General features: G+C 35.4%; 5 protein-coding genes, 2 long non-coding RNA genes and 4 pseudogenes across 9 annotated transcripts; 3 read left to right on the forward strand and 8 right to left on the reverse strand.

Moving 5' to 3' along the window:
- Nucleotides 1-131: 131 nt before the first annotated feature.
- Nucleotides 132-4,558, forward strand: LOC114543425 (the record flags this gene model as incomplete). Its single annotated transcript, XM_028562407.1, has 14 exons — nt 132-359; nt 515-564; nt 731-821; nt 1,153-1,326; nt 1,415-1,560; nt 1,838-1,949; nt 2,063-2,146; nt 2,272-2,452; nt 2,611-2,700; nt 2,812-2,883; nt 3,158-3,218; nt 3,414-3,482; nt 3,640-3,827; nt 4,004-4,558. Coding segments are annotated over 14 exons (2,082 nt in total), but the record flags the coding sequence as incomplete, so codon positions are not given.
- A 4,188-nt stretch (nt 4,559-8,746) lies between these two features.
- Nucleotides 8,747-12,255, reverse strand: LOC114543423. Of its 3 annotated transcripts, none has more exons than XM_028562406.1 (6): nt 11,868-12,255; nt 11,501-11,618; nt 10,853-11,043; nt 10,280-10,424; nt 10,105-10,164; nt 8,747-9,756 (listed from the first exon to the last, which is right to left on the reverse strand). In XM_028562406.1, exons 1-6 carry the CDS (start codon nt 12,024-12,026, stop codon nt 8,972-8,974), a joined length of 1,458 nt encoding a protein of 485 aa, XP_028418207.1. In that variant the 5' UTR covers nt 12,027-12,255; the 3' UTR covers nt 8,747-8,971. The 3 variants fall into 3 exon arrangements, with proteins under 3 accessions (XP_028418207.1, XP_028418206.1, XP_028418205.1); XM_028562405.1 differs by having other exon boundaries at nt 10,292-10,424; nt 11,483-11,618; XM_028562404.1 differs by having other exon boundaries at nt 11,483-11,618.
- A 4,873-nt stretch (nt 12,256-17,128) lies between these two features.
- LOC114543428 lies at nt 17,129-18,028 on the forward strand. Its single transcript, XR_003690032.1, has 3 exons — nt 17,129-17,278; nt 17,505-17,568; nt 17,969-18,028. It is a non-coding gene; the product is annotated as an uncharacterized LOC114543428 (long non-coding RNA).
- A 378-nt stretch (nt 18,029-18,406) lies between these two features.
- Nucleotides 18,407-19,314, reverse strand: LOC114543429. Its single transcript, XR_003690033.1, has 3 exons — nt 19,157-19,314; nt 18,867-18,930; nt 18,407-18,466 (listed from the first exon to the last, which is right to left on the reverse strand). It is a non-coding gene; the product is annotated as an uncharacterized LOC114543429 (long non-coding RNA).
- Nucleotides 19,315-24,401: 5,087 nt separating this feature from the next.
- Nucleotides 24,402-27,453, forward strand: LOC114543418. Its single transcript, XM_028562402.1, has 6 exons — nt 24,402-24,557; nt 24,808-24,943; nt 25,383-25,573; nt 26,002-26,146; nt 26,261-26,320; nt 26,669-27,453. The coding sequence occupies exons 1-6, from the start codon at nt 24,402-24,404 to the stop codon at nt 27,451-27,453; spliced, it is 1,473 nt and encodes a 490-aa protein (XP_028418203.1).
- A 5,131-nt stretch (nt 27,454-32,584) lies between these two features.
- On the reverse strand, nt 32,585-33,911 carry LOC114543426 (annotated as a pseudogene).
- A 3,354-nt stretch (nt 33,912-37,265) lies between these two features.
- LOC114543419 (ficolin-2-like) lies at nt 37,266-43,502 on the reverse strand. Its single transcript, XM_028562403.1, has 6 exons — nt 43,167-43,502; nt 42,963-43,079; nt 42,741-42,857; nt 39,211-39,327; nt 38,545-38,931; nt 37,266-37,492 (listed from the first exon to the last, which is right to left on the reverse strand). The coding sequence occupies exons 1-6, from the start codon at nt 43,390-43,392 to the stop codon at nt 37,266-37,268; spliced, it is 1,191 nt and encodes a 396-aa protein (XP_028418204.1). The 5' UTR covers nt 43,393-43,502.
- A 917-nt stretch (nt 43,503-44,419) lies between these two features.
- Nucleotides 44,420-46,069, reverse strand: LOC114543420 (annotated as a pseudogene).
- LOC114543427 (fibropellin-3-like) lies at nt 46,033-47,190 on the reverse strand. Its single transcript, XM_028562408.1, has 4 exons — nt 46,813-47,190; nt 46,620-46,736; nt 46,415-46,531; nt 46,033-46,115 (listed from the first exon to the last, which is right to left on the reverse strand). The coding sequence occupies exons 1-4, from the start codon at nt 47,033-47,035 to the stop codon at nt 46,072-46,074; spliced, it is 501 nt and encodes a 166-aa protein (XP_028418209.1). The 5' UTR covers nt 47,036-47,190; the 3' UTR covers nt 46,033-46,071.
- A 1,442-nt stretch (nt 47,191-48,632) lies between these two features.
- LOC114543421 lies at nt 48,633-49,413 on the reverse strand (annotated as a pseudogene).
- An 877-nt stretch (nt 49,414-50,290) lies between these two features.
- On the reverse strand, nt 50,291-53,997 carry LOC114543422 (annotated as a pseudogene).
- Nucleotides 53,998-57,098: the final 3,101 nt, after the last annotated feature.

The following is a 57,098-nucleotide window of genomic DNA, read 5'->3' on the forward strand; positions in this document are numbered from 1 at the left end:
AGAACAATATTGTTTAACAACTTGTCTATTGTATGTTGGAACAATAGATATTATTTGGACTGTGAGAATTAACTGCAATAATTTTAATTTAATTATTGATTGCTATTGAATATTGCTACTACTTTCTATGATTGTTAGGTAATCAACACTTGAAGCGAGTGGCTTTTTGCAGTTGTGAAAGCCATGCTGTGACACTACTCCGGTTGCATTTCTGGCCTGGCTCTCCAGAAAGGCCTACTATTGGCTTTCATTTTAGAATTATGGATTTAGCTGAAAAGTTGTTTCTACATAATCAGGTTCCTTTGAAGGATTTTTCTGAGATAATCATGGAATTACTTCCATCACTGCAATCTGTTCATGTAAGTATTCAAAACCCTAAAATATAATATACAGAATTACTTTTCAATCATTCAGTTGCATGTATTCCACCCTTATTTTTCTAATTAGTTTAGAGCCAAAATATCAATTTGGAAGGAAAAAAATTTAGACTGAAAAACTATTTTCTACATTTCAGGTTAAATCCTTTTACCGCACTTTAAATTCTGGATCTTTTGAGGAATACAGGTATGTACACTTTATTAAGTCATGCCTATTGATATATACCCTCTCTTTTACTGGCACACCCCAGTTATATTATACTTTATATTATACATTTTGCAATTAGTATGATTAGTACAATTATTATAATAGTATAAAAGATATAGGTACCGGTATTTTTTTTCTTTTCAAGATATTTTAAATACAAATTAAAATATCTGGATTCCTATATCCCAGGGCTATATAACGGTGTCATTTGTCCTATACTGATAAGCCTAACGCCAGTAAGAAAATTATTTGTTATATTTATATTTAATTTAAAGGTTATTTTGCCATGAAGGGCTTTACAACAGCTTATCTCCAAGATAGTAATCAACAGTAAGTTAGATAAGAAGAAGAAAACTCTTAAAATAGAACGCACACTCTGTAATAACACTGATATAATTTTACTTGTAATTTACATTAATTAGTGTTTCATTTAGAGATTTAGATACCTAGGTTGCATTGCATGGGATACCAATAGTAATGCACTGTATATATGTTCACCCAGTGTGGTACTCTTTCATTTCATCAATGAATATATGTTTAAGGTCAATTCTATGTATATACCTATAGGAAAGTGGAACCTTAATTGAATGTGTTGATGCATGTTTTGGTCTGCCAAGAAGGAAAGGGAAAGGTGATATAAGCATTTCTTCACGCCACAAGACATTGTTGTTCAGCGATCAAGATGATGTTGATAACTTTGTTGATAATTATGAACACACAAAAGAGAAATCACAAACACAGGTAATTGTTTAAAAAGACGTTTGATTTGTTGCAAGCAATTTGTTAATGTGATTTGCAAAAAACTGTTTTAATATTATTTGTTTTTAAGGACTGTCACAGATTTCATGCTGGTGAAGTAATTTCAGCAATTAGAAGTAAAGGCAAAAATAAACTTTTTGATGAAAAAGGAGTGTTTGGCAGGGTTTGTCGGCATGACTTTCCAAAAAGCTTACTCAGCATCAAACATGGTGAAAGGTACATTCTTTTATCACTTACTATTTCACTGGTTAGCTATATTGTGAATACCCTGTTTTTATCATGCTAGACCAAATTCCATAAATAGTTTTAGAATTCTTATTAATCACATTTGATCACTATTTATATTCAGTTGTGTCAAGAATAGTAATTAGCATTAACATCTATAAGGTTTTTTTTACAGTAATCATCAACCACTTTCTATGTACCAACTATTTAAATGCACAAAAACATTTTGTGCGAATTCACCTTGTAAGTAAATTTCGCATCATTTTAGAATTTCCTATGCTGTATATGAGCTAGAAAAACTAAAGGCTGGCATTTCTGCAGAATCACTCAATTATGTTCTGATGTACGACATTGCCTGTGTTTTATCAAACCACCTGCAGGTTCTGTGTATAATTGCATTTTATTATTTTATTTGGTATTTTCAAAAATCAGCATGATTCAAGAATTAATGATAATAATGTTCTAAATACAAGCATGCAATTTTTTTATGAAGGGCTCCGGCCAGCAGTCTTTGCTGTCGAATACAACTCTTGCAATACCAATATTTCATTGTTATGGGCATAAAGCCTCTTGCCAGGTAATTGTTTAAAAGAATTACATTTATGCGAAATGGACTGCATCTTTAGGACTTTAGAACAATTCCTTTAAGGCAGATTTCAAAGTTGTATGGCAACCGACCGTTCAAGTCCACATTCAATTTAGGTCAAATATAGTCCACGAAGAAAGGCGAATGTTGGTTTAACCGATGGAGAAGGCGTTGAGCGTTTTTGGTCATTTCTTAGACAGTTTTCCTCAATAACCAAAGAAATGTCTGTTGATAAAAGAAGTGATGTGCTAACTGACGCTACTATCCATTATGGTGAACATCTTGTTGCAAAATTTGGTAATATAATAGAAATTCAGTAAATCATTACCACTATTCGCTGTTCTTAGTGTGGATTCTCTAGGGTGCGGCCCAAGTTTATCTTTTTTTCATTACAGTCACACAACACAAAGAACCTCAAATTTTTTATTGCTAGTATGATCTTTTTTAAATTATAGGTCCTTCTCTAAAGTCGAAGCTCGTTAGGGCGCAGTCTTTGCTGATCACTGTTGACCAAGAATTGAGCAATTTAATCGCGAATTTGCCAGGTACGTTTTTCACAAGCGACTCGAATTCAAGTGCTTAAAATAATGACATTTTCTAGCAAACGCCTACCGGTACATATGACATGGTTACGTTCGTGTTTCTTATTATGATAGATGAGTGTAATGAGGCTAAAATTCGGAGCTGGATCAAGGAACAATTTGAAGAAATTGCACCAGTTATGGAAGGTAAATAGGTAAAACGTGCGGTGATATGCTGATGGATTTAACTAAGTGTACTTCCCACTTTTATAGTATACCTTTTTTAAATGGGATGTGTGGTTTTTTGTATATGAGTGAAAAGCGGACTAGTTTTCCTTTTGAAGCTCTGAAAAATTATTGCTAATAACCAGAATTCCGTTTCGATAGAGATACAAGCTGTTTGGGGAAATTGAGATCTGTGTTTTTTATACAAATATCAACAATAGCCTACTAAAATAAAGTCTAATATTTTATCGCCTAGACCTTGAATACCAGTGGGATGAATCTTATGTGGATTTACTTCTTTCAGCAAAAAAGTTGCGGTAACAAAATATTTTATGCAGAGAATAACAATTTCGGAATATGGCACTGCATATAACTTAGTTCACACTTATAAATGCTTATTCTGGTATGACTGCTTATTCCTATGGCATTGCTAGACATTTCACTTGTGACAGGATCTTCGCGGTGTGCAAATGTATTTTGTTCTTGATATTTGGATTTTGTACTTTTTTCAGAAACGAAATGAGTTTTTCAAGAGAGGAAGAGCCGGAAAGGATTCCCAACATTGAGAGAAGGATAAGTAGGTGGGACATGCGGCTATACAGTGATAATTAAACAGACTGCTGTCTGTTCAATTATTAGTTGTTATTACATCTGCTGTTGTTATTGCAGGTATTCGTATTGCAGCTGTACTCTTCCGTCTGGCTATTGTTATTAGTTGATTCCTAGTTGGTTTTTTAGGAATGAAAAAGCGTTATATTCCCTGGAGAAACGTCATGGTGTTCGAACAAGATGGAAGAAAAAAGAAAAAGCATATCAAAATGCGTATACAAGACTTATTGCCAAGAAACAGCAAAAGTTACTTCATACCCTTCATAGGATGGCGTCGGAGAGAATGTTTTTATTAGAACTTAAAGCAAAATATGCTGGTATAGAAATATTTCTTTTATGCTCTTTTACTTATCACACTACAAATAATGTATGTCCGAATACGCCTTTTCTTCCGTGAAGGTACTTTCTTCATTGGTGTTTATCTTTTACATGTATCTCCACTTGGATTTCCCTTGTTTTACTTAGTTGCCTCCGATTCTACTCCTTTTTTCAGATGGTCAAGCTATTGCAATAAAGCTTGGCAGTCAAATCGATCGCGTGGTCGCCAACATCACTCGGAACGTAAGCTTGATTAATGGGATGAATGAGAACGATGAGATTTCCTTTGATGATGTAAAGGATCCAAACGGGGAAGTATATCATGGTATTGTCGAACCCAATATTGAAACAGGAGTACCATCAAGAGTAAAAAATAGAGCGGTTGATCTTTTGTGTCTTAAAGATAGGTGTGAAGAGGAACAAAATATGGTGAAAAAAGAGATGTCTACATTTATTTCATTTCTCACCAAACAGATTGAAATAATTCAATCATTTATCGATCGTGAAGTTTCCAGCGACGACGAACTTGGTTTGCACTCCCTCGCCATTGAAAAGATGATGTTTTATCAGCGCCAAGTAAACGTAGTGAATGAGTTATGGTCCGGATTTAAAGTTTTACCTTTCACTACAGAGGACAGTGAGATGGTGGAGCCCATATCAGCCTTATATAAAGAAGATCTAGAATTTTATGATGATGTCGAATATATGTAAATACATACTATACTTGGAGGGTGAGCTTACTAAACATGTTGTGAAGATGTAACATTCTTATACAATGTGGGTAAAACTGACCCCTGTCTTTAGAATTAAAAAACGTAAATAAAGTCGTTATCAAATTTCATTTGGAGGGTGAGCTTACTAGGGATGTTGTGAAGATGTAACATTCTTATACAATGTGGGTAAAACTGACCCCTATCTTAAAAGTTAAAAAACGTAAATAAAGTCGGTATCAAATTTCATTTGGAGGGTGAGCTTACTAAACATGTTGTGAAGATGTAACATTCTTATACAATGTGGGTAAAACTGACCCCTGTCTTTAGAATTAAAAACATAAATAAAGTCGGTGTCAAATTTCATTTGGAGGGTGAGCTTACTAAACATGTTGTGAAGATGTAACATTCTTACAATGTGGGTAAAACTGACCCCTATCTTAAATTAAAAAACGTAAATAAAGTCGGTATCAAATTTCATTTGGAGGGTGAGCTTACTAAACATGTTGTGAAGATGTAACATTCTTATACAATGTGGGTAAAACTGACCCCTGTCTTAAAAGTTAAAAAACGTAAATAAAGTCGGTATCAAATTTCATTTGGAGGGTGAGCTTACTAAACATGTTGTGAAGATGTAACATTCTTATACAATGTGGGTAAAACTGACCCCTGTCTTAAAAGTTAAAAAACGTAAATAAAGTCGGTGTCAAATTTCATTTGGAGGGTGAGCTTACTAAACATCTTGTGAAGATGTAACATTCTTATACAATGTGGGTAAAACTGACCCCTGTCTTTAGAATTAAAAAACGTAAATAAAGTCGGTGTCAAATTTCATTTGGAGGGTGAGCTTACTAAACATGTTGTGAAGATGTAACATTCTTATACAATGTGGGTAAAACTGACCCCTATCTTAAAAGTTAAAAAACGTAAATAAAGTCGGTATCAAATTTCATTTGGAGGGTGAGCTTACTAAAGATGTTGTGAAGATGTAACATTCTTATACAATGTGGGTAAAACTGACCCCTATCTTAAAAGTTAAAAAACGTAAATAAAGTCGGTATCAAATTTCATTTGGAGGGTGAGCTTACTAAACATGTTGTGAAGATGTAACATTCTTATACAATGTGGGTAAAACTGACCCCTGTCTTTAGAATTAAAAAACATAAATAAAGTCGGTGTCAAATTTCATTTGGAGGGTGAGCTTACTAAACATGTTGTGAAGATGTAACATTCTTATACAATGTGGGTAAAACCGACCCCTATCTTAAAAGTTAAAAAACGTAAATAAAGTCGGTATCAAATTTCATTTGGAGGGTGAGCTTACTAAAGATGTTGTGAAGATGTAACATTCTTATACAATGTGGGTAAAACTGACCCCTATCTTAAAAGTTAAAAAACGTAAATAAAGTCGGTATCAAATTTCATTTGGAGGGTGAGCTTACTAAACATCTTGTGAAGATGTAACATTCTTATACAATGTGGGTAAAACTGACCCCTGTCTTTAGAATTAAAAAACAAATAAAGTCGGTGTCAAATTTCATTTGGAGGGTGAGCTTACTAAACATGTTGTGAAGATGTAACATTCTTATACAATGTGGGTAAAACCGACCCCTATCTTAAAAGTTAAAAAACGTAAATAAAGTCGGTATCAAATTTCATTTGGAGGGTGAGCTTACTAAAGATGTTGTGAAGATGTAACATTCTTATACAATGTGGGTAAAACTGACCCCTATCTTAAAAGTTAAAAAACGTAAATAAAGTCGGTATCAAATTTCATTTGGAGGGTGAGCTTACTAAACATGTTGTGAAGATGTAACATTCTTATACAATGTGGGTAAAACTGACCCCTGTCTTTAGAATTAAAAAACGTAAATAAAGTCGTTATCAAATTTCATTTGGAGGGTGAGCTTACTAGGGATGTTGTGAAGATGTAACATTCTATACAATGTGGGTAAAACTGACCCCTGTCTTTAGAATTAAAAACATAAATAAAGTCGGTGTCAAATTTCATTTGGAGGGTGAGCTTACTAAACATGTTGTGAAGATGTAACATTCTTATACAATGTGGGTAAAACTGACCCCTGTCTTAAAAGTTAAAAAACGTAAATAAAGTCGGTGTCAAATTTCATTTGAAGAATCGTAATTAAAATGTTACGAAGTGAAATTTAAGACAGTAATATGAAATATTTGGGAAATAAGAAACCTTTTTTTAAACCTGATATGCGCGTATAGTATTACTTTGCTCTTGTGTTGCGAAAACAAAGCCAAAAGGCAAAGATTCCCGAGGTGTATTTTCGTTATTTGTCATTTATAGCCATTCTATAGCCATTCTATAGTCATTTTTGGCCATTCTAGAGCGTCTGTTCTAGATCACTCAGTTATTCAGGGATAGTTTGTTATCAGTTCGAGACATTAATTTCAAGGTAAACGAGACTGTAATTTCTATAAGCATATAGTTCTACATTTTATATCAATATTCACACTCCGTATTACTTATTACGCGAATTTGTTTGTTTGTAGCCCTATGATGGGAAGAAATAAGTTCAGAAGAAATATGACATGTTTTCCCTCGAAGGTCAGATCAGATTTGCCAATGAGAATTGCAATTTTGGTATTCATATTGGTACAAATTTTCACGACGTGGTAGTTGCCATAGCTTGTTCCTTTTTTTTCTTTGCGCAAGGAGTGACCACATGCTGCAGCTATGACGCTATAACTTATATGGGGCGATTGCTATTTCATTATTACATATACAAACAAAAATGGCTCGTTTCCCTAGAATTGCGCTACGAAAATATAATTAAATCGTGAATGAAATCTTTGAAGCACAGCATGATACTATAGTTAAAGAATAACTACCTACTTAGTACAGTTGGTGATACATTGATGAAAGAAGGGGCGTGTATGAAGATGTACTAGTGTATATCACAGTATATACAGGGCTAATTTTAACAAATTTTAACTTTAAATAGTAAAGGTCTTTGAATGAAGGCCCTTTCCTTCCTACCTACTGAAAGTATGAAATATTTCTACGCTCTTACCACTCTTGATATCTTCATATTTTTAACCTAAATAATTCCGAATAATTTTATAGAGAAAAGACGGTGTCTGTCGAATTTCAACCTGCCCCCAGTATGGAAATTACATGAAACGCTTGGATAATCATCTGTCAGTATTCCATAAGGGTACAACTAGGGCAATGAACGACAGCCTACCTCACCCGGGCGCTTACAAAAGTGCTTATTTGGAAAATCTTCGACAAGGAAAAACAAATTATGTCATTGCTAATCTTGGAAAAAGTAAAGACCTCAGTGACGGAAAAATTTCAGCCAGAAAATCAAGTGTTCCCAGCACATCAAGTGTCGCCAGCACATCAAGTTCCTCTACACATAAAAAATGTATTGTAAAAAGGCGTTTGTTTTCCAAACAAAGTACGTCTACAAAGCAAAAGTTTGTTAAAAGAGGCAATTTTGAATTAAAATTCAGAAGTAAAATTGCAACAGCATCTGAGGACCAAATGAATCAGAATTCTTCCGACCAATTGGTTTCGCTTGAATCATCGAATAATTTCATTGGGGAATGGTGTGCTCATACTCTAAGATTTTTGATCCACAATACTTACTCGTTCAAACTTGGATCTTTACTATCTTTTATAAGAGAAAATCAATCATTGGAAGACTATCACAAAACCAAACTATGCAAAGATGTGTTTGGCGAAGTGCCATTAGATTTTCTAAAGGCCCTAAATTACCACAGAAGGCCGTTAAACAGCTACTTTCAGCGATTAAGATGTCTTCCAAACATAAGTCAGAAGACTGTGGATCTATGCATGGCTTGTGAGACAACAGGTGGCAAATGTGTGTGTCCAGAACTAGACACAGCCTTTTTTATTTTCTGCAGAAAACCCTGTTTAAAGGAAAGGTTTGACTGCAAGAAATGCAGTAACTGGGCGATTCATACACACGTGTGCTTTGATTTTTTCTCATGCACCGTGTGTGACAAATATTACTCTAGCACAAAACCGAACTGTGGAAAATATGTTTAAATATATCGATATAAATTTGTAACCTGAAACCTTCCGATATTTAATTTTTGCATTATATATATATATATATATTGCATTTAATAAATACTGCATTTTTATTCGGTATTTATCGTGATAAATGACTGAAGCACATGATATATATTGAGAAAATATTTAAACTGGAGTCTATGAAGTACATGAGTCTACGATGAACCAACCAGAGCCCGAGCTAGAAGCCTTATTGGGGGAGGGGAGTGCATGTGTATTCATATCATTCGTTTTATGCCAAACTGATCATGAATACTATACATGATTATATCTCCCCCCCCCCAATTAAGCAATCTAGCAACGGCCCTGGTACCAATTGACTATAATAATTAACCCTGTTACCCTGATAAAAAATTTGACATCATTTCCATTCGCAAGTATTTTCATTACGTAGTTTACCTAAAACTCCTTCGATCGCAAATCTAAATTGTTTTGGTAACTTAAAATTTTCAGTAGCTGCTTCCTCTATTGAAAAATATAATGGTCCATGAGCAGAACGAATAAGGTTCTTACCCGTAATAATGTCACTATGCAAGAATGTGTATGTGTCATCATCTACAAGATCCAACCACTGACCCCGTATTTTGGCCGAGGATACACACTTGGCTATACGCAATGGCTTATCATTCGTACGAAACAGCCAAAATCTTTCTTCTGCAGTCGTGTGTACAGGTAAAACTATGTTTTCAACCTGTCTTGAATGTTGCATGTTATGTCCAACTGCTAACCATGCATCAGGTGAAAAATAACCTTCACACAAACCATATAAGTTTGCCTTCTCTTCATCACTTAAATGCAAATCAACCACCTCAATCTCCTCCTCCATAATTCGCTTCTCAGAATCGGCCAGCACCCTTTGCGCAGCATCTTCTCCAGCAATTTTTACTAGTAAAGGTTTCACAACATTTACAGTTCCTTGTAAATCACCATTGTTACCAGAAACTGCAGTCGGGTAAACATTCAATGGTTCGTTGAGAGTTGGATCTTCAATGATGAATTTTATTTTGTCTGCAGCCTCCATGATTTTCTTTAGTTGCAAGGAACCATAGTTATATGGTTTCTTAAAAGAAATATCTTCAGGGAGACCAACAACTCTGAATCCACATTTCGAGTACGGCACCCGGCAGCTCTTTCCAACCGCTTCACCTTAAATTTAGAAATAATTCTGATGTTGTAAACATTTACAATATACTTTTCGGTTATCCAGTCTAGCTCTTATGAATCATCTCATGAATCATTATAGTATATTGCTAATAATTGCGCAAACCACTGATCATCGGGTGAAGTATGTATTCATCAAAGTTTAGTTGTACTGTAATAGATTCTTCAGGGCTGGTTGTATAAGAAGATGGTTAACCTTTTAACCTACGATTTACCTACGCAACCTATACAACCAGCTGTGATTGTTAAGTTACAGTATTTGCAGCCCTTTAAAGTTTAAAAACACATTACCGGTAGCAGTTGTGAACAATTTTCTGACAAAAAAAGACTTACTGTATTTCTTGTTAAAGAGATCTTGCACATCATTTCTGCGGTACTTCTTAACAGAACTACCTAAGGTCATGTCATTGGTACTTTAGTTATAAACATAGAATCCCATTGGAATTGCTCTAAAATTGTCACAAGTCTTAAATAAAATTATTTTACCAGTGACCTGTAGAGAACTTACCAAAATACTCACGAAATTTTATGCCAATATCGGGGTTGCAAGATAAAAAATGATTTCCTTCATTGGATCCCAGTTGGAAAACAGTGCCTTCATTGTTGATCATCAAAGATGAAGTCTGGCAGCCCAAATCCTCCAGTATCCTGATCTATGGATAAACACACATCTAATGATCACATAATGATTGCCCTGTTTAATTTTTGTTCAACTTACAGTTTAACTATTGCACTGGCCAGTTTGGTAGTGTGGGGCTTTTTTGTCATTAATCATGCTATTTATCATACCATTATGATGTATATGTTTCTTTATCTATTTTGGCACTAAACTAAGGGAAATACTAATCTCTGTATGGTGCCTTAGAAAGCCAGGTGCTCTTATTTCTTGTCCTAACCCTACATTAACCTGTGTTATTCTCATTTAGCCAGATCCACAGTAGCCAAGCTTACCTGTTACTAACATAGAAAATTCTAGAAACCAAGATAAATGATAGCAAAAGAATGGGATGGGAGACCTAGTGCTCAACTATTCTAATTTAACAATATTACAAGTGCCAAACCAAATAAAGGTTTCCGCTACCTCCTCGACTAGCTTTTTGCAGTGTCTTTCAATAAGCTTTCTCTTTTGCTCATCATCCAACACTTTTATATCAACTGAGCTAAGGGCTTTAGCAGTTTCACCATATTTCTTTTTTTCATCCTCATTTTGCAAATTCCACCTTTCTGCAGCTAGTTTATTCCTTTCAGTATTAGACAAGCCTTTACACTCATCTAAATTAACACAGATATAAAAACTATTTTAGATACACAAAAAACCACATCAACCAACATTTTTGAAGAACTGTTTTTTCATCTCATCCAATAAGAGAAAACTCAATATGATGACTATACATTTTGCCTAATATTTAGTTCAATTGTTTTTTCATTTTAGAAATTTGAGCAGCATATTAGCTACTAAATAACATTTAGACATTCAACCCTTGTTTTGTAATCTTTCCAACTCAATTACCATTTCAATGTATTGAATATAATTATGAAGACTTCCTCTCTATTGAAGCCTTATTATAGGGCAAGTGAACACACATGACAGGGCAAAAATTAGGTTTAGGAGATACCATACCAAGATATAATTTGATTGTTAATGCCTGACCTAGCTCCATGCAATAAATATTGTTAATTTCAAAAATTAAATAAAGACAATTTCACTAACCAGACTTGAAAAACTCACTGCAAAATACATTGTATGAATGTGGTCCTTTTATGTGTTTGGCCCTCTTCAATGTAGATGTTTCATCAAAGGTTTGGCTGGTTGAAGGTTGTTTCCTTTTTTGGTTACCAATCCATTTCTAGGAATAAGCAATATACAGTGTAGTACACATATAAAATTGTAACCAATATAATAATATAGTATACAGTAATTAGAAGGAGCACAACAACACAATTTTGAAGTACAAGCATAAAATCTTATTTATAGTTATTAAGCAATTCAAACAACTTTTTAAATAAACACTGTTTATGCATGTTACACTTTAATATATCTATTGAAAAAGACACTCTGGTTAATTCTTTAAGATGCACAGATAATCTGGGTTTACCTTAACTTGCGTTTTCGTCAGGCCCGTTTCTTGCGTAGCTTGATCGACTTTGCTGTCATATAAATGACCTGTTCCAACCATTCCATTACCATATAATCGCTCCAGAACGATTCTTTGAGCATCCGTAATACGATTTCTTTGACGTTTTGACGGTTCCATATTTTAAATGTCGAAATATATCAAAATAATACTAAAATTCTATCGAAGTGCAGTCGCGACGAGTGAACAAATTAGCATACACACAAATGCGCATAGAAAAGCACCGTTTATTGGATCAAACGTATTTGACCTTTGCCCTTTGCGCATAGCTGGCCATTGAATGATTTAGATGATCATTTGGCCTGGGTTAGACCTGCACTTCTCAATTGAGAAATCTTGGGTTACAGCCGCTGAGAATATGTGACACGGGTGAAAACCAGAGCCAGAGAAAGTTAAGAGTATATATGGTAAGCAGTATAATTGTTAGTAATTATGTCTGGTCTAAGTTAATATATCTTATATACATATCTTGGTTCAGTTATTGATGAGTTTTACCTTTTCTAGCTGTGTCTAAAGTATAGTGCAAAAAGGTTTGAGGGAAAAGAGGCAGACATATGACAAGTTATGGCACCAAAGATTAATAATATTGTGCAAGTTGAGAAAACCAAGTTGAAAGCATCTGGACATCAGTAACTATATGACATTCCATTTTCTACTATTTACATGTTCTGTACATGTAAATATATTTAGTATAATAGCCTAGTTATATTTTTGCTATTTTCTTGCACAATCATTTTATTTGGTGGGAAAACTGCAGTATGGTAATAATTTTATCTAGAAAATATTGAATAAATTTATACATTCATAAAAAAACCAAGCTAAAATATTTCAATTTCAGTGACACCATATTGTTTTCAACTTAGTGCATAATATTTCAATTGAATCCTCCTCAAAATGTGTGAAATGTATATAATTTTACTTAACTACAATTTAAGCTAAACAGCCTTCAAACAACCGGCTGCAGTTGTTTTATCCACGAAACAAAATGGTTATTTGACAGACTTAATTACCAGAACTAGAGTTCTACATGCAGATTAAAGTTATATGGACACTTATAGGACTTGTTTTTTATTCTTTGTTGTATAATATATGTATTTCAATTTCTTTAATCTCTAGATTTATTTATATGTAATTTAAGCAAGGCATTTTCATTAAATCTTTGCATCAATTGAACTTTAAGTAAATAAATTTGTTACATATATTTGGGAATATTTTATTTGTTTGTATGTCTCACTCTTGGCAGAAAGAAGTTTTGATTATGTTGTTATAAAGTGATATATTTCAAAGTCGAAACATGGACGCATGTTGAATATACCATTTATCATCCAATAGCATATTTAATAGATTATCCTATAAAATATACTATAGAATACATATTCTATGGAACATTTTATCACATATTCAATAGGATCATTAATGGAATATTCCATAGATTGAAAATATTTTATGGAACATTTCATATAGGATGTCATAGAATATGTGTTAGAATGTTCCATAGAATACCAGTATTCTATAGAACATTCTAATGAATGTTCTGAAGGATATTCTATTGAGTATTCTATAAAACATGGCATATGTTATAGAATATTCTATTAAAGGTTATAGAACGTGTTGTAGAACGTTCCATAGAATAGGTTCCAAAATCCCTTAGAATATTCTATAGGATATTCAGTAAAAAATTTTAATGGAATATTCTATAGAACATTTTTGTAAGGGTGAGGTCATATCCCTGACATCGTTGGAAGAAATGGAAAATGAGGTCTTGGTTATCCATAGAACTCAAGTAAAGAATGATTTCCTTTACTATTTTGCTAATAGTAACATTTTAAACAAGTTCATAAGTGTACAAATAATCGATCCCAGAGGTATTGTAGAGAAAGGTGTAGGTAGCGGGGCTGTACGAGATGCGATTTCCATATTTTGGAAAGATATCTGCAATAGCTATATGCTCGGTGAAGCTGAAAGGGTACCAATAATTCGTCATGATGTGTCTAAGTGAATGTGGCAGGCTCTCGCCAGAGTCCTACTCAAAGGTTATGTGCAACAACACTATTTGCCTATTCAAATATCCCAGTCTTTTTAAGCTGCTGTCTTTTCGGGAGGAATCTGTCACTTCTGAGATGTACTTTAACTCTTTTATGAAGTATATCTCTAGAACCAAAGCCATCTTCGCAGAAAAAGTTCTTTCTTCCTCTGTAAGTGTTGATACTGAAGAGGTTTCAGATCTTTTAACGGCTTTTAAGTGCAAGAAGATTGCTACGCCTGAAAACTTTAAGGATCTGATTATTGAAATAGCACATAAAGAATTGGTGCAGAAACCAAGATATGCATTTGACTGTTGGTCAGAAATCGTAGTACCTTTGAAATCTTTTATCACTTCTAACGACGCCTTGTTTCAGATATACACCTCTTTTTTCCTACTGCGAGCAGAGTATGTAAGCTCATTAAAGCTGAACCAAAATCCCCTGCTGAGAATGAATCATTAAGTCATTTAAAGCGTTGGATCAAAGGTCTTAATACGAATTATCTTAAACACTTCTTGAGAATATCCACCGGATCCGATATTATTTTAGTTGAGGAGATTTCTATCGCATTTACCTCTTTGGTTGGTTAAAGTCGTTCGCCAGTGTTTCATACTTGTGGAGCAGTGATAGAGCTCCCATCAACTTACAACGATTTTGGCGATTTTAGAGAGGAATGGTGCAGTCTTATGTCTCACTCAGACATTGGTATGGCATTAGTCTAAGGCCTGTGTTAGACGTCGCATTTTAGTCGCGTCGAATCCAATTCAAACAATAGATAATGAGATGATAAAACTCATTAAACTTCATTATCATCTCATTATCTATTGTTTGAATTGCATTCGACGCGACTAAAATGCGACTTCTAACACACGCCTAACTGACGTGAATGGGTGATTAAGGTGTTTGTTATCCCACGTTTTGTATAAGGCAGAAGTTGTTTAATATTACATGTTTCTTTTATGTTTTTTGAAGTAATTACTTGAGTTTCTGTATCTTTAGAAGTCTCATAAGAATTATTTGTTCATATTGCTTATAACATGCATATTAGTTACTAAAACTTTTAGTACACACTATATATGTAAAGTTTATATATACTGTTGTAAAGTTCATATTATCAGTTTTAACAAAGAACACTTAAATAGGTGGCAATTGAAGCAATTAACGTTAAATTTAATTTGAAACCTCGTAAACTTTTAGCGGTGAAATTCGTGGCTTCTATACATTCGGCTGATAAATTTTTGCTTATGACATGGAATTGCAAGCAATTTCCTCCATTTGTAAAAAGGTGTTTCCTATATAATTCTATGGCTTATATTAGGCAACTTAAGCAACGATAACGTTGACGTCCTGGACGTTAACTGTACTTTCGTACTCCCATTTACCAGTAAGGATAAAGGTCAGCTTAAGAGCTGCTTTCCAGTTACGCGTTTTTTATATGTCTATGTTTTATATGCCTAAGTTTTTGAAGTGGTTTTTCTTTCGTGTTCTCGTTGCTTAAGGTCCCTACTTGTTTTATACTACGTTGGAATATGAATTCACTTAGTTTGTTAGATTTTTTCGTTGTTTTTTCTTGGTTCACACTTGGGCTGCTGCAATTAGCAGTTCATAATTATTGAGAGAATCGTTCCATGTTGTTGGCTCCTGCAGTTGTAATATTGAAAAATTATAATTAAAATATTACTTTGTGTATTTCGTCATCTTCAACGGCAACGTTGCCTTCGATCGCTTGGATATCATGTTGCAGGCACTCCACCTTATGATCAACCGCGTCAACTGACTCGGGCAAGAAAAAAAGTTGATCAGAAATGCCATGAGTAGTGTGGTATCTGGATTTTCTAACATAATAGGCATTCCAGGACTCCTTAATAGCCTTTAGGGAATCCCTCATCACTTTAATGAAACAAAACCAAAGACATTCCAGCTGAAGTATATTGCTTGTGTCAACAATACCTCTGTCTACCAAATCTTTAAAAAAATTAATCCACCACGATGCCCACGACCGACGTAGCATGGCCCACCACGCCTCTATACGCTGGTTGCTGTGTGACGATCCATAGCGATGTGCTTTTATCCCATTATAGTGATCTCTGTGGTTTCGACGTAAGTTGCACTGAGCAGTGCCCATTATACCATTTTCAGTCCCTTTGTCCGTTCGTAGAATTGTTGGGCAACCGTTTTGGGATTTAACACAATCAAGAAATATTCCTCCAATGACCCGAGGGTCGCTATTTGTTCGAACGATCTCTAACCACATAATTCGCCTGCTAAACCCATCAATGCAGCCGTGAATGGGAAACCCAAACTGTTTGAGTTTATCGTACCCATCGGCATGCCAGGTAAAGTTTGGACCAGGATTTAAATACTCCCTCCGCTGCAGCTTATGAGCTTTTCTTACTGCACAACCTTCAGGATTAAGCACCTTTAAGATACTTTGAGCTGTTGAACGGCGCACACGCATGCCATATTTTGATTGCAGTTTCCTCCACATTGATCTGTATCCTAAGAGGTTGCCATTTTCATGTAGTTCTCTTTGAACGCATTCTCTAACTTGTTCTTCATTCGCGTTGTATCTTCTTCTTCCCAAACCATACTCCTGTAATCTGGTGATGAGCGCTCTTTTACATATTTTGATATCATGATATTTTTCTAAACATTCCAGTATCGTTTTGTACTTAAAATTTCTTCCGTAGTAAAAACTGATCGCTTCCTCCATATCAATAATTTTATATTTTACTAGGCCAAAAGACAAAAATGCATTTATAAATGTATTATACTTTGCAACAATAATTAATAATATTATTAGACTTATCATTGTTGACTTTAAATTTGTGGTGCGCTAGGTCGTTTTGGATTTAAATAAATAATTAAATATTTGCGTTTGTGTTTTGAATTTGCGTTTGTGTTTTAAATTTGCGTTTGTGTTTTGAATTTGCGTTTGTGTTTTGAATTTGTGTTCGTGTTTTGAATTTGCGTTCGTGTTTTGAATTTGCGTTTCTGTTTTGAATTTGCGTTCGTGCTTTCATGATTTGCGTTTATGTTTTTGAATTTGCGTTTATGTTTTTGAATTTGCGTTTGTGTTTTTGAATTTGCGTTTGTGTTTTGAATTTGCGTTTCTGTTTTGCACCTCTGGGCCACCGTACATTAGCGATATTAGGAATCTTTTTCTAGTTTTGTAACTCCTTGTTTTTTACAGGAGAAATACTTGAGAATTCAGTGTTGCCACATTTAGACCACATTGCGAAAGATCGGGATATTTTTGTGCAGATCCGAGGTGTCCAGCTTCTGGTCGATGTTATTGCATCCTCTGATTCACCGAAAGTTTGCGATGTTTTGCATACAATCGAGAAGGTACTGATACAATCCTTTTCAGACGGTTTCATTTCTCCACTCCAATTTGCCTCTTCATTCGTGATGAGCTGATACTGTACTTCAGTAGAAAACTCTCTCTTATCAGTGAAAGCTTCCTGACCTGAACCCAACTATATTTCCGCAAATTGGATCGTTTTACACGGGAGTCGTGAATGCAAACGCATCAGTGAAGTAAAAGGATATATATTTCATTTATCAATTCCAGATTGCCACTGTCCAGTAGATCCTCTCAAGCGATACGTCAAGCCGTCGTGTAAAGAACATGTAAGGTAATTATAGAGACTGCAAGGTATTTGTAGGAACATCTAGAGACATATAATTACATCTAATCACTGTAAATTGTCTTTGTTGCTGCAGCCTCAGGATGAAACAGCGTAGAAAGACATCAAAGAGGCTGCATTAGGATTAGTACGGGGAACTATTTTGGCTTCAAGCTAAATAGGGATTTTTGTCAGGACTTATCGTTCCAGTTGTATAAAATGAAACTATTCACAATGAATTCCAAATCGTAATTCATCAATGTATCAATGCCCCCCCCTCTCTCTTTCAAAAATTAGACCCATATTCCATTTCTAATTTAATAAGTGGGTTCTTTAATAAGTGATAAGCTAGCTAAAGCTAATGTTTCCAAACTATTTCCACATCAACATATGCCATATTTTTGTGCAGAAGATTAGTGGTTATAAATTACATTGGAGTGAACGAAAGGTTCCAGTGACGTTAGAGGTACTATTATTGTTTTCAAGTTTCTTGATAACTTACCTGTGTCTTCATATAATATATTATATATATATATATATATATATATATAATATATATATATATATTAATATATATATATATATATATATATATATATATATATATATATAATATATATATATATATATATATATATATATATATATATATATATATATATATATATATATTATATATATATATATATATAAATATATATATATATATATAATATATATATATATAATATATATATATATATATATATATATATATATATATATATATATATATATATATATATATATTATATATATATATAGATAGACACAGGTAAGTTATCAAGAAACTTGAAAACAATAATAGTACCTCTAACGTCACTGGAACCTTTCGTTCACTCCAATGTAATTTATAACCACTAATCTTCTGCACAAAAATATGGCATATGTTGATGTGGAAATAGTTTGGAAACATTAGCTTTAGCTAGCTTATCACTTATTAAAGAACCCACTTATTAAATTAGAAATGGAATATGGGTCTAATTTTTGAAAGAGAGAGGGGGGGGCATTGATACATTGATGAATTACGATTTGGAATTCATTGTGAATAGTTTCATTTTATACAACTGGAACGATAAGTCCTGACAAAAATCCCTATTTAGCTTGAAGCCAAAATAGTTCCCCGTACTAATCCTAATGCAGCCTCTTTGATGTCTTTCTACGCTGTTTCATCCTGAGGCTGCAGCAACAAAGACAATTTACAGTGATTAGATGTAATTATATGTCTCTAGATGTTCCTACAAATACCTTGCAGTCTCTATAATTACCTTACATGTTCTTTACACGACGGCTTGACGTATCGCTTGAGAGGATCTACTGGACAGTGGCAATCTGGAATTGATAAATGAAATATATATCCTTTTACTTCACTGATGCGTTTGCATTCACGACTCCCGTGTAAAACGATCCAATTTGCGGAAATATAGTTGGGTTCAGGTCAGGAAGCTTTCACTGATAAGAGAGAGTTTTCTACTGAAGTACAGTATCAGCTCATCACGAATGAAGAGGCAAATTGGAGTGGAGAAATGAAACCGTCTGAAAAGGATTGTATCAGTACCTTCTCGATTGTATGCAAAACATCGCAAACTTTCGGTGAATCAGAGGATGCAATAACATCGACCAGAAGCTGGACACCTCGGATCTGCACAAAAATATCCCGATCTTTCGCAATGTGGTCTAAATGTGGCAACACTGAATTCTCAAGTATTTCTCCCTGTAAAAAACAAGGAGTTACAAAACTAGAAAAAGATTCATAATATCGCTAATGTACGGTGGCCCAGAGGTGCAAAACAGAAACGCAAATTCAAAACACAAACGCAAATTCAAAAACACAAACGCAAATTCAAAAACATAAACGCAAATTCAAAAACATAAACGCAAATCATGAAAGCACGAACGCAAATTCAAAACAGAAACGCAAATTCAAAACACGAACGCAAATTCAAAACACGAACACAAATTCAAAACACAAACGCAAATTCAAAACACAAACGCAAATTTAAAACACAAACGCAAATTCAAAACACAAACGCAAATATTTAATTATTTATTTAAATCCAAAACGACCTAGCGCACCACAAATTTAAAGTCAACAATGATAAGTCTAATATATTATTAATTATTGTTGCAAAGTATAATACATTTATAAATGCATTTTTGTCTTTTGGCCTAGTAAAATATAAAATTATTGATATGGAGGAAGCGATCAGTTTTTACTACGGAAGAAATTTTAAGTACAAAACGATACTGGAATGTTTAGAAAAATATCATGATATCAAAATATGTAAAAGAGCGCTCATCACCAGATTACAGGAGTATGGTTTGGGAAGAAGAAGATACAACGCGAATGAAGAACAAGTTAGAGAATGCGTTCAAAGAGAACTACATGAAAATGGCAACCTCTTAGGATACAGATCAATGTGGAGGAAACTGCAATCAAAATATGGCATGCGTGTGCGCCGTTCAACAGCTCAAAGTATCTTAAAGGTGCTTAATCCTGAAGGTTGTGCAGTAAGAAAAGCTCATAAGCTGCAGCGGAGGGAGTATTTAAATCCTGGTCCAAACTTTACCTGGCATGCCGATGGGTACGATAAACTCAAACAGTTTGGGTTTCCCATTCACGGCTGCATTGATGGGTTTAGCAGGCGAATTATGTGGTTAGAGATCGTTCGAACAAATAGCGACCCTCGGGTCATTGGAGGAATATTTCTTGATTGTGTTAAATCCCAAAACGGTTGCCCAACAATTCTACGAACGGACAAAGGGACTGAAAATGTATAATGGGCACTGCTCAGTGCAACTTACGTCGAAACCACAGAGATCACTATAATGGGATAAAAGCACATCGCTATGGATCGTCACACAGCAACCAGCGTATAGAGGCGTGGTGGGCCATGCTACGTCGGTCGTGGGCATCGTGGTGGATTAATTTTTTAAAGATTTAGTAGACAGAGGTATTGTTGACACAAGCAATATACTTCAGCTGGAATGTCTTTGGTTTTGTTTCATTAAAGTGATGAGGGATTCCCTAAAGGCTATTAAAAGTCCTGGAATGCCTATTATGTTAGAAAATCCAGATACCACACTACTCATGGCATTTCTGATCAACTTTTTTTCTTGCCCGAGTCAGTTGACGCGGTTGATCATAAGGTGGAGTGCCTGCAACATGATATCCAAGCGATCGAAGGCAACGTTGCCGTTGAAGATGACGAAATACACAAAGTAATATTTTAATTATAATTTTTCAATATTACAACTGCAGGAGCCAACAACATGGAACGATTCTCTCAATAATTATGAACTGCTAATTGCAGCAGCCCAAGTGTGAACCAAGAAAAAACAACGAAAAAATCTAACAAACTAAGTGAATTCATATTCCAACGTAGTATAAAACAAGTAGGGACCTTAAGCAACGAGAACACGAAAGAAAAACCACTTCAAAAACTTAGGCATATAAAACATAGACATATAAAAAACGCGTAACTGGAAAGCAGCTCTTAAGCTGACCTTTATCCTTACTGGTAAATGGGAGTACGAAAGTACAGTTAACGTCCAGGACGTCAACGTTATCGTTGCTTAAGTTGCCTAATATAAGCCATAGAATTATATAGGAAACACCTTTTTACAAATGGAGGAAATTGCTTGCAATTCCATGTCATAAGCAAAAATTTATCAGCCGAATGTATAGAAGCCACGAATTTCACCGCTAAAAGTTTACGAGGTTTCAAATTAAATTTAACGTTAATTGCTTCAATTGCCACCTATTTAAGTGTTCTTTGTTAAAACTGATAATATGAACTTTACAACAGTATATATAAACTTTACATATATAGTGTGTACTAAAAGTTTTAGTAACTAATATGCATGTTATAAGCAATATGAACAAATAATTCTTATGAGACTTCTAAAGATACAGAAACTCAAGTAATTACTTCAAAAAACATAAAAGAAACATGTAATATTAAACAACTTCTGCCTTATACAAAACGTGGGATAACAAACACCTTAATCACCCATTCACGTCAGTTAGGCGTGTGTTAGAAGTCGCATTTTAGTCGCGTCGAATGCAATTCAAACAATAGATAATGAGATGATAATGAAGTTTAATGAGTTTTATCATCTCATTATCTATTGTTTGAATTGGATTCGACGCGACTAAAATGCGACGTCTAACACAGGCCTTAGACTAATGCCATACCAATGTCTGAGTGAGACATAAGACTGCACCATTCCTCTCTAAAATCGCCAAAATCGTTGTAAGTTGATGGGAGCTCTATCACTGCTCCACAAGTATGAAACACTGGCGAACGACTTTAACCAACCAAAGAGGTAAATGCGATAGAAATCTCCTCAACTAAAATAATATCGGATCCGGTGGATATTCTCAAGAAGTGTTTAAGATAATTCGTATTAAGACCTTTGATCCAACGCTTTAAATGACTTAATGATTCATTCTCAGCAGGGGATTTTGGTTCAGCTTTAATGAGCTTACATACTCTGCTCGCAGTAGGAAAAAAAGAGGTGTATATCTGAAACAAGGCGTCGTTAGAAGTGATAAAAGATTTCAAAGGTACTACGATTTCTGACCAACAGTCAAATGCATATCTTGGTTTCTGCACCAATTCTTTATGTGCTATTTCAATAATCAGATCCTTAAAGTTTTCAGGCGTAGCAATCTTCTTGCACTTAAAAGCCGTTAAAAGATCTGAAACCTCTTCAGTATCAACACTTACAGAGGAAGAAAGAACTTTTTCTGCGAAGATGGCTTTGGTTCTAGAGATATACTTCATAAAAGAGTTAAAGTACATCTCAGAAGTGACAGATTCCTCCCGAAAAGACAGCAGCTTAAAAAGACTGGGATATTTGAATAGGCAAATAGTGTTTGCACATAACCTTTGAGTAGGACTCTGGCGAGAGCCTGCCACATTCACTTAGACACATCATGACGAATTATTGGTACCCTTTCAGCTTCACCGAGCATATAGCTATTGCAGATATCTTTCCAAAATATGGAAATCGCATCTCGTACAGCCCCGCTACCTACACCTTTCTCTACAATACCTCTGGGATCGATTATTTGTACACTTATGAACTTGTTTAAAATGTTACTATTAGCAAAATAGTAAAGGAAATCATTCTTTACTTGAGTTCTATGGATAACCAAGACCTCATTTTCCATTTCTTCCAACGATGTCAGGGATATGACCTCACCCTTACAAAAATGTTCTATAGAATATTCCATTAAAATTTTTTACTGAATATCCTATAGAATATTCTAAGGGATTTGGAACCTATTCTATGGAACGTTCTACAACACGTTCTATAGACCTTTAATAGAATATTCTATAACATATGCCATGTTTTTAGAATACTCAATAGAATATCCTTCAGAACATTCATTAGAATGTTCTATAGAATACTGGTATTCTATGGAACATTCTAACACATATTCTATGACATCCTATATGAAATGTTCCATAAAATATTTTCAATCTATGGAATATTCCATTAATGATCCTATTGAATATGTGATAAAATGTTCCATAGAATATGTATTCTATAGTATATTTTATAGGATAATCTATTAAATATGCTATTGGATGATAAATGGTATATTCAACATGCGTCCATGTTTCGACTTTGAAATATATCACTTTATAACAACATAATCAAAACTTCTTTCTGCCAAGAGTGAGACATACAAACAAATAAAATATTCCCAAATATATGTAACAAATTTATTTACTTAAAGTTCAATTGATGCAAAGATTTAATGAAAATGCCTTGCTTAAATTACATATAAATAAATCTAGAGATTAAAGAAATTGAAATACATATATTATACAACAAAGAATAAAAAACAAGTCCTATAAGTGTCCATATAACTTTAATCTGCATGTAGAACTCTAGTTCTGGTAATTAAGTCTGTCAAATAACCATTTTGTTTCGTGGATAAAACAACTGCAGCCGGTTGTTTGAAGGCTGTTTAGCTTAAATTGTAGTTAAGTAAAATTATATACATTTCACACATTTGAGGAGGATTCAATTGAAATATTATGCACTAAGTAATTGAAAACAATATGGTGTCACTGAAATTGAAATATTTTAGCTTGGTTTTTTTATGAATGTATAAATTTATTCAATATTTTCTAGATAAAATTATTACCATACTGCAGTTTTCCCACCAAATAAAATGATGTGCAAGAAAATAGCAAAAATATAACTAGGCTATTATACTAATATATTTACATGTACAGAACATGTAAATAGTAGAAAATGGAATGTCATATAGTTACTGATGTCCAGATGCTTTCAACTTGGTTTTCTCAACTTGCACAATATTATTAATCTTTGGTGCCATAACTTGTCATATGTCTGCCTCTTTTCCCTCAAACCTTTTTGCACTATACTTTAGACACAGCTAGAAAAGGTAAAACTCATCAATAACTGAACCAAGATATGTATATAAGATATATTAACTTAGACCAGACATAATTACTAACAATTATACTGCTTACCATATATACTCTTAACTTCTCTGGCTCTGGTTTTCACCGTGTCACATATTCTCAGCGGCTGTAACCCAAGATTTCTCAATTGAGAAGTGCAGGTCTAACCCAGGCCAAATGATCATCTAAATCATTCAATGGCCAGCTATGCGCAAAGGGCAAAGGTCAAATACGTTTGATCCAATAAACGGTGCTTTTCTATGCGCATTTGTGTGTATGCTAATTTGTTCACTCGTCGCGACTGCACTTCGATAGAATTTTAGTATTATTTTGATATATTTCGACATTTAAAATATGGAACCGTCAAAACGTCAAAGAAATCGTATTACGGATGCTCAAAGAATCGTTCTGGAGCGATTATATGGTAATGGAATGGTTGGAACAGGTCATTTATATCAGAAAGTCGATCAAGCTACGCAAGAAACGGGCCTGACGAAAACGCAAGTTAAGGTAAACCCAGATTATCTGTGCATCTTAAAGAATTAACCAGAGTGTCTTTTTCAATAGATATATTAAAGTGTAACATGCATAAACAGTGTTTATTAAAAAGTTGTTTGAATTGCTTAATAACTATAAATAAGATTTTATGCTTGTACTTCAAAATTGTGTTGTTGTGCTCCTTCTAATTACTGTATACTATATTATTATATATTGGTTACAATTTTATATGTGTACTACACTGTATATTGCTTATTCCTAGAAATGGATTGGTAACCAAAAAAGGAAACAACCTTCAACCAGCCAAACCTTTGATGAAACATCTACATTGAAGAGGGCCAAACACATAAAAGGACCACATTCATACAATGTATTTTGCAGTGAGTTTTTCAAGTCTGGTTAGTGAAATTGTCTTTATTTAATTTTTGAAATTAACAATATTTATTGCATGGAGCTAGGTCAGGCATTAACAATCAAATTATATCTTGGTATGGTATCTCCTAAACCTAATTTTTGCCCTGTCATGTGTGTTCACTTGCCCTATAATAAGGCTTCAATAGAGAGGAAGTCTTCATAATTATATTCAATACATTGAAATGGTAATTGAGTTGGAAAGATTACAAAACAAGGGTTGAATGTCTAAATGTTATTTAGTAGCTAATATGCTGCTCAAATTTCTAAAATGAAAAAACAATTGAACTAAATATTAGGCAAAATGTATAGTCATCATATTGAGTTTTCTCTTATTGGATGAGATGAAAAAACAGTTCTTCAAAAATGTTGGTTGATGTGGTTTTTTGTGTATCTAAAATAGTTTTTATATCTGTGTTAATTTAGATGAGTGTAAAGGCTTGTCTAATACTGAAAGGAATAAACTAGCTGCAGAAAGGTGGAATTTGCAAAATGAGGATGAAAAAAAGAAATATGGTGAAACTGCTAAAGCCCTTAGCTCAGTTGATATAAAAGTGTTGGATGATGAGCAAAAGAGAAAGCTTATTGAAAGACACTGCAAAAAGCTAGTCGAGGAGGTAGCGGAAACCTTTATTTGGTTTGGCACTTGTAATATTGTTAAATTAGAATAGTTGAGCACTAGGTCTCCCATCCCATTCTTTTGCTATCATTTATCTTGGTTTCTAGAATTTTCTATGTTAGTAACAGGTAAGCTTGGCTACTGTGGATCTGGCTAAATGAGAATAACACAGGTTAATGTAGGGTTAGGACAAGAAATAAGAGCACCTGGCTTTCTAAGGCACCATACAGAGATTAGTATTTCCCTTAGTTTAGTGCCAAAATAGATAAAGAAACATATACATCATAATGGTATGATAAATAGCATGATTAATGACAAAAAAGCCCCACACTACCAAACTGGCCAGTGCAATAGTTAAACTGTAAGTTGAACAAAAATTAAACAGGGCAATCATTATGTGATCATTAGATGTGTGTTTATCCATAGATCAGGATACTGGAGGATTTGGGCTGCCAGACTTCATCTTTGATGATCAACAATGAAGGCACTGTTTTCCAACTGGGATCCAATGAAGGAAATCATTTTTTATCTTGCAACCCCGATATTGGCATAAAATTTCGTGAGTATTTTGGTAAGTTCTCTACAGGTCACTGGTAAAATAATTTTTTTAAGACTTGTGACAATTTTAGAGCAATTCCAATGGGATTCTATGTTTATAACTAAAGTACCAATGACATGACCTTAGGTAGTTCTGTTAAGAAGTACCGCAGAAATGATGTGCAAGATCTCTTTAACAAGAAATACAGTAAGTCTTTTTTTGTCAGAAAATTGTTCACAACTGCTACCGGTAATGTGTTTTTAAACTTTAAAGGGCTGCAAATACTGTAACTTAACAATCACAGCTGGTTGTATAGGTTGCGTAGGTAAATCGTAGGTTAAAAGGTTAACCATCTTCTTATACAACCAGCCCTGAAGAATCTATTACAGTACAACTAAACTTTGATGAATACATACTTCACCCGATGATCAGTGGTTTGCGCAATTATTAGCAATATACTATAATGATTCATGAGATGATTCATAAGAGCTAGACTGGATAACCGAAAAGTATATTGTAAATGTTTACAACATCAGAATTATTTCTAAATTTAAGGTGAAGCGGTTGGAAAGAGCTGCCGGGTGCCGTACTCGAAATGTGGATTCAGAGTTGTTGGTCTCCCTGAAGATATTTCTTTTAAGAAACCATATAACTATGGTTCCTTGCAACTAAAGAAAATCATGGAGGCTGCAGACAAAATAAAATTCATCATTGAAGATCCAACTCTCAACGAACCATTGAATGTTTACCCGACTGCAGTTTCTGGTAACAATGGTGATTTACAAGGAACTGTAAATGTTGTGAAACCTTTACTAGTAAAAATTGCTGGAGAAGATGCTGCGCAAAGGGTGCTGGCCGATTCTGAGAAGCGAATTATGGAGGAGGAGATTGAGGTGGTTGATTTGCATTTAAGTGATGAAGAGAAGGCAAACTTATATGGTTTGTGTGAAGGTTATTTTTCACCTGATGCATGGTTAGCAGTTGGACATAACATGCAACATTCAAGACAGGTTGAAAACATAGTTTTACCTGTACACACGACTGCAGAAGAAAGATTTTGGCTGTTTCGTACGAATGATAAGCCATTGCGTATAGCCAAGTGTGTATCCTCGGCCAAAATACGGGGTCAGTGGTTGGATCTTGTAGATGATGACACATACACATTCTTGCATAGTGACATTATTACGGGTAAGAACCTTATTCGTTCTGCTCATGGACCATTATATTTTTCAATAGAGGAAGCAGCTACTGAAAATTTTAAGTTACCAAAACAATTTAGATTTGCGATCGAAGGAGTTTTAGGTAAACTACGTAATGAAAATACTTGCGAATGGAAATGATGTCAAATTTTTATCAGGGTAACAGGGTTAATTATTATAGTCAATTGGTACCAGGGCCGTTGCTAGATTGCTTAATTGGGGGGGGGAGATATAATCATGTATAGTATTCATGATCAGTTTGGCATAAAACGAATGATATGAATACACATGCACTCCCCTCCCCCAATAAGGCTTCTAGCTCGGGCTCTGGTTGGTTCATCGTAGACTCATGTACTTCATAGACTCCAGTTTAAATATTTTCTCAATATATATCATGTGCTTCAGTCATTTATCACGATAAATACCGAATAAAAATGCAGTATTTATTAAATGCAATATATATATATATATATAAATGCAAAAATTAAATATCGGAAGGTTTCAGGTTACAAATTTATATCGATATATTTAAACATAATATTTTCCACAGTTCGGTTTTGTGCTAGAGTAATATTTGTCACACACGGTGCATGAGAAAAAATCAAAGCACACGTGTGTATGAATCGCCCAGTTACTGCATTTCTTGCAGTCAAACCTTTCCTTTAAACAGGGTTTTCTGCAGAAAATAAAAAAGGCTGTGTCTAGTTCTGGACACACACATTTGCCACCTGTTGTCTCACAAGCCATGCATAGATCCACAGTCTTCTGACTTATGTTTGGAAGACATCTTAATCGCTGAAAGTAGCTGTTTAACGGCCTTCTGTGGTAATTTAGGGCCTTTAGAAAATCTAATGGCACTTCGCCAAACACATCTTTGCATAGTTTGGTTTTGTGATAGTCTTCCAATGATTGATTTTCTCTTATAAAAGATAGTAAAGATCCAAGTTTGAACGAGTAAGTATTGTGGATCAAAAATCTTAGAGTATGAGCACACCATTCCCCAATGAAATTATTCGATGATTCAAGCGAAACCAATTGGTCGGAAGAATTCTGATTCATTTGGTCCTCAGATGCTGTTGCAATTTTACTTCTGAATTTTAATTCAAAATTGCCTCTTTTAACAAACTTTTGCTTTGTAGACGTACTTTGTTTGGAAAACAAACGCCTTTTTACAATACATTTTTTATGTGTAGAGGAACTTGATGTGCTGGCGACACTTGATGTGCTGGGAACACTTGATTTTCTGGCTGAAATTTTTCCGTCACTGAGGTCTTTACTTTTTCCAAGATTAGCAATGACATAATTTGTTTTTCCTTGTCGAAGATTTTCCAAATAAGCACTTTTGTAAGCGCCCGGGTGAGGTAGGCTGTCGTTCATTGCCCTAGTTGTACCCTTATGGAATACTGACAGATGATTATCCAAGCGTTTCATGTAATTTCCATACTGGGGGCAGGTTGAAATTCGACAGACACCGTCTTTTCTCTATAAAATTATTCGGAATTATTTAGGTTAAAAATATGAAGATATCAAGAGTGGTAAGAGCGTAGAAATATTTCATACTTTCAGTAGGTAGGAAGGAAAGGGCCTTCATTCAAAGACCTTTACTATTTAAAGTTAAAATTTGTTAAAATTAGCCCTGTATATACTGTGATATACACTAGTCTCAATACATCTTCATACACGCCCCTTCTTTCATCAATGTATCACCAACTGTACTAAGTAGGTAGTTATTCTTTAACTATAGTATCATGCTGTGCTTCAAAGATTTCATTCACGATTTAATTATATTTTCGTAGCGCAATTCTAGGGAAACGAGCCATTTTTGTTTGTTATGTAATAATGAAATAGCAATCGCCCCATATAAGTTATAGCGTCATAGCTGCAGCATGTGGTCACTCCTTGCGCAAAGAAAAAAAAGGAACAAGCTATGGCAACTACCACGTCGTGAAAATTTGTACCAATATGAATACCAAAATTGCAATTCTCATTGGCAAATCTGATCTGACCTTCGAGGGAAAACATGTCATATTTCTTCTGAACTTATTTCTTCCCATCATAGGGCTCTACAAACAAACAAATTCGCGTAATAAGTAATACGGAGTGTGAATATTGATATAAAATGTAGAACTATATGCTTATAGAAATTACAGTCTCGTTTACCTTGAAATTAATGTCTCGAACTGATAACAAACTATCCTGAATAACTGAGTGATCTAGAACAGACGCTCTAGAATGGCCAAAAATGACTATAGAATGGCTATAGAATGGCTATAAATGACAAATAACGAAAATACACCTCGGGAATCTTTGCCTTTTGGCTTTGTTTTCGCAACACAAGAGCAAAGTAATACTATACGCGCATATCAGGTTTAAAAAAAGGTTTCTTATTTCCCAAATATTTCATATTACTGTCTTAAATTTCACTTCGTAACATTTTAATTACGATTCTTCAAATGAAATTTGACACCGACTTTATTTACGTTTTTTAACTTTTAAGACAGGGGTCAGTTTTACCCACATTGTATAAGAATGTTACATCTTCACAACATGTTTAGTAAGCTCACCCTCCAAATGAAATTTGACACCGACTTTATTTATGTTTTTTAATTCTAAAGACAGGGGTCAGTTTTACCCACATTGTATAAGAATGTTACATCTTCACAACATGTTTAGTAAGCTCACCCTCCAAATGAAATTTGACACCGACTTTATTTATGTTTTTTAATTCTAAAGACAGGGGTCAGTTTTACCCACATTGTATAAGAATGTTACATCTTCACAACATCCCTAGTAAGCTCACCCTCCAAATGAAATTTGATAACGACTTTATTTACGTTTTTTAATTCTAAAGACAGGGGTCAGTTTTACCCACATTGTATAAGAATGTTACATCTTCACAACATGTTTAGTAAGCTCACCCTCCAAATGAAATTTGATACCGACTTTATTTACGTTTTTTAACTTTTAAGATAGGGGTCAGTTTTACCCACATTGTATAAGAATGTTACATCTTCACAACATCTTTAGTAAGCTCACCCTCCAAATGAAATTTGATACCGACTTTATTTACGTTTTTTAACTTTAAGATAGGGGTCGGTTTTACCCACATTGTATAAGAATGTTACATCTTCACAACATGTTTAGTAAGCTCACCCTCCAAATGAAATTTGACACCGACTTTATTTATGTTTTTTAATTCTAAAGACAGGGGTCAGTTTTACCCACATTGTATAAGAATGTTACATCTTCACAACATGTTTAGTAAGCTCACCCTCCAAATGAAATTTGACACCGACTTTATTTATGTTTTTAATTCTAAAGACAGGGGTCAGTTTTACCCACATTGTATAAGAATGTTACATCTTCACAACATCCCTAGTAAGCTCACCCTCCAAATGAAATTTGATAACGACTTTATTTACGTTTTTTAATTCTAAAGACAGGGGTCAGTTTTACCCACATTGTATAAGAATGTTACATCTTCACAACATGTTTAGTAAGCTCACCCTCCAAATGAAATTTGATACCGACTTTATTTACGTTTTTTAACTTTTAAGATAGGGGTCAGTTTTACCCACATTGTATAAGAATGTTACATCTTCACAACATCTTTAGTAAGCTCACCCTCCAAATGAAATTTGATACCGACTTTATTTACGTTTTTTAACTTTTAAGATAGGGGTCGGTTTTACCCACATTGTATAAGAATGTTACATCTTCACAACATGTTTAGTAAGCTCACCCTCCAAATGAAATTTGACACCGACTTTATTTATGTTTTTTAATTCTAAAGACAGGGGTCAGTTTTACCCACATTGTATAAGAATGTTACATCTTCACAAGATGTTTAGTAAGCTCACCCTCCAAATGAAATTTGACACCGACTTTATTTACGTTTTTTAACTTTTAAGACAGGGGTCAGTTTTACCCACATTGTATAAGAATGTTACATCTTCACAAGATGTTTAGTAAGCTCACCCTCCAAATGAAATTTGACACCGACTTTATTTACGTTTTTTAACTTTTAAGACAGGGGTCAGTTTTACCCACATTGTATAAGAATGTTACATCTTCACAACATGTTTAGTAAGCTCACCCTCCAAATGAAATTTGATACCGACTTTATTTACGTTTTTTAACTTTTAAGATAGGGGTCAGTTTTACCCACATTGTATAAGAATGTTACATCTTCACAACATCTTTAGTAAGCTCACCCTCCAAATGAAATTTGATACCGACTTTATTTACGTTTTTTAACTTTTAAGATAGGGGTCGGTTTTACCCACATTGTATAAGAATGTTACATCTTCACAACATGTTTAGTAAGCTCACCCTCCAAATGAAATTTGACACCGACTTTATTTATGTTTTTTAATTCTAAAGACAGGGGTCAGTTTTACCCACATTGTATAAGAATGTTACATCTTCACAAGATTAGTAAGCTCACCCTCCAAATGAAATTTGACACCGACTTTATTTACGTTTTTTAATTCTAAACAGGGGTCAGTTTTACCCACATTGTATAAGAATGTTACATCTTCACAACATGTTTAGTAAGCTCACCCTCCAAATGAAATTTGACACCGACTTTATTTACGTTTTTTAACTTTTAAGACAGGGGTCAGTTTTACCCACATTGTATAAGAATGTTACATCTTCACAACATGTTTAGTAAGCTCACCCTCCAAATGAAATTTGATACCGACTTTATTTACGTTTTTTAACTTTTAAGACAGGGGTCAGTTTTACCCACATTGTATAAGAATGTTACATCTTCACAACATGTTTAGTAAGCTCACCCTCCAAATGAAATTTGACACCGACTTTATTTATGTTTTTTAATTCTAAACACAGGGGTCAGTTTTACCCACATTGTATAAGAATGTTACATCTTCACAACATGTTTAGTAAGCTCACCCTCCAAATGAAATTTGACACCGACTTTATTTATGTTTTTTAATTCTAAAGACAGGGGTCAGTTTTACCCACATTGTATAAGAATGTTACATCTTCACAAGATGTTTAGTAAGCTCACCCTCCAAATGAAATTTGACACCGACTTTATTTACGTTTTTTAACTTTTAAGACAGGGGTCAGTTTTACCCACATTGTATAAGAATGTTACATCTTCACAACATGTTTAGTAAGCTCACCTTCCAAATGAAATTTGACAGCGACTTTATTTATGTTTTTTAATTCTAAAGACAGGGGTCAGTTTTACCCACATTGTATAAGAATGTTACATCTTCACAACATGTTTAGTAAGCTCACCCTCCAAGTATAGTATGTATTTACATATATTCGACATCATCATAAAATTCTAGATCTTCTTTATATAAGGCTGATATGGGCTCCACCATCTCACTGTCCTCTGTAGTGAAAGGTAAAACTTTAAATCCGGACCATAACTCATTCACTACGTTTACTTGGCGCTGATAAAACATCATCTTTTCAATGGCGAGGGAGTGCAAACCAAGTTCGTCGTCGCTGGAAACTTCACGATCGATAAATGATTGAATTATTTCAATCTGTTTGGTGAGAAATGAAATAAATGTAGACATCTCTTTTTTCACCATATTTTGTTCCTCTTCACACCTATCTTTAAGACACAAAAGATCAACCGCTCTATTTTTTACTCTTGATGGTACTCCTGTTTCAATATTGGGTTCGACAATACCATGATATACTTCCCCGTTTGGATCCTTTACATCATCAAAGGAAATCTCATCGTTCTCATTCATCCCATTAATCAAGCTTACGTTCCGAGTGATGTTGGCGACCACGCGATCGATTTGACTGCCAAGCTTTATTGCAATAGCTTGACCATCTGAAAAAAGGAGTAGAATCGGAGGCAACTAAGTAAAACAAGGGAAATCCAAGTGGAGATACATGTAAAAGATAAACACCAATGAAGAAAGTACCTTCACGGAAGAAAAGGCGTATTCGGACATACATTATTTGTAGTGTGATAAGTAAAAGAGCATAAAAGAAATATTTCTATACCAGCATATTTTGCTTTAAGTTCTAATAAAAATTCTCTCCGACGCCATCCTATGAAGGGTATGAAGTAACTTTTGCTGTTTCTTGGCAATAAGTCTTGTATACGCATTTTGATATGCTTTTTCTTTTTTCTTCCATCTTGTTCGAACACCATGACGTTTCTCCAGGGAATATAACGCTTTTTCATTCCTAAAAAACCAACTAGGAATCAACTAATAACAATAGCCAGACGGAAGAGTACAGCTGCAATACGAATACCTGCAATAACAACAGCAGATGTAATAACAACTAATAATTGAACAGACAGCAGTCTGTTTAATTATCACTGTATAGCCGCATGTCCCACCTACTTATCCTTCTCTCAATGTTGGGAATCCTTTCCGGCTCTTCCTCTCTTGAAAAACTCATTTCGTTTCTGAAAAAAGTACAAAATCCAAATATCAAGAACAAAATACATTTGCACACACAAGTGAAATGTCTAGCAATGCCATAGGAATAAGCAGTCATACCAGAATAAGCATTTATAAGTGTGAACTAAGTTATATGCAGTGCCATATTCCGAAATTGTTATTCTCTGCATAAAATATTTTGTTACCGCAACTTTTTGCTGAAAGAAGTAAATCCACATAAGATTCATCCCACTGGTATTCAAGGTTCAATTCAATGCAACCGGAGTAGTGTCACAGCATGGCTTTCACAACTGCAAAAAGCCACTCGCTTCAAGTGTTGATTACCTAACAATCATAGAAAGTAGTAGCAATATTCAATAGCAATCAATAATTAAATTAAAATTATTGCAGTTAATTCTCACAGTCCAAATAATATCTATTGTTCCAACATACAATAGACAAGGTTGTTAAACAATATTGTTCTACAGCAGAAAAAATGAAATTACACACTTGTTTAGTTAATCCATGCAACTGCATTATATCTGAGGGTTAATTAATGATCATGGCATGGGGTTTCTGGTTATAAAAGCTTAATCATAGTCTAACTTTTGTTGAAATTTTAGCATGCAGCTTTTGTTTGTGTATTTATGGATGGCTAATCTGTTTAAAAGTTTGGAGAAATAAAACCTCTGCTTAATTAGGTAAGCTTTAATTCCTATGCAACTTGATACTTAAGTTGTTGGAAAGTTTGACCTTGTAGATTAGTAGCTTTAATGCAAACAAAGAATACTGAACAAATTCCTTACCAAATGCATCAATAAGTGTAAACAACTTGACAATTTGTGTCCCACAATTGTGGGCCACTCAATTACAGAATTGTCTGGAAACAGTGGGATGAACTTAGTTTCCTAAGAAATAAAGAATGTAGGTTTTGTAGGTTAAAGCAGGTTTAATTTGCCTGAACACATTTGAATTTTAACTTTTTAAGTCTTACTGAATGTGTGAAAATAGCATATTACAGTATTGCAAAAGACCAACATCTTTAAAATCTTGAAAATATGTAACATGTAGGTTGCAAATAGTTATTAAATAGAATAAGAAATTATAGAATGAAACGACATCTTTGACGTACGTTTATGCCATTAAATTGGCTTCTCCTTATAGAAATTAAGCCACGGAGGAGAGCTTTAAAAGCTAGCAAATATTATCATATTTTTAAAGTTTTTTTAATCAACATTAATATAGACAATACCATCCATTTATCCATCACGTGAAACTTATTTCGACTTTCGTGTTGTTCAATAGCACAGTTCTCGCAAAAAAACTGCCGTGGACCACAATATTTACAGCGAATATTGGCTTCATTTTGAGAGCAAACACCACACATGACACCACTCGGTAAAATCGCATCTTCGAACTTTGCTTTCAGCAATTGAGGCCGAATTTTTCCCAGTTGAGATAATTACTAACATTTCTTCTTTGTGTGGCCGATTCTTCATTTTCTAAATCGTCAACGACTGGTAATTCATGAGGCGTTGAGCGTTATGATCGATTTGCAAATCGCACGATTCGTCACTATGCAAATCTGCGTGGAGGCTTGTCGAATGCTTATTTGAAGCTGTTGTTTCTACATCAACAGTTAACGGTGTAGTTATTGACGATTTTCCATTTCTTCCCAACACAACAGTTTTTACGCACGCCTTTCGCATAATTGTAAAAAATTGCGCCGAAGTGAAGTGCGAAATTTTCTTGAATAATAATAAAATACAACCAAATCAAAGATTAAACTGTTTTATATCAAGTATTCTGATTGGTCGCTTAATATATATTGAATGATTTAGATGATCATTTGGCCTGGGTTAGACCTGCACTTCTCAATTGAGAAATCTTGGGTTACAGCCGCTGAGAATATGTGACACGGGTGAATAAACACATGTTGATATATCAGCGATTGTTCATGCGTCACATCATTTTCGAAACGAGTTCCACATGTCTGAAATTTTTGGCTGAAAATTACTCCGCTTTGACTGTACTGAAATGAACTGAACACCCAGGTACAGGCCATTGAGGTGGGGAAAAAGATCGCCGTTGAATGTACACCAAGCTCCTTTGTAGCTCGTAAGAGAAAATAATCTTTACTAAAGGCCTGAACGGGGACGATGCGAACAGTAAAAATAGTTTAAAGCAACGAGTTCATATTTTTCTTAGTACAACGTTTAACTTTTTGAACTGTAATGCACTGTTATGCCGAAAAGATGGTATAGTGGCTATGAATAGCTATGCCTTCGTAATAAACGGACCAAATAGGTTATATCTCTCGTGATTTTCTCGCGAGTTCAGAGTTTTCTCCTTCATTTTCTTTTGACATGCCTGAAATGTCTACGTTATAAAAATCTTCTTAACTCGTTTTAGCCATAAAATTTCATTCGTTTCGCAAAGAATTAAGTTTATAACCTAAAAGTCCGTTTGCCGATGTTTCAAGTGATGATTCTGGAATGTGAGTGGGATAATCTCACTCGTCGCCAGTCGCTTTGATGATACGCGAACGAGAAATTATAATAGACAGTAAACATTAGAGATTTTTCCTCGCCACCGATCTTTAAATATCATTAATATGTGTCTTGAAGAGGGACTGCGAAGGAGTCAGCATGTCTCTTAGGGAATTAGGTTTGCTTAGCTATTGCTGAGCATTCTGATATTGTTCAAATGCGATTTCAATAAACAGTTGCAAACGTGTAATTTATCTTTCAGTTAATTATGGCCCCATTAACTATTCCGTATGGATGCAGTCTTTCAAACTTCTTATGAGCAGGATCGTCGGAGCCATATGCATGGGGAACAGCTCATATGTTAATATAGATATAATAAACACAACGACAAAATTAAGTTAGATTCTGCAATTTATATTCTGCGTACCAAGTCATCAATTCAATCTCGCAATCTCATTGTACTAGTCAGTCAACTCGTTATTTAATCTACAACTATTGTGCATTATTGTGCATTTTTGAAGTGTCAACGTTTCCGTTTGACAACCACGTGCAACCGTAACCTCCCCTTCGTGCATAATATAATTAATTATATCCCGTCAATAACACTATTACTAAAACATTATAGTTTAGTACAAATATCAAACTTGATGTTCTCGCCGCAAAAAGTCGCCTCTCAAGCTTCTCAAGTCTCTCCTGAAGCTTTTAAAACTGGTTTGGACGAATTTTTACGGTGCTTTAAATGTTTTTACGGCGCACCTTAAAATCGCCGGTTGTGCGGGAATCTATCTCGTATATAGATTTTTGCCTGAAATACTTAAGAAACTTGTCGTTGCCAGTCGTAGCATAACTACTTAAAATAGTAAACAGTTTCAAACGTGTAATTTATTTTTCAGTTTATTATAGCCTCCGGTTAACTATTTCTAAAACATTATAGTTGCTAAAATAAAAATTCACATTGTTCTGTTAACAAATCAGAAATGACTTGATTTTCTTTTGACGTAAATATGTTTATGTCTCTCCTAAAACTCGTGTTTATTTTAAAACAAATTTGGACGAATTTTCATCTCCGATCTTCTTAAAGAATATCGGTAAGAATTTTCCAATGATACCAGATTATTCCATCGGGATAAAAACTGCCTGCATCCAGGTACAGGCCATTGAGGCTGGAATAAAGACAGTAGTTGTACCACCAAGCTCCTTTGTAGACCCTAGCACAATTACCACTCCACCGAGCATCATTGTCGCTATCTTTGGTAGTGAACTGCATTTGATTGTGAAAAGCAAGAGAATCACCAGCGTCACCTTTTAAGAATAAAGTAAAAAACCTCTCCGTAAATAACATTTAAAGCAAAAAATATTAACATTTTAAACTTTTCCAAGAACATCATTTTAATATACGAGTTTCAGAATTTCATCCTGGATCTCTCTCCAATATTATCAAGAGGGGGGGGAGTTAAATGGATGGAAATAATCTTCATTAAAAATCGAGCAAGGACGGTGCGTCGGATGCGAAGGCTGAAGGGTAGAAAATAGTTTAGAGTAACGAGTTCATATTTTCAGTTTAACTTTTTGAACTGTAGAACACTGTTACTGACACCGAAAGTATATAACGTACTGACTATGAATAGCTTTGGTTGTAGCTTGTGATGACTGTGTATCAATTGTGAAGTGTTTCCTATCCACCAGCAAAGTTTTCCGTGCAGTGGTAGTGAGGACACTGCTCTTGAATTCTATCGATTCAATTTCTGCCGCATAGAACCTAAGTTTCCTTTTCTGCAACTTTCCTACCTAGTCTAGTCGCAAATAATCTCATGTTTCCATCCATGTTACGCGCACAAGGTATTAAATGTTATTCTATATCTTAATATCTAATGCCATAACTGTAAACTTTAATACCATAATTCTTAACGCTATTTAACCTGAGTAACTAATACAAACTCTATCCCTGTACTGATGCTATTATAATGGGGTAACAGGAGGTTTTATTTCATCCACAGTCGTTGTAGAACTAGTCACGTCGTAAAATTCAGCCAAAAAATGATTTCTTTCATAACTATTTCCGCTAAATCTTTCAATCCCAAACGTTGCCGCAACCCATTGTTTTTCTTCCTGACGAATTTATACTGAAACTTTATTCGAGTTGATGTATTTTTATCTCAAACTTGTTACCCTTCATAATAAACACATTTGCTACCCGGACGAACGGTATTATGAGGTATACTGAAAATAATGAATTATATATTTAATTTTCACTGAAAACAAGAGATTCATCCCGTCTCTGAGCGTCGTGTGTATGTACAGATAAATTCAACAGCTGAGAATCTAAATTAAGGCAGAGCGTGCATGTGGTTTACCTGAATAATTGCCAATAGTCAATCTGTATTTGTCTGATTCATCAGCCACACCAAAGTTTCTATATTTAGCGTGACGTTCAGCGCGATTGAAATCCATCAAATCAACTCTCAGAACATTTTGGCCAGATTTGGTTAAACGGTGTATTTTATCAAGGCCCAACCAGAACTCGCCGTTAAGATTACCAAAGCCTGCTTTATAGTCTGACCATCCACGATAGAAATCTTGACTTCCATCTTGTCTTCTTTGAAACACGGTCCAGCCACCTCTGTCTGTGCTCATGTCACATCTAACTTGAAACGATCCGAAACCATCAGGATTTATGGTATAAACATCATCTTGCCTCACTCCTAATTTATAGAGATCAGCACAACTTTTTCCGGTAATAACTGCGCAAACGGAAAAATGTTACAAAATATGAGAATAGTCATTTCAATAACAAACATTGAAGTCTTTCCTTACTCAAACTATTTTCCTTCACAGCGATATCCTAGGCGGGTTTCTTTGATTGAAGCCATGCTGTTCACAGACACAGGGTTTATTTTTCTACCGGAACGCAACAAAAGCAAAAATAGCGAACTAATGTTTTTACAATTGTAAATAATAATTATGACATCCTGCCTGTAGATTTTCTTGTTTATAAAAGAAAGTTGTCAAGTTTTACACACTTGTACAATTGGTTCCTGGACCAGTATAACCAGGTTTACAGGTGCATGTGTAGTTGTAAGTGTTACTGACACAAAGAGCGTTGACATCGCAAGGATTAGACGAGCAATAGTTGATCTCTGGAATCATACAACAAATGTTATAAGTTGTAATCATCGTAAAAGAACCTATGAAAGTTTGTTATTTTCTTACTTGTACAATTCGTTCCTGGACCAGTATAACCAAAGGTTTACAGGTGCATGTGAGTTGGTTAAAGTGACTGACACAAACAGCATTAGGACCGCACGGGTTTGACTTACAATGGTCGGTTTCTATATTAAAATTAATTTTAATAAGTCCGGTTGATCTCGAAATCATAGCAAAACTATACAAAATCGCAACCTTACCGTTGTTTGGACACAGTATTCTGAGCGCCAGTTTACGCCTCCGAATGTTCCGTTCTATGACACGACAGCATGATCCAAGCTGTGGATCGTGTTTTGAACACAATAAGTTGTAAGCGAGGGTACGATTTTTTATATCAGATCTGATATCATCACAGCAAAGTGCTTCTGTGCAAATAGTTTGCAGAACAACCTGAAATAGAATCACAACCAGAGCAATTCTCAACATGGTTAGGTCTCGAAATTCTCAATTACCCGTCCAAGTAGAAGCCAACTCGATCAACTTGAGAATCTGACTGAGAACAGAGTCAAGCTCGGGTCAATTTATACCAAAGCTGCGTGCACAGAGGAAATGAACTTTGCTCTCCCTCGGCGGGCTTGCCTTCACTATTGATATCTCAGTTTGCGTTTCCGGCATATCTTTTTTTCGGCATGAGCCAAAACAAAGAAATCATTAATTCAATCGTACATTCACCATACTAGAAGTTCCAAGGCGTTTTGCTTAAACGGTTAATAAGTTTAAAAACGCTCTCATACATCATGTGAATGACTGGATTAGTGGAGGGAGTTTTAAATTTAGATCTTCTATTTTATATCCCCTTTTTTTTATATCCCATTTTTTTTAGATCCCTTTGACAGTTCCCCAATTAAGTGTTTAATTGCGGTGATGTTTTGCGCCGAAAATAGTATTGAATACCTACGGGTATAGTCGATAAACTCACGAAAGCATGCCTGTAGACTGAACAATAAAGGTTCATCTCCTTGATCTATATGCGTTTGTGTAAAAGCAGAAAGAGATATCCTGTTCTCGGTGTTCTGAATATTTAGATCTTCTGTTCCGATTTTGGGAATCAAATTACACATATCCTTATTTGTTTACTGTGATTTAAGAAGCATACAGCCGATAAACCCATGATTGACAATATAAAAATTCATTGTCTTGATGTATATATACATCATATTTTCATATGAGAACCATATAGCCGATAAACTCATGTCGTGAAAACACTCCTCTAGTCGCCTTGACGTATATATGTATATTTGTGTAAAAGCAGAAAGAGATATCCCTGTTCTGAACTTTCGATGTCCGTCAGGGCTGTTTGATCGTGCATAAACAATTGTAATACAATTTAGTACCAATACCTATTTGTCTAGTACCGTGAAAAGCCGCGTTTACACTACGTGCTTTGACCTGGCCTGGACCAGGCCTAGGGCTAGATGTGAACGTTGTTTATTCCGCCTAGACCAGACCTGGACCTGGTCTACGCCACAAAATCAGGCCGACAGTAAAAGGTGGCCTGGACCTGACCTGGAACAGGATTTGGTAATGTGAACCGGATTTACCTAGTCCTGAGATAGTGTACATCAAGTGCTTTGCTATATAGGAACAAAACCATACATGCATACATGTTACACAACAAATTCATTTCAAAAAAAACACGTTGCTTTTTCTTTATGACAATATGCGGGGAACAATTTTTCACTTGTTTCCCTGGCGGGAAACATTGCTTTCATTTAAAGTCATGTGACTACGAATGAACCAATCACATTTAGAATATACAGCACCTATACTGTATAACAAGTCTTGATTAATATGTGTTTAGTCAAGGGATCGACTTCGAAAGAATCAGCAAACCTGGGAATTGGGTTCGCTTAGAAATATTGCTGAGCATTCTGATATAGCTTAAATGCAATTTCAATAAACATTTTTAAACGTGTAATTTAATCTTTCAGTTAATTCTATCCTCGTTAACTATTTCTAAAACATGATTATAGTTTTGACGAAGCGATGAAGCCGGCATGTTTTGCTGACTGAAATCAAAATTTACATTGTTCGGTTAACGATTCAGAAATAATCCTCGATGTTCTTCGACGTAAGTATGTTTATGTCTCTCCTAAACCTCGTCTTTATTTTGAAACTAAACAGTTGGACGAATTTTCATCTCCGACTTTTTAAAAGAGTAGTATGAAAGTTTCCAACGGTACCAGTTTATTCCTTCGCTATTAATCTGACCTGCATCCACGTACAGGCCATTGAGGTTGGATCGAAAACAGTTCTTGTACCACCAAGCTCCTTTGTGGTACGAAGCACAATTACGACTCCAAGCATCATTGTCATTATCCTTGGTAGTGAACTGCATTTGATTGTGATAATCAAGGGAATCACCTGCGTAACCTTTCAAGAATATAGTAAACTTCTCTGTAAATGACATTTTAAAGCAAAAAATGTATCTAATGTTATTATATCTTAATATCTAGTGCCATAACTCTATGTAATCTTTAATACCATAACATACGCTATTTAATCTAAATGCATCTACCACAAAATCTATCTGCATTAATGTGGTTTACCTGACCGATAACTTCCAATAGTCAATCTGTATTTGTCTGATTCATCAGCCACACTAAATGTGCCATATTTAGCGTGACGTTTAGCACCCTGAAATCCATCAAATCAACTCTTAGAACATTCTGGCCAGATTTCGTTAAACGATGTATTTTATCAAGACCCAGCCAGAACTCGCCGTTAAGATCACCAAAGCCTGCTTTATAGTCGGACCATCCAACGTAGAAATCTTGACTTCCATCTTGTCTTCTTTGGAACACGGTCCAGCCCCCCGTCTTGCTCATATCACAACTGACTTTGAACGATCCCAGGCCATCAGGATTGATGGTATAAACACCATCTTGCCTCACCCCTAATTTATAGAGATCAGCACAACTTTTTCCGGAAATAACTGCGCAAACGGAAAAAGTTTACGAAATATCAGAAATAATAATCTTTTCTATATACCAGGCGAGTTTGATTCAAGCCATGCTTCTTATAGTGTTTATTTTTCCACCGGAACGCAACAAAAGCGAAAACTACTGCAAAATTGTGAATAATAATTATGACATCCTGCCTGTAGATTTTCTTGTCTATAAGAGAAAGTTGTCAGTTTTACACACCTTTACAATGGGTTCCTGGACCATATACCAGGTTTACAGGTGCATGTGTAGTTGTAAGTGTTGACACAAACAGCGTTGACATCGCAAGGATTGGACGAGCAATAGTTGATCTCTGAAACAATACAACAAATGTTATGAGATGTTGTAGACATTAACAAAATCATCGTAACAGAATACGAAAGTTTGTTATTTTCTCTTACTTGTACAATTCGTTCCTGGACCAGTATAACCAGGTTTACAGGTGCATGTGTAGTAAGTTGAATGGCTGGTGCATGTAGCATTGAAGCCGCAAGGATTGGACGAGCAAGAGTCGATCTCTGGTATAACACAACAATGTTATTTTAGTTGTTTTAGACACTAACAGAAACATCTTGGAAATCGTAACAACTAACAGAACATGAAAGTTTGTTATTTTCTCTTACTTGTACAGTTGGTTCCCGGACCAGTATAACCAGGTTTACAGGTGCATGTGTAGTGGTTAGAGTTACTGACACAAACAGCATTAGGGCCGCACGGATTTGACTTGCAATGGTCGGTTTCTATATGTTAATTTAATTTGAATAAGTCCGGCTGATCTTTAAAATGAATTCAAATCGTAGCAAAACTAAACAAGATCGCAACGTTACCGTTGTTTGGACACAGTATTCTGAGCGCCAGTTTATGCTTGCGAATGTTCCGTTCTATGACACGGCAGCATGATCCAAGCTGTGGATCGTGTTTTGAACACAATAAGTTGTAAGCGAGGGTACGATTTTTTATATCAGATCTGATATCATCACAGCAAAGTGCTTCGGTGCAAGCAGTTTGCAGAACAACTTGGAACAGAATCACCACCAGAGCAATTCTCAACATTGTTAGGTCTTGAAGTTCTCCGTTCAATTATCCGTCCACTGAGTAGAAACCAATTCGACTGACTCGATCTAATTGAAAACAGAGTCAAGCTCTGGTCAATTTATACAAGAGCTGTGTGCACAGGGGAAATGAACTTCGCTCTTCCTTGGCTTGCGTTCACTATTAATGTCTAGTTTGCGTTTCCGGCATGTCGTTTTTTAAGTATGAGGCAAACAAGGAAATCATTATAGTCTATCGCGCATTCACTATATTGCACGTCCTGTTTTTCCTAAACGCGTATAGAAACATTGCTTCGAGCTTCCCTTCAACGTCAGCATTTAAACATTTCTAGCGGGCTTCCGGTTATTTACTTTGGGATAAACGAAGACATTTTGTACAAGTAAAACAAAGTCATTATTCAAACTGCAATTCTGGATTGTAATACCTAAATTGTAGTGGTAATTCTGGATGTGATTGGAATAATTTGAGTCTCGTTTAAATGGAAATTTTTTGGAAAATTTTTTTGCTAGAATAGCCCGAGTGTAAACATTAGGGATTTTAAATATCATCAATATGCGTCTTATTAGGGACTGCGAAGAAGTCAGCATACTTGCTATAGGAAATTAGTATAGGTTTGCTTATAGCTATTGCTGAGCATTCTGATATAGTTCAAATGGAAGTTCAAAAACAGTTGCAAACGAGTAATTCATCTTTCAGTTCATTAAGGCCTCATTAACTATTGTTAAACGACTCTTTTTATGTTGTCTTTCAAACCTTTACGAGCAGGATCGTCGAAGTCGTATGGGAACAGCTCATATGTTATAAGATATAATCAGCACAACGACAAGTTTAGATTCTGCCATTTATATTCTGCGTACCAATTCATCTATTCAATCTCGCAATCTCATTCTACTAGTCAGTCAACTCGTTATATAATCTACAACTGTAGTGCATTATTGTGCATTTTGTATTGTTCATTGTGGAAAGTGGCAACGTTTCGGTTTGGCAACCACGTGCAACCGTAACCTCCCCTTCGTGCACAATAATTAATTATATCCCGTCTAATCCCGTCTAATACTATTACTGGAACGTACGCGTATTATAGTTGGGTTGAAACATTAAACTTGATGTTCTTCGCCGTAAATAAGTCTCTCCTAAAGCTCCTCTTTATTTTAAAACTGGTTTGGACGAATTTTCATGGTCGTCTTTTTCATTGAATGAAACTGCCACATATGCCATTTTATTCCGGTGTGACTACTCTGACCTGCACCCAGGTACAGGCCATTGAGGTTGGAATCATGACAGCTGTTGTACCACCAAGCTCCTTTCCATCTCGTAGCACAATTACTACTAGTAAATCATTGTCATTATCCTTGGTTGAGAACTTCATTTGATTGTGAGAATCAAGAGAATCACCTGCGTTACCTTTTTAAAAATAATGAAATAATATATTAAACTTTTCTAAGAACGTCATTGTTAATTCTAGTACGCCCTGCGAAAAAATTCAGGATTTATTCTGATTTAAATGAATGGAAATAATCTTTATTAAAGTCGAGCAAGGACGGTGGGTCGGATGCGAAGGCCGAAGGGTAGAAAATAGTTTAGAGTAACGAGTTCATATTTTCAGTTTAACTTTTTGAACTGTAGAACACTGTTACACCGAAAGTATATAACGTACTGACTATGAATAGCTTTGGTTGTAGCTTGTGATGACTGTGAATCAATTGTGAAGTGTTTCCTATCCCACCAGCAAAGTTTTCCGTGGAGTGGTAGTGAGGACACTGCTCTTGAATTGCATCCGCATAGAACCTAAGTTTCCAGTTTTCCGCAACTTTACTAGTTTTGTCTTAAATAATTTCATGTTTCCATCTATGTTCCGCCCACAAAGTATTTAATGTTATTTTAACTTAATATCTAATGCTATAACTGTAATCTTTAATACCAATCAAAATTTTTAGCGCTATTTAACTGGAATAATTATGTTAATGTAATGGGGTCACAGGAGGTTTTATTTTATCCAGAATCGTTGAAGGACTATAGTCGCGGCGTAAAATTCAGCCTTACTAAAAAAAAATTTCACCGAAACTTTCAATTCCTCACGTTGCTGCAAACCCACTGTTTTCCTCCTGACGAAGTTATGATATATTATTGTAGTTGATGTTTTTATCTCAAACATGCTACACTTCATAATAAGAACATATGCTACCCCGGACGCACGGTATTATGGGAAATAGAGAATTATCTATTCAATTTTATCTGAAAATAGAGAGATGCATCCCGTCTCTGAGAGTCGCGTGTATGTATGGATAAGTTCAACAGCTGAGAATCTAAGTTTAGACAGAGCGTGCACGTGGTTTACCTGTATAATTGCCAACATTCAATCTGTATTTGTCTGATTCATCAGCCACACTAAATGTTCCATATTTAGCGTAACGTTCAGCGCCATCGAAATCCATCAAATTAACTCTTAAAACATTTTGACCAGATTTGGTTAAACGATGTATTTTATCAAGTCCCAACCAGAACTCGCCGTTAAGATCACCAAAGCCAGCTTTATAGTCTGACCATCCTAGGTAGAAATCTTGACTGCCATCTTGTCTTCTTTGGAACACGGTCCAGCCACCCCGTCTTTGCGCATATCACATCTGACTTTGAAAAATCCCAGGCCATCAGGGTTGATTGTATAAACACCATCTTGTCTCACTCCTGATTTATAAGATCAGCACAACTATTTTCGGCAATAACTGTGGAAACGGAAAAATGTTGCGAAAATATCAGAATAGCAATTCGATAACGAAACGTCAAAGTGTTAATTTAGCTATTTGATGGCGGGAAATGCCAACGACATATCCTTTCGCAGCGATATCCTAGGCGGATTTCTTTGATTCAAGCCATGCTGTTCATAGTTTTTATTTTTCCCCCGGAACGCAACAAAAGCGAAAACTAGCGAACTAATGTTTTTACAATTGTAAAAAATAATTATGACATCCTGCTGTAGATTTTCCGGCTTTTTTATAAGAGAAAGTTGTCAAGTTTTACACACCTATACAATAGGTTCCTGGACCAGTATAACCAGGTTTACAAGTGCATGTGTAGTTGTAAGTGTTACTGACACAAACAGCGTTGACATCGCAAGGATTGGACGAGCAATAGTTGATCTCTGAAATAATACAGCAAATGTTATAAGTTGTTTTAGCCATTAACAAAATCATCGTAACAGAACATGAAAGTTTGTTTTTTTCTCTTACTTGTACAATTGGTTCCTGGACCAGTATAACCAGGTTTACAGGTGCATGTGTAGTGGTCACAGTGACCGACACAAACAGCATTGAAGTCGCAAGGGTTTGTCTTGCAATGGTTGGTTTCTATATGTTAATTTCATTTAAATAAGTCCGACTGATCTTGAAATCATAGCATAACTAAACAAAATCGCAACGTTACCGTTGTTTAGACACAATATTTTGAGCGCCAATTTCTGTCTGCGAATTTCCTGTTCTATGACACGACAGCATGACCCAAGCTTTTGATCTTGTTTTGAACACAATAAGTTGTAAGCGAGGGTACGATTTTTTATATCAGATCTGATATCACAGCAAAGTGCTTCTGTAATAACAGATTGCAGAAAAACCTGGAACAGAATCACCACCAAAGCAATTCTCAACATTGTTAGGTCTTGAAATTCTCAATTCTGATCCGCATCCACTGAGTAGAAACCAACTCGACTAACTCTATCTGACTGAGAACAGAGTCAAGCTCTGGTCAATTTATACAAGAGCTGTGCGCACAGGAGAAATGAACATCGCTCTGCCTTGGGCTTGGCTTGCGTTCACTATTAATATCTAGTTTGCGTTTCCGGCATGTCGTTTTTTAAGTATTAGCCAAACAAGGAAATCATTATAGTCTATATCGTGCATGCAATATCGCACGTCCTGTTTTTTTTAAATGCGTATAAAAACATTGCTTTGCTAAATGCGTTTAAATCTATGGATCATCGTTATCATGTATCAAGATGTCTTTGTCTATTGGCGCATGTTTTGGCTAATATTTTTTTGAAAATGTCGGATGGTAAAAGGACTGGTTGACCATGCTAGCGAGAAAACGTGCTGTGTACAAGAGGAGTGCAGTTGAATACCAATTTACAAATAAAATGCAACAATTCTCAGCAAATCTGTTTTGCATGTGAGTTTGCTTTATTCGAATTTAAACTATAATGAAAGTGATGAATATCGTAGTGTTACGCAAGGCTTTATTTAGTTTAGAGATACGCATATGAAAATAGCTGTAAAAATAGGAATACCAATAGCATGACAGGGATTAGTGAATGATTTTTGCCACAAGACGCCTGAGTAAATATAATTTTCGGCCATTAGCAAACATTAATCGCCTTTCCCTTTCATGTATGACATATCGTGGGATTAAATAAGTAATAAGGTGAAAATATTTATAATCCTCTCAGAACTAATACCTGGATAAACAGTTTTAAGTCGTCACTTATCTTAATGGTCGCATTCTTTAAAAAAATGTGCGTGCTGTAGGCCATTCAAGTTCTTATGTCAATCAATTGTGTTAAAAATGTTGCTCGGTCAAGCATGTAATAGATTACGTCATCAAAAGTTCAATTCGATAAAATAAGAGTGAAAATAGTTTAAGTTGAAAGATATTGTTCACAGACGTATTGTTTGTAAATTTTACTAGTTGTTGATGATAAACATTTTAAGTTGTGAACATTTTTAGGTATTGATCGATTGAGCAGAAGACCAACTCGACTAGTGCGACAACGCCTTAAACAAACAAGATATGAGAGCTGGAACGAGCTTCCAAAACCAACCCACATTTCTAACTAACAGCGCTGATTGGTTGGATAAAGATCAGCCCACTCTGGTTGATGACGTCTGCAAGTTTCCCTCAACCGTTTCTATAAAAGGGCGTGCACAACACCCCAACCTTGAGTGGACTAGCGGAGTGGACTAGCGGAGTAAAAAGCATGTGAAACGTTAGGAAGCTCAACCTGACAGAACAGACAACCAAGACTATAGAACAAAAAACAACGAGGTCCGAAAGGACGAAGATCTGAAGAGAAGAGAAGAGAGGAGAAAAGAAGAACGAAGCCAGAAACTAACATTAATGAACATTAGCTAACTATTGTAAAGATCTCCTACCTCGCGTAGAAAATAAAAGACTTTTAACAGTAGAATAAGACTGGACAGTTTTGACTATATAGACATTTTATAGCTAGTTAGTTCGGTAGTTTGGACGAAGTTTCATCTCTGTCGCTTTCCAAAGTCATGAACGCCCGTTGAAGTCCAGCTAATTCCGGTGTTCAAATCCTTCACACCGTACAAACCATTGAGATTAGAATGATAGCAATCTCTGTACCACCAAGCTCCTTTCTTTAAAACTGCACAGTTAGCAAGACCGCAAATATCATTGTCACTATCCTTGGTGGTGAACGGCGTGTCATTGTGAAAAGCAAGAGAATCACTTGCGTTACCTTTAAAAAATTATATATATTTTTGAAAAATGTAATTTAATAAATAATATTTTAGGAAAAAAGTATTTTAACTTTATTAGTAAACTATCTGCTGGGATTTTCCTTTCGTGTTACTATGAAGGTATGGTTACCTAAAATATGTAATTCATGTACGAATAATTTTAATTGAAGGGATTTAGATGCAGTCTTTGTGACTTGGTCTAAGCACCGCGAACGGATTAATCTGTCGACAGCAGTGAATGTATGTCGTTTAGCTACAACGTGTAGTTTACCTGAATATCTGGCAATATTCAATCTGTATTTTTCTGCTTCATCAGCCACACAATGCTTCCATATTTTGTCTAAGCTTCATCGCCATTAAATTCCATCAAATCAACTCTTAAAAGATTTTGGCCAGATTTGGTTAAACGGTGTATTTTATCAAGACCCAACCAGAACTTGTCTTTGAAATCACCAAAACCTGCTTTATAGTCTGACCATCTAAGGTAGAAATCTTGACTTCCATCTTGTCTTCTTTGAAACACGGTCCAGCCTCCCCCGTCTTTGCTCATATCACATCTGACTTGGAACAATCCCAAGCCATCAGGATTGATGGTATAAACCCATCTTGCCTTACCCCTGATTTATAAAGATCAGCACAACTATTTTAGGCAATAACTGCCGCGCAAACGGAAAAGAAACGAAATATCAGAATTGCTAGCAGTTGAATACCAAGAAGCGTTAAGAAGTGTTAGTACTTGGTTGAGACAAAGGGCAAGGGCAACTTCTTTACTATGGCCGGATCCAATTATCCAAAGTTGGGAATGTGAAGTTCTTTAATCAAGTTAAGTGGCACAAAACAAATAGGCAACTGCAAAAGCCTAGAGGAATCGTTTCTCTGGCCCAAAAATCGAAATCTTAGCGACACCAACCGTGTTAACAAAGAGACAAGTTTTCACAGCAAAGTGCTTCTGTGCAACCAGTTTGGAGGACAAATTAAAAGTCTCGTTTGCGTTTCCTGCAAGTCTCAGCGTTTAGATATTTTCGTGCGTATTCACATTAAGACATTTGCGCAAACGTAAAACAAAACGCATTTATTCAAGTGGTGATTCTGGAATGCGAGTGGGATAATCTGACTCGTTCCCAGTCGCTTTGATGTTACGCGAACGAGTAATCATAATGGCCGCGATTATCCTGGCCAGCGATTGTTAAATATCATTAATATGTGTCTTGTCAAGGCACTGCAAAGGAGTCAGCATATCTTTTAGTAGGGAATTAGGTTCGCTTAGCTATTGCTAAGCTCAAATGCGATTTCAATGAACAGTTTCAACTCCTTTATGTTCTCTTTCAAACCTTTTACGAGCAGGATCGTCGGAGCCGTATGCATGGGGAACAGCTCATATGTTATAAGATATAATCAGCACAACGACAAGTTTAGATTCTGCTATGCATATTCTGCGCACTAAGTCATTAACAATCTATTCAACATCTGCAATCACATTCTACTGGTCAGTCAACTCGTTATATAATCTACAACTGTAGTGCATTATTGTGCATTTTGTATTGTTCATGGTGCAAAGTGTCAACGTTTCCGTTTGGCAACCACGTGCAACCGTAACCTCCCCTTCGTGCATAATATAATTAATTATATCCCGTCTATACCACTATTACTAAAACATATTAGTTTAGTACAAACATCAAACTTGATGTTCTTCGCCGCAAAACTAGTCTCTTCTAAAGCTCCTCTTCATTTTAAAACTGGTTTGGACGAATTTTCATCGTCGTCTTTTTCATTGAATACCACGAACGTTTCCAAAAGTACCAGCCTATTCCGCTGCTACTACTCTTACCTGCACCAGGTACAGGCCATTGAGGTTGGAATAATGACAGCTCTTGTACCACCAAGCTCCTTTGTAGCTCGTAGCACAATTACTGCCGAAAACATCATTGTCGCTATCCTTGGTAGAGAACTTCATTTGATTGTGATAGGTAAGAGAATCACTTGCATTACCTTTATAGAAAATAATAAAAACTTCCTCAGTGAATATCATTTTAAAGCAAAAAAACTTCTCTAAAACACCAACTTCTCTAGCCTACGTCTATGGAGAGCCTCGTTCTGGCGAATCAATGAAAAATAATATGCGAAATTCAGGATTTTATTCTGCATCTCACTTCATTATCAAGGTGAGCAGTTAAAATGGATCACTTGGTGGAAATAATGATCGAACAAGGACGAGGTGTCGGGTACGAAGGGTAAAAAATAGTTTATGTATTTGGTTGACTTTTTGAACTGTAGAACACTGTTATACCGAAAATATGAAGTATGGCTATGAATAGCTTTGGTTGTAGCTTGTTATATCTGTGATGGTTGTGAATCAATTGTGAAGTGTTTCCTATCCCACAAGCAAAGTTTTCCGTGGAGTGGTAGTGAGGACTCTGCTCTTGAATTGCATCCGCATAAAACCTAAGTTTCCTTTTCTGCAACTTTCCTAGTTTTTGTCTTAAATAATCTCATGTTTCCATTCATGTTATGCAATATGTAATGTGATAACTGTAAACTTTAATACCATAATTTTAACGCTATTTAACCTGAGTAACTAACACAAACTCTATCCTGTACTAATGCTATTATAATGGGGTAACAGGAGGTTTTATTTCATCCAGAGTCGTTATAGGACTAGTCACGTCGTAAAATTCAGCCTTTATTAAGAACATTAATTTCTTTCATAACTATTTCCGCTAAGTCTTTCAATCCCAACGTTGCCGCAAAACCACCCTTTTTCCTTCTGACAAATTTATAGTGAAACTTTATTCCAGTTGATGTTTTTTAATCTTAAACTTGTTACCCTTCATAATAAACACATTTGCTACCCCGGACGCACGGTATTATGGGATATACTGAAAATAACGATATATAATATATTCAATTTTCACTGAAGACAAAGAGATTAATTTTCATCCTGTCTTAACTTAAGTGTCTTTGAGTGTCACGATTCTAAATTAAGGCAGAGCGTAGATGTGGTTTACCTGAATAATTGCCAACAGTCAATTTTTATTTGTCTGATTCATCAGCCACGCTAAACTTTCCATATTTTGCGTAAGCCTCATCGCCATTAAATTCTGTCAAGTCTACTCTTAAAACATCTTGGCCAGATTTGGTTAAACGGTGTATTTTATCAAGGCCCAACCAGAACTCGCCGTTAAGATCACCAAAGCCAGCTTTATAGTCTGACCATCCACGGTAGAAATCTTGACTTCCATCTTGTCTTCTTTGGAACACGGTCCACCCACCCCCGTCTGTGTTCATATCACATCTGACTTTGAAAGATCCCAGGCCATCAGGATCAATAGTATACACACCATCTTTTCTTACTCCAGATTTATAAAGATCAGCACAACCATTTTCGGCAATAACTGTGGAAACGGAAAAATGTTGCGAAAATATCAGAATAGCAATTGGATGACAAAACGTCAAAGTGTTAATTTAGCTATTTGATGGCAGGAAATGCCAACGACATATCCTTTAGCAGCGATATCCTAGGCGGGTTTCTTTGATTCAAGCCATGCTGTTCATAGAGTTTATTTTTCCAGCGGAACGCAACAAAAGCGAAAACTAGCGAACTAATGTTTTTACAATTGTAAATAATAATTATGACATCCTGCCTGTAGATTTTCTTGTTTATAAGAGAAAGTTTTACACACCTGTACAATTGGTTCCTGGACCAGTATAACCAGGTTTGCAGGTGCATGTGTAGTTGTAAGTGTTACTGACACAAACAGCGTTGACATCGCAAGGATTGGACGAGCAATAGTTGATCTCTGAAATAATACAACAAATGTTATAAGTTGTTTTACACATTAACAAAATCATCGTAACAGAACATGAAAGTTTGTTATTTTCTCTTACTTGTACAATTGGTTCCTGGACCAGTATAACCAGGTTTACAGGTGCATGTGTAGTAATTTGAATGGCTGGTGCATAAAGCATTAGGGCCGCACGGGTTTGACTTACAATGGCCGGTTTGTATTTCAATATTAAATTTAATTTAAATAAGTCCGGTTGATCTTTAAAATGAATTCAAATCATAGCATAACTAAACAAAATCGCAACTTTACCGTTGTTTGGACACAGTATTCTGAGCGCCAGTTTATGTCTGGGAATGTTCCGTTCTATGACACGACAGCATGATCCAAGCTGTGGTTCGTGTTTTGAACACAATAAGTTGTAAGCGAGGGTACGATTTTTTATATCAGATCTGATATCATCGCAGCAAAGTGGTTCTGAGAAACCACTTCGCACAACAACCTGGAACAGAATCGCAACCAGAGCAATTCTTAACATTGCTAGGTCTTGAAATTCTCAATTATCTGTCCACTGAGTAGAAGCTAGCTCGACTGACTCGATCTGATTGAAAATTGAGTCAAGTTCTGGTCAATTTATACAAGAGCTGTGTGCACAGGGGAAATGAACTTCGCTCTCCCTTGGCTTGCGACTATTGTCTAGTTTGCGTATCCGGCATGTCAATTTTTAAGTATGAGCCAAACAAGGAAATCATTATAGTCTATCGTGCATTCACTATTTTGCACGTCCTGTTTTTCCTAAACGCGTATAAGAACATTGCTTTGAACTTCCCTCCAACATCAGCATTTAAATATTTCTATGCGGGCTTCCGGTTATTTACTTTGGGATAAACGAAGACATTGTGTTCAAGTAATTTAAAAAAAAGTCAATTATTCAAGCTGCGATTCCGGTTTGCAATATCTAAATTGTGAATTTTAATTCTGGGTGTGATTGGAAAATAAAATACAACAATTCTCAGCAGTTCTGTATTGTGAGTTTGCTTTATTCGAATTTAAACTATAATGAAAGTGATGATTATCGCAGAATAAGGCTGGACAGTTTTGACTATATAGACATTTTATAGCTAGAGCTAGTTAGTTCAGTGGTTTGGACGAAGTTTCATCTCTGTCGCTTTCCAAAGTCGTGAACGCCTGTTGAAGTACCAGTTAATTCCGGTGTTCAAATCCTTGACTCAGTACAAACCATTGAGGTTAGAATGATAGCAATCTTTATACCACCAAGCTCCTTTCTTTAAAACTGCACAGTTAGCAGGACCCCAAATATCATTGTCACTATCCTTGGTGGTGAACGGCATGTCATTGTGAAAAGCAAGAGAATCACTTGCGTTACCTTTAAAATATATTTTTATACGATTTTTTATATCAGATCTGACATCGTCACAGAAAGTGCTTCTGTGCAACCAGTTTGTAGAACAACCTGGAAGAGAATCACAACCAGAGCAATTCTCAACATTGTTAGGTCTTGAAATCAGTTCTCAATCTGTCCACTGAAACCAGCTCGACTAACTCGATCTGATTGAGCACAGAGTCGTGCTCTAAATTTATACAAGAGTTGTGTGCGTGAGTAAATAACTTTGAGGAAATGAACACTATTTTAAACGTTTAGTCTTCGTTTCCTTGATGTCTTTTTTTGGCCCCAACAAAGAAATCATAATATCAATCGTACATAATCGTGAAATAATTGCGTCTCGTTTAAATCTATCGCTCAACATCATGATGTATCAAGATGCCTTGGTTTATCGGCGTGTGTTTTATAGCTTGTACTTTTTTGAAATGTCTGCTAGAGAAAGAACTGGTTCACCATGCTAGCTGGAAAACGTGCTGTGTACAAAAGGAGTGCAGTTAAATATCAAGAAGCGTGAAGAAGTGTTAGTACTTGGTTGAGACAAAGGGCAAGGGCAACTTCTGTACTATGGCCGGATCCAATCATCCAAAGTTGAGAATGTGAAGTTCTTTAATCAAGTTAAGTGGTACAAAACAAATTAGCAACAACAAAATGTCTTCAAAATGTCTTTGTACACCTTGTATATTCTCTATATTGATATCCGGTTCTAGCACAAACACTCCAAGTGTTTTTTTTGCATCTCACTAAACCAATATCATGGTAGAAGGTTTTTCATATTACATGACTAATTTTCATTGTGGCGATAGTTAATAGTTGCAAGCGAACGTTGTTGTATTTTTCGGCTGGCTTATCCCACCAAGAAACCACACACACGCAACATCGCGATCCACAATTCGCTATAAAAATACGTAAAAACATGCATTCTAAACCAGATCTAAAATTATTTGTATGATTCCATATTATCTTGTTGCACTAATATTAGCGGCTAGCTTTGGTTAGCTTGACTTTAGGACACAACATACGCTATATCTGTAGATTTCTACAGGGCAAGTAAATTTTGCTACCCCGGACGCGCGGTATAATGATTCCACTAATGGTGAAAATGAAAATAGTGAATTGTGAATTGTGCAATCAATTTTTGTTAGCGTGCATACACCTGCTTAGTGGTCAGGAAAAACGCATTTATTTAAGTGATGATTCTGGAATGTGAGTGGGGGATAATCTGACTCGTTCCCATGGCCAGTCGCTTTGATGATACGCGAACGAGAAATTATAATGGCCGGGTCGGCATTGTAAACATTTTTTGGCCACCGATCTTTATAACATTAATATATCAGTGTCTTGATAACGGACTGCGATGGAGTCAGCATGTCTCCTAGGAAATTAGGTTTGCTTAGCAATTGCTGAGCATTCTGATATTGTTCAAATGCGATTTCAATAAATAATTTAATTATTTCAAACGTGTAATTTATCTTTTAGATTATGGCCTCATAACTATTGTTAAACGACTCCTTTTATCTTGTCCTTCAAACCTTTTACGAGCAGGTTGGTCGGAGCCATATGCATGGGGAACTGCTCATTTGTTAATATAAGATATAATCAACAAAACGACAAGTTTAGATTCTGCAATTTATATTCTGCGTACCAATTCATCAATTCAATCTATTCAACCGCTGCAATGTGTTTCTACTAGTCAGTCAAGCCGTTATATAATCTACAACTATTGCATGTGCATTTTTGAGCATTTTTGAAGTGTCAACGTTTCCGTTTGGCAACCACGTGCAACCGTAACCTCCCCTTCGAGCATAATATAATTAATTATATCCCGTCTATTTCACTATTACTAAAACATATTATAGTTTGGCAGAACATTAAACCTGATGTTCTTCTTCTAAAGCTCCTCTTTATTTTAAAACTGGTTTTGGGCGAATTTTCATCGTCGTCAGTCTTTTTCATTTCTTTTCTCAAAGTGTTCCATCTTATTTCACTGGCTCCATACCGGCCATTGAGGTTGGAATAATAACAGCTCTTGTACCACCAAGCTCCTTTCTAGGTCGTAGCGCAATCATCCAAAGTTGGGAATGTGAAGTTCTTTAATCAAGTTAAGTGGCACAAAACAAATTAGCAACTACAAAAGAGCCTAGAGGAATCGTTTCTCTGGCCTAAAAATCGAAATCTTAGCGACACTATCCGTGTTAGCCAAGAGACAAGTTTTCACAGCAAAGTGCTTCTGTGCAACCAGTTTGGAGGACAAATTAAAAGTCTCGTTTGCGTTTCCTGCTAGTCTCCTTCAACGTCAGCTTTTAGATATTCTCGTGCGGGCTCACCGATTTTTAAGACATTCGCACAAACGTAAAACAAAACGCTTTTATTCAAGTGGTGATTCTGGAATGTGTGGAAAATAATTGCGTCTCGTTCAAATGTATCACTCATCATCATCGTCTGGAGTCTTTAAAATGTCTTTGTACATCTTGTATATTCTCTGTATTGATATCCGGTTCTAGCACAAATACTCCAAGGTGTTTTTTTGCATCTCACTAAACCAGTATCATGGTAGAAGGTTTTTCATATTACATGACTAAATTTCATTGTGGTAATAATTAATAGTTGCAAGCGAACGTTGTTGTAGCAAAGTGCTTTTGTGCAACCAGTTTGCAGAACAACCTGGAAGAGAATCACAACCAACGCAATTCTCAACATTATTAGGTTTTGAAATCAGTTCTCAATCTGTCCTGAAACCAGCTCGACTAACTCGATCTGATTGAGCACAGAGTCGTGCTCTAAATTTATACAAGAGTTGTGTGCGTGAGGAAATGAACTTTGAGGAAATGAACACTATTTTAAACGTCTAGTCTGCGTTTCCTGGATGTCTTTTTTTTGCCCCAACAAAGAAATCATAATATTCAATCGTACATAATCGTGAAATAATTGCGTCTCGTTTAAATCTATCGCTCAACATCATGATGTATCAAGATGTCTTTGTTTATCGGCGTATGTTTTATAGCTTGTACTTTTTTGAAAATGTCTGCTAGAGAAAGAACTGGTTGACAT

The sequence above is a fragment of the Dendronephthya gigantea genome, unplaced genomic scaffold (genome assembly GCF_004324835.1).
Source record: "Dendronephthya gigantea isolate DGI-Jeju-01 unplaced genomic scaffold, DenGig_1.0 000456F, whole genome shotgun sequence".
Classification (NCBI taxonomy): domain Eukaryota; kingdom Metazoa; phylum Cnidaria; class Anthozoa; order Malacalcyonacea; family Nephtheidae; genus Dendronephthya; species Dendronephthya gigantea.

Bases quoted from the DNA above. Each gene is read 5' to 3' on its own strand.
- LOC114543423 (XM_028562404.1), bottom strand. From the start codon at position 12,026: ATGGAACCGTCAAAACGTCAAAGAAATCGTATTACGGATGCTCAAAGA. The intron at 10,165-10,279 runs GTAAGTTCTCTA...ACATGACCTTAG, and splicing joins AAAATTTCGTGAGTATTTTG to GTAGTTCTGTTAAGAAGTAC. The intron at 9,757-10,104 runs GTAAGTCTTTTT...TCTAAATTTAAG, and splicing joins TCTCTTTAACAAGAAATACA to GTGAAGCGGTTGGAAAGAGC.
- LOC114543418 (XM_028562402.1), top strand. From the start codon at position 24,402: ATGGAACCGTCAAAACGTCAAAGAAATCGTATTACGGATGCTCAAAGA. The intron at 24,558-24,807 runs GTAAACCCAGAT...GCTTATTCCTAG, and splicing joins TGACGAAAACGCAAGTTAAG to AAATGGATTGGTAACCAAAA. The intron at 24,944-25,382 runs GTTAGTGAAATT...GTGTTAATTTAG, and splicing joins CAGTGAGTTTTTCAAGTCTG to ATGAGTGTAAAGGCTTGTCT.
- LOC114543419 (XM_028562403.1), bottom strand. From the start codon at position 43,392: ATGTTGAGAATTGCTCTGGTGGTGATTCTGTTCCAAGTTGTTCTGCAA. The intron at 38,932-39,210 runs GTGTGTAAAACT...CCGTTTGCGCAG, and splicing joins TCCAGGAACCAATTGTACAA to TTATTACCGGAAAAAGTTGT. The intron at 37,493-38,544 runs GTAAACCACATG...TATTCTTAAAAG, and splicing joins GACTATTGGCAATTATTCAG to GTGACGCTGGTGATTCTCTT.
- LOC114543427 (XM_028562408.1), bottom strand. From the start codon at position 47,035: ATGTTGAGAATTGCTTTGGTGGTGATTCTGTTCCAGGTTTTTCTGCAA. The intron at 46,737-46,812 runs GTAACGTTGCGA...ATTAACATATAG, and splicing joins AATATTGTGTCTAAACAACG to AAACCAACCATTGCAAGACA. The intron at 46,532-46,619 runs GTAAGAGAAAAA...GTATTATTTCAG, and splicing joins TCCAGGAACCAATTGTACAA to AGATCAACTATTGCTCGTCC.